The 72,089-nt window shown below is 33.3% G+C and overlaps 1 protein-coding gene, 1 long non-coding RNA gene and 2 other non-coding genes across 4 annotated transcripts; 2 read left to right on the top strand and 2 right to left on the bottom strand.

Moving 5' to 3' along the window:
• Position 1: 1 nt before the first annotated feature.
• On the top strand, positions 2–2,103 carry LOC125072346. The gene is made up of 3 exons (XR_007119954.1): positions 2–210; positions 312–474; positions 731–2,103. It is a non-coding gene; the product is annotated as an uncharacterized LOC125072346 (long non-coding RNA).
• A 22,244-nt stretch (positions 2,104–24,347) lies between these two features.
• On the top strand, positions 24,348–24,419 carry Trnae-uuc. Its single transcript has one exon. It is a non-coding gene; the product is annotated as a tRNA-Glu (tRNA).
• A 30,942-nt stretch (positions 24,420–55,361) lies between these two features.
• On the bottom strand, positions 55,362–56,965 carry LOC125072293. The gene is made up of 2 exons (XM_047682866.1): positions 56,363–56,965; positions 55,362–55,391 (listed from the first exon to the last, which is right to left on the bottom strand). The coding sequence occupies exon 1, from the start codon at positions 56,815–56,817 to the stop codon at positions 56,458–56,460; it is 360 nt and encodes a 119-aa protein (XP_047538822.1). The 5' UTR covers positions 56,818–56,965; the 3' UTR covers positions 55,362–55,391; positions 56,363–56,457.
• A 5,191-nt stretch (positions 56,966–62,156) lies between these two features.
• Trnae-uuc lies at positions 62,157–62,228 on the bottom strand. Its single transcript has one exon. It is a non-coding gene; the product is annotated as a tRNA-Glu (tRNA).
• Positions 62,229–72,089: the final 9,861 nt, after the last annotated feature.

Raw genomic sequence — 72,089 nt, 5'->3', positions numbered from 1 at the left:
CGCTCAGCGGCGCGGGGCGTATCGGGGCGCGCGGGAGGACGGCATAAGCGATATTGGGTTTTATTAAGTATGAATGCAGCGTCTGACAGCAAACACCGTATTTCCCGCGCGCCGCTCGCTTGTCCCACATTCACGAACATTACAACAAATGCAAATAGTGACACAATTAACATATTGATTCAAGGTTAAAATTGGACAGAACAATATCAGGTAAGTAATTGTATATATAGTATTCATTGTTGTGTTTACACACATATTGACTTGGCCAATGATTAATATTCTAGACATTTATCTTGCCTTCTTTTTTTTAGGTTAGGGATTTAAAAGTTACATACAAGCAAAGGAGGATAGACGGTTACAGTAAAAAACGGGCGGTTAAAACAGTGGAAGTGTACGAGGAAGCCAAGGTCAAGGGATGAGTTCCCCAAGCGCTGACCAGACCTAGCCTATTGCTTTCGTGCCGCAAACAGACAGGTTCGCGTAATTAGATCTTTAAAAATATTTAATAATTATATATGTATATATACATACACACATATATAGATACAAATACATACGTTATTGTTACACATACTCATTGTTAGAGAACCAAATTAAATAAATTAACAAATACATATATGAATTATATAACATTTTGATTAATAATAATAGGCAATAATTAACTACAATCTTTTTGTTTTTCTAATAAAAATAATTTATATTTATGTCTGAAATTTGTTATTGTTTTCAGGTTACGAAGAGGAGGAGGCAGGTCATTCCAGCACCTAGTGGCGCAGAACCTAAAGCTTCCTCGGAAACTCACCGTTCTATGTATTGGCATTCTAAGTTTTATCAATGACGCTCTAGTGACATGCTCACTATCATTATTTCCTAACCACTGTAATTTATGATAGAGGTAAGGTGGAACCTGGTATTTTATAGTGCCAAAAAGTAACGTAGCGAAATGTAATTGCATACGATAATTCATTTTTAAGATGTTAGCATTATTTAAATATGGTGTGATATGTGTACGTGGCGGTATTTTAAAGCAGTAGCGAGCGCAGGCGTTCTGGACTCGTTGGATGATTTTTTTTGTACGTTCAAGTAAACGGGGCCCTATAACTACATCTGCATAATTAAATTTAGAAAGAACTAACGCCTCACAAAGTCTAATGCGTACTTTGGTAGAAATGGAGTCTCTAATATTATAAAGAATTTTTAACCTATAAAAACAGTTTTTGGCAATATTATTTACATGCTTTTCAAAACGAAGTTCCTCGTCAAATAGAACACCTAGGTTGCGCGCTTCAGTCACCCTTTGTATACGTACACCTTTTATATCAATATTTGGATCACAATTACTAATAATTTGAATTTGCCGCTCTGTACCAAGTATCATGTATTTAGTTTTGTTAGGGTTCATTTCTAGCGTGTTTGAAATTGACCAACGGGCTATACGATCCAAATCTTGGTTGAGTTGTTGCAAAGCTGCTTGTACCTTACATGGCTTAAAAGAAATATACAACTGCAGATCATCAGCATACAAGTGATAGTTGCAGTGATTAATTTGTTTTACAATATCAGTTGTATAAATCGTAAATAAAATTGGTCCTAAAATAGAGCCTTGTGGTACTCCTCTAGTTACATGCCTTATGTCAGATTTAGCAACACTCCCATCTTCTGACTTAATCTCTACGTATTGGCTGCGGCAACTCATATAACTCGCAAACCATTGTACAGTTTTGTCGTCGAACCCATAATATGACAGCTTTGATATCAACAATGGAATGTTTATGGTGTCAAACGCACGAGAGTAGTCTAGGAGTACTAGTATAGTACCCTCGCCCCTGTCTCGAGCAGATAGGATATCATCGACAACGTCTGCTAAAGCAGTCGTAGTCCCTCGATTTTTCCTAAATCCTGATTGTTTATCTGGCAAAATTTTATTTAACTCCAAAAAGTCTCTTAGTTGATTGCATACAACTTTTTCAAGAATCTTGGACAAACATGGTAGAATGCTTATTGGACGTAAATCTTTAAATTCTAAGGGCGTGTCGATCTTAGGTATAGGTCTTACAATAGCTTTGCACCAAAGATCTGGGAATTTGGATGTTAATATGGAGGAGTTGAATGTATAATATAATATAATATTTTTTTTTATAAATTTTTGAATGTTATGGAAAAAAATAGAAAGTTTCGAGTGGTATCCTTCTTTAGAGTTTTAATTTATATATTTAGCTCTTTGACACGTTACTAACATTTAATCGTATGCTATAAATTACTCACTCACACACAAATAGGCTAGAATAGAAAGGGCTTATCCTCATTAGCATGATGGGAAACAAATTTTAGATACATAAATAAAAAGTTATAAGATACTTTTTACTTTTATTAATATTTTTTACAGCATCAATTTCAACAGCCCATTTGTCTGCCCTCTTACATATATAAAAAAAAAGTTGTATAAAAAAGTATTTCTTGATTTAACCTTAACAGCTAGCCATTAGACCATGTAATCAGTCTATGTAAATATTACTAATACATAGATTAGTCAGATACTGAGGCAGCCTTCCCCTATACGAAGTCCATCGACAGATACTTAATAGACGCCTGTTATTTATCACACCGCTTGTCTTGTCTAAGACAGACACTGGTTCGTTACAATCGTACCAGAATTTCAATTTAACTTAGCCTCGTAAGAATATTTTCTTTTATAATACCATCATTAAGCTTGAGTTTATTTTGTTATTTTAATAGCAAATGGGAACGTTTATTTGATAGTACTACTCACACATAAATTACTAGCCGTGAGTGAGTCAGTCGAAAGTACTGGGGATTGAACATTAGTAGTAGTAGTTCCGATACTTGGTAATATATTGGCGTATTGAAAAATTATAATGTTTCTTACAGTGGAAATGTCTCTAGGTGATGGTGAAACACCTCCTCCTATATACAAAGGCACTTTAAATTCACATATTATAATGCCTATATAAGGCCTCGTACTTGGTGGACTTTGTACAGCCCGTCTGGGTAGGTATCACTCATTTATCAGATATTCTACCGGCAAACAGCAGTGCTCAGTATTAGTTTCGGTTTGAAGGGGGAGTTGCATCTTAGTAGATGTTAAATATTTTTAAATTGCTCAAAATAATATATCATGTATATTTATGGTAAAATTGTTTAACAAGTTATTTTTTGGATAAGTAAAAAGGTAAAGGGTACCTAAACCTGGTTAATTAACTCGTTTATGAATATTTGATGGTCTCTAATAAAATCACTAAGCGTAATTTAATAAACATCGGAGACATTTCATGTAGTAGTCAAATATCGAATTAAAGTTAAAGTCGAAAATGTTTGCATTATTTAGAGTAATCATGATTTAAATATAGAAAATAATAGTAAATCTCTTTATGTTAGAGTCAATCAATTTGCACTGCTATACAACCTTATTTATTTGAATGACAATAGCACACAAAGTGATTAACGTTTAGGTCATTTTTCAGATAACAATTTTAAAAAATATAAGACGGACACCTATATTGTTACACAGCCATCTGATGGAAATGAAGATATAATGGTATCTGTCAATGTATGTTCCTTTGTTGAGTGAGGCACTTGGTCTCTCGATCTTGGGACAACGGACAATGATCATCTGGATAGCTATTCATGTGAATCTGCGACATACATATATATATATATATTTATAAGAGTATTAAATATTTGGGGCTGTTTCTTAAATTCCCAGTAACAACCCGGGGTCTGAGAGCTAGAAGTGTACTCCCGTGTCTCAGTCAACACGTCAAGTGGTTCTTGCACCTGAACTCTTTCGATCGTATCGGATTTTTCGTCCCATCGGATTATGACAATTGGGAAAACAGAGTGCACTACAGTCCTTGTAGTGACTGATCTCCCCTTAGATTTCTCCACCTTGAACAAAATTGGTCATGACAACATCGTTTTAATAAGTTCGGAGAGGAAGTTGATACAAACTATCTGTTTTGTTGGACATATTTTTTTTTATTATTTTACGTTGAATAATTACAAGACTGAAAAATAAAAAAATGCAAAAGAGATGAACCTGTTACTTATATTTTTTTATGAGTAATTCGTATAAAACTTCTTGTTTAATCTATTTTTCTTTAAATGCAAACAAGATAACTTCACTTAATAAAGTTATATCTGTAATTTTGCTTATTGACTACACAAATAAATGGTCAATATTTACATAGACGTTCACATTTTTTTCCAAAGATATGTTATTCGTGCCTTCGGTGTATCTGTACATAAGTTTGTCTGATATTAGTAGCACCAAAGTCTTAATATCTACGCCATAAATTATTACTCTTATTTCATTTAAATATTGATTTAAAAAAAAGACAGGTTGTTGAATATGTACTTTTTACGTTTATTACCTTAGAACTTCATCATCATACTAAACTATTTGGAAAAAAATATATATTGCTCGTAAATTTAACGCCATATATTGTTGCTAATATTTTCTATTATGAAAATTTTAATGTCTTTTAGCATATTTAATTGTATGATCCAATTAATGTGGTTATACAGTATGATTTCACACGTCTAATTATTTGCTCGTATCTTCTATACGAGCTCAGTAAATTGAATACCTAATCCATGAATTGTAATGTGATCTGATGACATTATTATTAGATGATTACGGAATTATAATTGTCCGATAATTAATTGTTACATTTTGAGCTTAATATAAATTATATTAATTATAATAATTTATCACTTAGTATTAAAATCAATTAATTACAAATTTAAGATGACATTCAGCCAGTTTTTGGATTGTGTAAGATAATTTTATAATAATATACAATCATTGGAATCTAAATTATAAATCATGCATTATTTTTTTTTGTAGACAGTTTTATTGGATTAGTTTTTAGCGGCTGCAATGAAATCGCTCGCGTTTGAAAAACAGTATGTAAAATATATGTGGAGAATATTTTTTATAAATTTACAAAAATATTACGGTGGACATAGCGAAGTGACGGCATAATGTGTGGATACCGGATCAAACTAGTTTCTCCAAATATTAACAGCCCGTACTAACTGTATCAATCTGCTGTAGAAAATCTAAATCAAAATAGACTTTCAAGTAGGCTTTAACAAGAACTTTTGAATCGTCATGATATAGTATTGAAGTAAATGTCAAACAAGGACAGTTTCTTTTATTATTTTATTTTAAACCTGCAATGAAATGCAACGTATGGCATTCTATTTCGAATTCATACTGAGTTATTATAGAGAAATAAATTAAGAATTAAAGAAAAAGTATTTTCTGTCAATTTTAAGGCACAGCATATTTCTGTAAGGCTCGGGGCCTTTCAAGGAATGCCAAAACGTTTTGCTTTTCATGTAACGCGATATTGAACGAGGCAATTATTCAATTAACCTAGACAGCCAATTTTAAAGCATCTGCTGTGGAGATATATTTCGTTGGAAATTAAAATACAAGAAAATGGAATTATAAGGCAAGGTGTTACTTTGAATTATATAGATTTTCGTTAAGATTTTCGTTAAGACGTTCGTTAGATTTCAGTGGTTAGAACGCGTGCATCTTAACCGATGATTTCGGGTTCAAACCCAGGCAGGCACCACTGAATTTTCATGTGCTTAATTTGTGTTTATAATTCATCTCGTGCTCGGCGGTGAAGGAAAACATCGTGAGGAAACCTGCATGTGTCTAATTTCAACGAAATTCTGCCACATGTGTATTCCGCCAACCCGCATTGGAGCAGCGTGGTGGAATATGCTCCAAACCTTCTCCTCAAAGGGAGAGGAGGCCTTTATCCCAGCAGTGGGACATTTACGGGCTGCTAATGTTAAAAAAAAAATAGGTCGAAGTAATATTTATTATTAAGAAGTGGTCACGCAAGTCGAAGAACTGATGGTCGGTGGGGCAGATAAGTCCTAAAGTAGAGCCCGCAGTTCTGCAAACATAGCGTAGGATATCCTGGAGTCAGGTGCACCGATGAAGAAGGTGGCGAAACCAACTGGATACGGAAGGAAAAGAACTGGATGCTTTAGCACCCCTTGTGAAAGACCTTTGTCTAGTATATTACGATTAGTTTACGACGAAAAATGTAATATTTTCTAAGGTACAGTTTAGTCTTTATTTCATAGAAATTGGTTTCGTCTTTCCAAAATGTATACCAACTTACCCCCCTCATATATATTTTTTATTTTTTTTTATTTTTAATATACAACATCCACGGGCTTACAGTTGCCCGTGCCTTTTTTTACATTTTATTTTTATAAATTGTGGCGTTATTTTATATTTTTACTAAACATCAGCAGATCTTCGCCGTACTTCGCGAGCTTGTCGTCTTCTTGGAAGACGTGGCCCACACTGACATTTTTTTTTTCAGTTTAAAATAATATATAAATAATATATGGTAATATATATTATATAAAAATACTGTATATAGTAGTTTTTTTTTTATCCGAATTCCCCCTCATATATAAACTTTGTTTAGGAGGTGATTAGTTAAACAATTTTACCTCGCTAGTCATTGGACATAAGGTCACAGATCCGAAGGTTATCCGAAGGTTATTCGAAGGTTAACCCTTATATCGATAAAAACTCGTCTGAACTCTTTTCGATCATGTCAAATTTCCTACCAGATCATGACAGTGAGAGAATAAATATTGCATCTATGTTTGAGCACACACTTTTGCACTATAATATGTCTTGGATGGTTAGCTCGTCTACTTGGAGTATGGTCGCCGTGAATGAAATAGATCAGGATGACATCAACATCATCGTCAGTTGAACAAAACTGTATCTCTTTCCTTCGAACAGATAAAATAAGTGATAATATTGCATGAACACGAGAAGTTAGTTAGAAGCTTATAACGCCAAGTTTCCGAATCCACAAAGTCCATAAATCCTGTTTGGAGCAAGGTATTCGTTTCTTTAGGAAAGTTCCGCATATATTTTTGTTTATATACACAACCTACGTAATATACCCTAAAAGGTGCAGCACGTTTCGGATATATTATACAATTGTGTAAGTCAGCTACTTCCTTCGCTTCACAGTTTAAAGCAGGTGATTTAAATTTAGCCTTCTAATTGGTGAATTTCATATTATTGTAGCCATATATCACCCTCCACCACTCTCCAGCTGTCTGCTTGTCTTTTTGCATAGATGTGGTTTCAGATACGTTGAAAAAAAAACATTTCTTGAAAACACCTTAATTTGAATTTTTTCTCTACCCACTCGGACTTCTATCTTTACCGTCCTCTGCCATTTGTAACTAGTAATCTACTTTAGTTTACCCCCCATGTAACTCGTTCACTCACAAAGACGTTCCGTTCTCAATATACGGTTCTCACCAATATACGGATTATGATGCAAGTTGTATATTTCATTAAAAGTACACGTAAATTGACTGCAATATAACGATGAATATGGAAGTTGTCGTCAGAAATAAGTCCAACCTAATGGAAGCTTTACTGACATGCGACGCGGAAACCAATAGAATTATAAATGCATGTAACACCCATATTATTTCACGTGCAAAGCCGAGAAGTGAAGCTAATTATAAAACAAAGTCTACAAACTGAATTTAATAAAAGTTTGGTTATATGATTTCAAAGTCATATTAACGAAAGATTCAAGGGGAGAAACCAATATCTCAATATTTTAAGGTAAGTTGTTCGAAAAGTTTGTATTAAGTAGTAAAAAAATTTCATCCGCTCGAATCATGGGAGGGATGAGAAATGTCCAATTATTGAGTCGGTCGTTTTAATACCTTTTTTTTTTTCAATTACTTTCGGCCTTACGAAAGTTGGACGGTAAATTTCTTTTTGTGAGAAAAATTATTTGTCTATTTTCGGTTGAGACAAATTAAGTCGTTACATGAAAGTACGTTGCAAATTTGTTGTTACATAAAACATTGGTATTATATCAATTGGGCGATTTATAATATTTAAGCCGGAATTATATGCATAAACACTTATCGGTAGGGCAAGCCGTCTGGGTTCAAGTAATAATATTTTTCAGAGTTACTTTCGCGTTAATAATATCAGTAAAGATGCTGCAAATATAATGTACGGAAGAGGAAATTGTAAATTAAAATATCATCACCCTAAACGTCTTATAATATAACACGAATAAAATATTACATTACATTAATATCACGTAAGGTTTTGATAGTTGCAGGTATTCGTTAAAATGCCATGTTTCGATTAATAGATGTTAATTTGACTAAAGATGCGATAACCAATCAGATGCGTTGGCCAATCACAGCGATTGCTCCGTCATAGTTGAGCCAGGATGGATAACAGCAGGCATTCTGCCTTGAGCATTCAACGAGGACACAACTGTATAGTGTAACAATATATTATTATTAACTATGATCCTTGTATATGCACTTAATAGTCTATAATATAGAATAATTACAGTAGTCAACGTAATATTAAAACTAATGTTGAGATTAATGTCAGGATATAATGAATGCTCAAGCTATAAGTTATAACCTATTATACAAGGGTATATTAGTAGGTATAACGACATATATTCCGTCATCCAGTCAAGGCGTCTTGATCCTTTGATATAAACAAAGTCTTATTTGCATATAACTTTATATCTCCGAGACAAATCCTTTTCATGTATTTTATTACTCGTTTATTGATAAAAATGTTTTTTTCTTATTTCCTTCGTGAATTACAATCGTTCTTATTTACAAATATTTATATAATTGACATTGTCATATGTATATTGGGTCGTTGAATGCTTGATATCAGAGATAGAAAAAATGCTTTTGATAGCTCAAAGGGGATATTTGTAAAAAAAATGGAATATACTTTATTCAAGTAGACTTTTAGGTACTACGGTAGATTGAGCTAAAGAGCCAGCGAGTGAGGAGCTACTCATGACCCTAAATACTGTGCCCAGTTAGGGAAATTGCATGTCCCTTCAGATATGTTTCCCAATTTGTGATTGAAGAAGTCTCCACCACAAATCACGTGGGAGAGATGAAGTTTTCTTTTTTTCGTTTGATTAAGGGTCAGAATAACCACGCCGCTATGCGCAACGTCCTGAAATACCTGGGCAGAGTTGAGGGCTGTTTGACGACAGTTTTTGCAGTAGACAGAGAGCAATCAGATATTTTTCCGCGAAATATTAATAAAAGAAAGGTGAATGAGCTAGTGTAACTCCAGGTACATAACGATACTGTAATACCCCCGAAGAGACGCAGCGGGTCCCTCTAATGAGCCTTCATTTGATGAGTCCTCCCCTTTTGACGAGAAGGACTATTTTTGGAGCTTATCATCAGCTGATGTTTTTGCTTGAAATAGTCTTTACAACTTTTCAGTCTAGAATGATCAAGAAGCTAAGCGATACGGAACTTATAACTAAATACTTTATTTATGTAATGAAAATAAACTAGTGTCAAACTTCTCTTATCGTAAGATTACTGGGCCACGCAACGTTCATAGCAAAATTAATATTTATAATTCCTATTTAGTATCAAGAGGGTATTGTTTAAACTCTGCGAGCTGTTTAAAGCCCAAGATAAGCTTTATGAGGACCGAGGTTAAATGCTATAAAACATTGTACAGACTATGATGAATATGATAAAAAGGGTAACGACATCATGTAAAAGTGTGTTGTGTTTTTTGTGGCTTTGCAAGTGTGTATTAACACTGAATCCTACACCATTTAAGGCAAAAGATAGCAATACAACCATCATCTATTTGATGGTAGAATAATTGATGAGAGTTAACCACCTAGATGGACAAAAGCCTACCGTCATAGATTAAGTTGCGCTTTTCAGTCACTTTAGTGTGTACAATCACAAGTTACAATTTTAAACTAAGAACAGGAAATACATTGTAGAATAGGTATGGAGATTATAATCCGACATATTTTAGAAGTACTTACGTTCCTTTTGCAATAATGTACGTTTATAGGTAAAGTTAACTTTAAGATGACTTTTGTCAGTTTATATCATCATCATATCATCTTGCCAGAAATAGGTGGTGAGATCCTACTAGATGCTTTGGCGCACCTTGCGAAACCCCAATGAGCATTTGGCTGCTTTTTTTTTATGGTATTGGTTGGCGGACGAGCATATGGGCATATGATGATAGAAGATGTCTGCCAACGTTTAGTACATCACTTTGCAGTATATTGTAATGTATACAACTGAAATTACATACAATAAAATACCGTAACTTCATTTGGATGACATTTACTCAAGTTATAATAAAAATTTATTTTATATAAAAATATTATATTATGTAATTATTTAATACTGGATTTAATAAAGTTTGCAGTCGGAAAACAGAAAATCTTAACTGTCACTGCTACAAACTTAGAATTTATTATGAAGACCACTTAATTCACTCAGGTATCACGAGGAATGTTTTAAGAATTCAACACCAGATTATTAGTCAATTCTTTGCGTCATAATTATATTAAGCCACAAATATAATTACATATATTTTCATTAGTTCAAAATCAAAATAAAAATATACTTTATTCAAGTAGGCAATCACATACGATTGAAAAAACAGTTATAGGTCCAGTGGCTTTTCAAGGCACAGGAGCATAAAAATTGCCAAAGTCTTCAAGTTGAGAAAAAAGAACACGGAAATAAAATTTTATCGACCGGGGCTTTGAACACAGAACTCTAAATCTTATTTTAGTCACTAAAACAGTGAAAGAATCAATATATTTACATTAATGTAAATTTCTTAGCTTCCTATCGTTCCTATCTTTAAGACTTGGAGTTTATTCCACTGTGCTATTCTACAATGGGTTGGTTGATATATTGGTGACAAAACTTTGAAACATCCCGAAGAGAGTCTCTAGCTCCAAGATTATAAATAGACCGGACTACTCACTTTTGTAAAATAAAAACAGATTCAATCTATTAAAATATATATTCATATCACTTTTGTAATTTATTTGGTGTTAACTAGGGATGCATCGATACGCCTTTTTGCCGATACGATACCCATACTCTTAGAAAAATATCGGCGATACCGATACCGATACACTTATCGAATTTAAATAAACGTAAAATAAATGTAAGTGGACATGTAGATTGATTATTTTTATTTAAAAAAAAAACAGACTTGGAATGTGAATTTTGGTAATTAAGCTCAGTAATTAAGGTTCATTAATAAGAGTTAGTAACTTAAATATATAAATCAAATTCTATTAATTAATTGTTTAAGAAATAAAGTATTATCTCAAAATAATACAACAAAACAAAAGGCGCGTTTTCATTACTTTTTTAAAACATGTAATTTGAACAGTATCGTTGTATCGGCCAGAAAAATATTGCCGATACCGATATATCGGAAAACCTGCTGTATCGCAAAATAATAATACATACGTGCCTATTCCATAAATATTTAGTCTAAGGTCAAGAAAATGTAGTTCAGTGATTCATAATATTTTAGTATTCATCTCCGTAAATGGGCTTGAATGGGGTTTATTTACTTTGGTAACGAGAATTACTGTCATTACTGGTAACAACTTATCTTACCTTTTAAGTGTTGCAGGAGTAATATTGAGTTTGTACGTCATTTTCAGTTATAATTTATTTTTTGTTAGTTTTGGTATTTAATGACAATTGCAAAAAATTTACATAGATCCTGGCATTTTAAGCCTTTTAAGCTTTGTAAGATTCCTTTTTTGCACAGACCTACTGTTCTAATTATCTCCTGCACAGATCAAGTCATATAGAAGATTGGCTTATTATAAATTAATCATATTTGGTCATAGCGTTTTGTGCAAGCCCGTCTCGGTAGGTACTTAACTTAACTTAAATTCTACCGCCAAAAAGCAATGCTTAGTATTTTAGAGTTTCGTTCGCAGTTTCTTCTATCTATCAGAATATCTAAACAGCCTAAGTCAAAACTAAACATTTAATTTAACATTGTTAACAATACGCTTTAAATTGATAATGTGTTTATGTTTTGTAATTTGATTATATAATCATAACATCGATGCTTCATTATAACACGAGATTTACATAAGCTTGATTATTATTGTTATGTAAATGGTTATATAAGTATTATATAAGCGAAGCGGACGGGTATCAGACAGGGACAACCGTACTAATAATAAATTTATTAATCTTTAATTATATAATTGTATCTTAATCAAAGAATATGCAGCATTTTAGTATAAATTAGTTAAATAATACTACTTTTGAAGCCTACTTGCCCCGTCTTAAGCCTTGTAGTCCTTATGATGTTGTCTTGCCGTCTTGGGTTGGGTCTTCCTTTGTATCGTTTACCTTTTGGATGGTTGTACACACTTCCAGTTTCCACACCACCGCGTTTTGATTTTTATCGGCCTGGATTTGAAGCAAGGACTTTGGAACCGGGCCTTACATCTAGGTTTCGAAGTGTACACCATCTGTATCTGCAAGTAACTGGCAGTCCATCCAATTAATATAACGCTCATATCCGAGTCAGGGCTCTTCAAAAACTTGCTCAAATTTTATAGCAACTGAAACTGACACGCTAATGATTGTAGTGTAATTAATTACGTGTGAAGAGCCATAATGTCGGCCGTTGCAATGTACATTAATCAAAAGACGGCTGCAACGGATGACTGTAACTGTGTCACAGTGTAATATAGAACAATGAGTATTTTTAGTACACTGGTGAGGACGAGAAGGTACGAATTTCGGAGTAGAGTTACGAGTGATGTATCGGGAGATGAATGTGAACGATCAGGTGATGAATAATAGAGAACAATGGAAGGACAAGATATGCTGTGCTGAGAAAGTATATCAGTGTATGTTCCTTTGTTGAGTGAGGCACTTTGTCTCTCGGTCTTGGGACAACGCTAGTGCCAGACGTGCGTACTAAGTGAATTAGTAACATCAACATGTTGGACGAAAATACCAATCATTTAGATAGCTATCGATTAGAATCCGTGGAAAGTATACGATCCAGTTATTAGAAAACTATTACTGAAAATGAATGTAGTGAATTTTTTTTATAATACCTCTCTGCGATGAAGGAAAACATCGTGACGAAACGTGTTTGTGTCTATATTGATAAAATTTTGCCACATTTGTAGCCACCAACCGGAAGCAGCTCCGAGGCTTCTCAAAGGGACAGAAAGCCTTAGCCCAATAGTGGGACATTTACAGGCTGATATTTGACTTAACTTTGTTTTTGTACATAGACCAAAATATTATCTGGAAGTGATCGTTAACATCGAGACAAAACTGTAATTAATTGTAAATAATTTACAGTAAATCTTAAATAGCGCTATGTTATTTTATATTGTAAAATTTATAAGTTTTTTTTAGTTTGTATATAGGGAGTAATCTTCAAAATTAATTTTCCAATTCTAAATATATTTTCACTGGTAGAAAATTACATTAGTGCAATATAATATAAATTATATTTAAAAAAAAACATCCGTACGAAGCCGAGGCGAATCTATAGTATTAAATATGGGCTGTTTTTTATTTGATAGATACTGACGAGTTTATTTAAAAAAGAAAAATGATTTCCACTACTAGACAAACATTATCTTTTGTTACTATTTGAAATCCTCTAATTCCTCCAATTGTAACACATTATAATACAATTACTGATTACTTTATTATTATTTATTACTTTACTTGATGGTAGGGCTTTGTGCAAGCCCGTCTGGGTAGGTACCACCCGCTCATCAGATATTCTACCACTATATATCAGATATAGTACACTGTATTGTTGTGTTACGGTTAGAAGGGCGAGTGAGCCAGTGTAATCACAGGCAGAAGGGATATAACATCTTAGTTCCCGAGGTTGGTGGTGCATAGGTGATGTAAGGAATGGTTAATATTTCTCACAGCGCCTTTGTCTATGGGCGGTGGTGACCACTTACCTTCAGGTGGCCCATATGCTGGTCCGCCAACCAATGACATAAAAAAAACTGTTTTAAAAGTTACTGCTACAAAGAGTAAATAAATTGACAAATCTGTCAAGAAAGAAAATTCTCCTCCAATCCTTTGAGGCCCCCGGGCCTCGAGACCTTTAATTCCGGTCCCAAATATACTACATATGCGTGCATCAAAGGCATAGTTGTGTAGGTAATGTTATTTTTGAATTTTTTCTGATGCATATTACATAATTAATTAACATTAGCTTCCTGCACTAACTCTAAGTGTAAACTTTATCTTTTGAACTTCATACTTCCTCGTCAAAGCTTTACGTAGTAATATATAAATGTACATGAATCTGATGTCTATCTTGGTATAGGATCAATTAAATATATTTAAGTAAAATGATGTTCGCTTTTCCTATTATACAAAAATATCTCTATCCTAATGAGCGTTCTTCCTTAGAAGACTATATATTTTTGACATTATACAAATAATTTGTTTATACAATAAAAAATCATCATCACCCTCCTGCCCTTATCCCAATTTTACTTGGAGTCGACACAGCATATCTTCTTCTTCCATACTTCTCTGTCGGACGTCACCTCGCAAGTAACACTCTTTCTAACCATATCGTCTTTCACACAATCCATCCATCGTTTCTTTGGTCGTACTACAATAAAAAATATAATTAATAATAATATTTCATCTGTTAGCTCATTACTCTGTGGATGCGGCTACTCGTCTAATACCGTTAATTTATATTAATCTGTAAATATGACACACTCAGTAGATTATATTTACACTACGATTAGCCATATTATATAGGACTTGCTTAACTATTATTAATTATGTACTAGACTTGTAGTGTATTTGGTGTACCAAGTATATGTGAGAGAACGGTAGACAAAATAAATAGTAAAACCAATTTATAAGTAAACAATGTATATTTAAAACGATAACAATAAATTATACATATTCTTAAACACTAATTACAATGAATTCGATATAATATATAGAATAATTGAGTTTAATTACAGAATAAGTACAAAGATACGCTCACCTGGTTCAATCACAAAAAAACCGTTCAGAGCACCGATTGTGCCGTGTTCAACACTGAACCACTTCTGATCTGTTGACATCTGTCGAGCCTTTTTATAGCAACTTGTATTTTTGAGTCAATAACACAACCGTATTATAAGATCGGAACTTGATTAAAAATTATTATCTTCCACATATACAATAAGTACCCTCACCACCACCCCACATATACAATATTTGAAATATCGTATGTTATATTCGATGAGGGTAATATGACAATACTAATATTTATTTCTAGGTTCACTAATATTTTCCTACTTAACTCCGCGTAATTAACCTGGCCTATTAAAAAGGCTCGATCCAAAAAACATTGATAAAAAATGCACATTACTAAAGACAAGTTTATATTAAAGATAAAAGATTCGTACAGAATATTTATAAATACAATTTATATTTCCCTACAAAACTCTGCGATTAAAATTATGGAAAAGAGCAACTACAAATCTTGCTGCCGGTTCTTCTCGGTAGACTCTACTTTCCGAACACGTGGTAGCTTTAAATTCAACACTGTAACTTGTATATTCGATACTTATACACATAGTTTAATATTATGTCCATGTGCCTGTAGTCTCTCACCGGAGATTACCTTTAACCTGAACACAACAATACTAAGTGTTGCTCTTTAGTATTAGAATATTTGGTAAGTCTGTGTTGATGAAGTCATTCTGACGAATTTCGGCCACGGCAAAGAATCTCAAGGGAGACCAGTTAGCATGCAGAGCATATCATAGCGCACAGGTAAGGGTGCAAACACAGATATATTCTCTATTCCCGCACTCTCACGACATGACTGGAAAGAGTTCCGATAGTGGACCAACAACTTTATGGGCATTCCAAGGCACGGGAGTGCACACACTTCCAACCTCAGGGCTGTTACTGAGAATTTTGCGATAGAAAAACCCAATAACTTTTGTATACCCGACCTGAATTAAGTTAATGCCCACACCAAAACAGCGTATCTGCTTAGATATCTGCTAGATCAACCAGTTGCTTTCCCTTTACATTTGATAAAGATATTGTTTAAAAACTGCTTAAATTTTAAATGTTATTTACAAAAATGTTTAGAAAAAGATGTTGAATATTGCATTTTATTCAACAAAGCCTTGAATAGAAGAAGGCTGTGTCTGACGGAAGCGTCTTAAAGATCTAGCACACTAAAGTAGTACAAAAATAAATAATTAATTTATAAGTCAAATTTGACTTCATATCTATACTAATGTATACTAATATGTCAAACTGAATAGTGCGTTTGTTTGTACGCTAATCTGCGGATCTACCAGCCATTATTGAAAAAGGAAGCTTTTTCGTTAAATAGTACATTTAAATAAGCTGATACATTTAGTTTCATTAGTCGTAACGTACGTACGACTAATGAATGAAACGGAGAAGAATGTTTATCATAGGCTCAACCACCCGAAGCAGTAAGTTATTTAATATAATTAATTTGTAAAAAATATACATATACATACAATTATTGTTAGTTATTTTTTTATTTTTTGTAAAAAATATTTTTGAGTCATATTTCGAAAACCATTGTACCGATGTATATTTTTAAAATAAACTCGTATTTTTTAACATTAATCTTATTTTAGTGGAAATGAAATATCAATTAAAGAATAACAATAAATATTTTAGTAATAATTTTACAATTAAACACATAATTGCGAATTCAAACAAAATCCATTTTGATACGAAATGAACAATTAACTAATCATGAGATTAAAATCATTAGAGATCCCATCGATATAATTCTTCTATAATTGCTGTTTAAAATAACCACATTCACAATAATATTAGTAACTAGCTGGTGCCTGCGACACCGTTCGCGTGATTTTAAGCCTCAAAAGAAGGGAGTATTACATGGTTGACATATCTGTGTATCATTGAGTCTGTCGTGGCATTGTAGTTCCCAATAAGTATTTGTCTAACTGCATAATGTATATTATACGATATTACATAGATTTTTTGCAGTTGCGAACACTCGACAGAGCCACGACTCCTTGGCGTGCTCAAAGGAACCCTCGATGGGAATAGTGAACCTCCATTTTCCCAAAAGCAGGTGAAACAGTATACCTGGCAGTAATATGGAGTTTGCTACTATACCGTAAGTCTTCCAATCACTGGCTCTTAGACTATAGATAAAAATATTTTTTTTAATCATTAAACCTAACTTAACCTAAACCCTAAATCTAAAAGACTATTATTTTAATGAATAATAACATTCATTGATTAATTTTGTCTTAATATTTTTATTAATTTTGTACACTTTACTGTGTTACATACCTTATGAACCACTTAAGAGATTAAAATAGAATGTTTATTTACAATGTTAAATGTTCCCTTTTAATGCGTTAACCGGAACATTTTAATGAACGTGGCGATTTTTATAAAAGTATCTTTAGTGGTATTTTTCATAAACGTTGCCGAGTCAGCTCTTGGTATAAAAATAACAAGCTGCGTAGAGCATCTTACACTATTAAATGTATAAGTACTGCTTTGGTAACCTTCGCTATCTATTTTAAATATATTTGTGCTAATTATTTATTTATATTAGGTTTCTTAAAACTTTCGACGCCCACTAAGTAACGCTTTTTGTTTAAACTTCCGGTCAAGAGCGGTATTTTGAATGACTCTATCATGTATTCGTTATTTAATTAAACAAATAATTATTAATTATATTAAGAACACTTACATACTTTCGAATATAACACTAACTCGCCTTATATAATACAAAATGAGACTAATTTTAATGAACCATGTTGGTTATATCTTCTCTGAAGGAGAGAAATCCTTAGCCCAGCTGTAAGCCATTTACAGGCTATGAATATACTAAGTTATTAAATAGAAATAAGATCTTATTATAGCTGGTTTCTGTTAACCCTGAGCTACTTATATATAAATTATAATTATAAATATGATTTCTTATATAGAAATAAGCTGAATTTACTTTGAATTTTCACATTTCATCCCATCCAAGAGACGATCTATCACTTTGAGGATTTTTATTAAAATCCGTCTAGCTATTTCTCGTTTCGCTTTGACGGGCGAATTTTCATAATCTGTTCTCCGAGATTAATCTGCATATATATTTCGTTAAAACGCATAACATTTATGCAATTTTTAATGTATACATAGACAATGTAAATGATTGCAACACGTGACAGTATCCGAACGTTACGTATAGAAACGTTGGCATTATATTCGACCTTAAAGTTGATTTTCACGCGTGATTTTCACCAGTTATAGTGAAAATAAACTTCAAGGCCAAATATAAGGTTACTACTATGTTTATATGAACTTAGTAGTAACTAATCCAGGAAAAGAACTACGTAGCTTTCATGTACATTATGTATGTTCTTAGTCCTTCTCGTACTTCTTACTGAAAGATCGTGAGAAAACCTGTATACTTTTATGTATACATTTACACCAACTCAAAATACAAGCATACTTTAATTATATATGCTTATACAGAGGCCTTTGAATAATTACGGTTTTGGAATTTAGATTAAACCAAGAAAACTCGGAATAATCTCAATATTTAGTCAGAGAAGCGATACAAGAAAGCCTAAAACACCTTAAGAGACGAGGCGCTTCAGCATCTGTTAAGTATTTATTAGTATTTTACTAAAAAAATATTTGGCAGATACTAGTTACCAAGTATTAAGGAACAATTTATCTAAATCGCGTTCAGAACTACACGCAATATTTCATCTAAAGTTGATTTACGACATTGAACTGATAACGCTAGTTTAAGTTAGCTTATGCGTCCCCTTCCCTCGTAATCTTTATCTTTGAATCTGTGTTTTGGTTATAGGAGTTGCTCATTTAGTAATGAGTTAGACAGTTATAGTTGAATTTCGATTATTTACTTGATTGGAGTTCTAGATTGCGAAACAAATAATAGCAGCTTGTAGACTTTTTTATGTTTTAGGTTGTAGGACGAGAAAATGGGCCACCTGTTGGTAAATAGTCACCACCGCCCATAGACAACAACAATTTGAGAAATATTAACCATTCCTTACATCGCCAATGTGCCACCAACCTTGGGAACTAAGATGTTATGTCCCTTGTGCCTGTAGTTACACTGGGTACTGCTGTTTGGCGGTAGAGTATCTTATGAGCGGGTTGTTCCTATACCACTATGTATATAAAACAAAAGTCGATTATGTAACTGATTTGGAATATTAACAGTAAATATTGATAAGTAAAATGGTGATGGTTATCTTATTTTTAGTTCAGTTACTTCGTTCATTGTCAAAAGATATTATGTATGTTCCACAAGGATCAATTTTAGGGCCTTTTTTATTTCTAGTATATGTAAATGATCTTCATTCTATGTTTAAGCTATTTTTGATACAGTGTTGTTTGTTAACGTTTCTTCACAGATTTTTATGGTTGACAGGAAAAAAACTAATTATGGCGGTATTACCTCGGTAGAGCCGAGATGGCCCAGTGGTTAGAATGCGTGTATCGTAGCCGATACTTTCTGGTTCAAACCCAGGCAGGCAAAACTAAATTTTCATGTGCTTAATTTGTGTTTATAAGGCTCGTGATGGAAAACATCGTGAGAAAACATGCATGTGTCTAATTTCAACGATTTTCTGCCACATGTGTAATCCACCAACCCGCATTGGGGCAGCGTGGTGAAATATGCTCCAAACCTTCTCCTCAAAGGGAGAGGAGGCAGTGGGAAATTTACAGGCTGCTAATGTATGTGTGTATGTATGTATGTATGTATGTATGTATGACGGTATTAACAGTGCATTATCACGATTGTTTCACAACAAAAAAAAATGTTTTGAACAATAAAAAAAAGCAAAATGTGTAGTTTTATCTAATGTTAATCTAATGGAAGCAGAAATACAATATATCATTAAACTATAACTTTCTTGATGTAAGCGATTTGATTTTTAGTTGCTTTAAGAATAACATTAGATTCTAAACTTTAGTGAAATTCTCATTTATCATCACTAACAGGAAGACTAAGCTCCGCATCATGAATTAATGTCGACAGATCGAGCACAAGTTAACACAGTTGTCATTGTCAGCAGTCTAACTTGTGATCACATTACAATCCACTTGATCCATTCACTGAACTATTTCAGATTAAACAGAATTATATTAATAATAATTGTAATATGACTATAAAAGGTATGTTTCTTTTTGTTTTATTATATTGATAAATATGATTAATATATACAAATAAAATGTACTCGTTTTGTATTACGGATCTATTGTGCCAATACGGGACTAGTAAATTTATCATAAATAACTTTATCAATGACGTGATCAGAATTCCGATCTGTTTGCCAATTTCAAGCTTTGCGATCCCTCCTTGCAACAAAGACGTTGATCTCACTTCAATTAACATGCTTAATTTACTACTATAAATATGGCAAGCTTATAAATATCTTGTCTTTATTAATTTAAAAGCTTTTAAATTGCTTTTGATAGTCAAATTTCTACCACCAAATTAAAAATAAGAAGGAAACTACAAAAAAATTCAGAGAGATTTATTTGTAGGGTTAATAAAATGAAATATATTTTTATTCGAAACGACCAGAATACAATTGTTTTATTCCCAAGGTCAATTTAAAGAGTAATTGGTTTAGTAAATTCTTTTAACGAACAAACCTTCCCTAATGATTCTTTTAAATTTTACAATTGAATATTTTTAACAATTTTCTGGGTTTCTTTTGCAGGAGCGTATACATTGTTTCACAAGAGATACTAGCCATGTGTGATCGTAACATAGAAGAGGTTTCAAAAATTATAATATAATTATGAGAGTACAGATATAAATGGATTCTATTGAATATGAAATATTGGTAACACAACATTTAGAGCAACGCCGTAGCTTATAATAAAAAGTTAACCCAAACTTTAAATAATAATACTCGCCAACGTTCAATTGGTAGTTTTATAATTAGAGTAAATGTAGCTCATTTGAATAAGAAGTTATAGAAAACTATGTTAGCAGTGAAAGCGCAGACTCAAAAGGTACAAAGATATACGAAAAAAACTAAAAAAAAAACGAATGTTCCAGAGCCAATCGAATTTAAAACACGTTTCTGACTAATGCCTCGTTTACATCCTTACGGTATGAAGGAATGTTTTATTGGTCAAGTGCTTAGCTTCTTAGACTGTCTCTTGTGATCCTTTGCTTGACATCAGGCCTATATAAAAAAAGTATTAGGTTTTTCTTTCAGAAAGCAGTAACAGTCCGGAGTTTGAAATTTAGCAGCCTTCATTATCGTTCCTTGGAAAAGAAGGAAAACATCATGAAAGAACTTGGGTACAACGCCGCTTTATAGGAGACTATTGGAATGAGCCATAACATAAGTATTTGGGCTCATTCCATTATTCCTTTCTTAAAAGGAGGCCATGTGGCATTTACGAGATGCTATTTTATTTCTAGACTAGACAGCTTTGAACTAACCAAATAATTTGATTTGTATTATTGGTTTTTGAAAAAAATCTTAAATGTGAATTTATCAAACTACCAGTAGTTTGATAATTTCATACTATTATTGACCTCTGGTGTGGTTCTTACCACATCTAAATCTCAACCGCAGATTGTGAATTAAATACTGTATTATAATATTCCTCATTTTTGGTCATAATTAAACTCGGTTTTTTGGTGGTGAATGAAAATATCCCAAGATAACCTGCACGTCGCATCTAAATATACCTCATGTGTATCTATCAATCCGTATTGAAGCAGCGTGGTGGTCAGCTCCCTAACCTTATCCTCAAACCGATAATTTTAGGTAGATTTATTTATAATACAATATTGATTAATTAATTATTATTATTATTGTTGAGTTTCAATAAACATTGTGTAGTGAGTATCAGATTATAAAAAGCTAAGACTGACAGTTCATTAAAAAAGCCAAACACGACACTAATAACGCCAACTCATAATTCGAATGGCGTATAAATACACATACAAATGTTCAGTTAAAATACGGACAAGACATGTTCTTTTTTATGATATAGGTTGGCGGACGAGCTAGTGGTCCACCTGATGGTAAGTGGTCATTCCTATTATCGCAAATGCGCCACCTTGGGGCTTGTACGAGCTGTTATTATAACTTTTACTGTTGAATTCTCAATCCTCCGTTCAGTTAAAATGTAAACGATACACAAATTTATTTGGCTCGACGTCAAGTAAGTTGGCGTATCTTTTAAAAGCTCTGATAAATATTCCGGATTCCTCTCGTCCAATCGTTTGCCCAACCAATTTAGTAATTGCTTTTATGCCTTTGAAAGAACGGTTTATGTAAAGTATTTAAAAGATTTCGTACCTTTGCTGAAAATTTCCTTAAAAATCAAGGACCTTGAATTGAAAGTTTATTTGATTGTAGCCAGTCGCGAGTAAGTATAAATACTCTAATACATAAATTCCAAAAGCGTGTTTCCTATGTACAATTTTCTCTGTATAAAGGAATGTAGTTATGTTTCAATTAAGAATATCGCTGTGAGTAGATAGATGGTAGGGCTTTGTTGGACGCCAACAATAGTTTCTATATACTCTTTCGGTTTCAGTTTGAATGGTAAGTGAGCCAGTGTAAATTCAAGCTTGAGGTACAAAACATCTTTATTTTTAATGGCATAGTTTTGCAGATGAGAAAATGGGGGGATGGGGAAATTTGCCTTATAGCAGGAAATCATCACTGGCCAAGACATTGGCCCGTAAAAAATCCTTACATTGCCAATGCACCACCAACCTTGGAACTGAGATGTTTTGTACCTCGAACTTCGAACATAACAATACGAAATATTGCTGCTTGGCGGTAGAATATAGTGTAGTACCTGGTCAAACGGAATTGCCCAAAGCCCTACCTCCGGATACATTTTGTAACTGGATTAAATCTAATTTGAAGTTACTATAGGTTAAGTATGTTTTTTTTATTTCATTTCCTAATTTAAATCCATAATCATCTGTATAATAAAATTTATATATTCGTAATGAAAATTGACGAACATGAATTATTTTTATCATGAATTTATTATTTTATTGTTTAATAATCCTTATCTACTAATATTGTTTTATAAGTGTTTTTATTTAAAAAACAACAAAGTTAAAATATCTGCAGAATCTTATCGTAAAAGCTATAAATGTTCTTCAACACGTGAAACAATAATTATAAGATTTAGATTTGTGTAATATCGATTAAACGCATGTGAACGAGTACGACGAATAAAATAAAAAAAAAATGAATTAAAGGTGTGTACCCACTTTGATTAGCATTAGCATTAACAGCCTGTAAATTTTCCCACTGCTGGGCTAAAGGCCTCCTCTCCCTTTGAGAAGAAGGTTTGGAGCATATTCCACCACGCTGCTCCAATGCGGGTTGGCGGAATACACATGTGGCAGAATTTCGTTGAAATTAGACACATGCAGATTTCCTCACGATGTTTTCCTTCACCACCGAGCACGAGACGAATTATAAACACAAATTAAGCACATCAAAATTCAGTGGTGCCTGCTTGGGTTTGAACCCGAAATCATCGGTTAAGCTGCACGCGTTCTAACCACTGGGCCATCTCGGCTCTACCCACTATGATATCTCGTACTATTAGTATTATTATATACGTTTTTTTCTTGTTGGTAGACCCTACATTCCGAACCGGTGGTAGCTTTACTTTAAATGGTTTGTAATGACGATTCAAAAGTGCTTGTAAAAGCCGACTCGAATAAAGTATATTTTGATTTTGATTTATGATCGTACTATGAACGTATCAGGTACGGAAACATGCATGTCACTATAGCACACACGAATCTACGATGCATCACGGTATTAGTGATCGTAGAAGCCACTTCTGTCAGTTATAAAACGATGCCCAATAGACTACATTTGGAGGGTGACTTGTTAAATAATGCTATCTTCTTCTTACAGGTCAAATCATTTAAGACTGAAAGAGAAAGTCTGTGTTTTCTCGACCAAATCAATTAAAAAAAAATAAGTTTATATTATTGATTTATTTAATTCACGAGTCTCCGACGAAAGATAAATACACTAAATAAATATTCTTAAAATTAAACCATATAAGGGTTACAAGTTGTGTGCTCCTTAAATTATAGGAGAGACAGCATGCACTAAGCTTAAGCAAAAAAACAGTTTAAATACAATATAATAACACAAACAATATATAAATATACTAAATAATATAATATAAATATATATTTTATGTAAGTACCTATATTAGGTTTAGTAATTGTTCAATTTGGTAGTAGTATTATAATAATAAAGTCTCTACGTATGTTTTTAAAGGATTATAAGGTTACGGATTCATAATATATATGTATACGATCACAAAACATTATATCATAACATTTTACATTATTTGAATGGTACAAATATTTTGGACAAACTTTCATATCCCGTATGGTCTAGTGGCTAGGATACCTGGCTTTCACCCAGGAGGCTCGGGTTCGATTCCCGGTACGGGAAACCAATTTTTAAATATTTTTACAAAAATATATAAATTTTAGTTTTAAAATCATTCATACATTTCAGCAAAATAGCAAGGCAATACTTATTCGTAAATATTTTAATTAAAAGAAAAAAAAAACAAGTTTTAAATATATAGAGATAGACTTCAAATGTTAGAAAAAAAAGTTTAAAAAGAGAAATATAGAGCAAATTATTTTACTTCGAAATATATTTTAATTATTATATACATATATATAAATCCACCATTTTTTTGTGTTTGTTGCGTTCGGACAGACACACAGACGCAGTAACGGGACTTCGTTTTATAATATGTAGTGGTATTTAAATAATTACTTTACATTGTCATGAAGTATTTATTTTAATTATTATGATTATACATAGTAACGAAGTTTCTACGCGTCACGGTGTGTCAGGGGGTAGAGAGCGGGGGCGGGGAGTGAATATGACGGCATGAGAGAGCGTTATGACATTCGCCGTCACGGCACACGCGTCGATACCATCAAGGCAATATGATGGAAAATAAATATTTTTAATGTAAATAAATTACCCATATTTATATATATTTTTAAAGAATAGTAGCGATTCCTCAATTTAATTAATTAATTACTAATATCATTATTTACCCCTCCTTTTAAGTTTATCTCTTGTGTTAGAAGTGGTGACGACCATAGCCCAAGGGGTCAGGATTGATCCTGCGACTTTTACAACCATTGCGCTATTGACGCTTAAATTACATATACATATATACATATAAGTAAAATGTTATATCAAACATACTGCTTGATAACTTTCCACATACACCGTTTTGAATCTTGCTCGGAAAATACAAACTAATATTACCTAACCAGGAGTTAGGCTTTATAATTAGAAACTCTACCATGAGTCTGAACGATGGAAATTCGCAAGCGAACAGAGCAACTACTGGTTATTAAAAGATATAACACATAAACAAATGCATGTGTTTGTTTTATTCACACGTGTTTAAAATTCGAATTGCGTATTTGAACAGCTTTGTAGCGTTTAGTGATTAGTCTAAGTCAACATTTATTCAATATAGAAACATTAAACTTGGCTATTAATTGTCAAAAGTCGACCAACGATTCGGCGATAATCACGTCAAATTTGAGTAAAATCCGTGGAATATGTCTTTCATTCCCAAGGTGTGCAATTGTATAAAGTGTAAAGGTTATGTTGGGTAAATCAAACTATCTATGTTTTATTAGCTTTAAAATTGATATGTAGATAGTATAAAAATACTTCGACACATTTTGATCTATCAAGAAACAAAGCCTAAAATATTACTTAGCCTAAACTTATAGAGCATTTCTCGATATATTACGAAAATTAAATCAAAGCATTAAATATTCATTACTTACTATCGAATGTGTGTCGAATTTCAATAGTAATATCTTGAATGATTTTTAAAAGTATAAGACTCGTCGTTTTGTGTGGAAATTGGATTACAATGTCGGCAACAACACCTCAAACAATTAAGAAATCCAAGAAAATGACAAAAAGATCGCTTCATTGGTAGTTATTTAACTATACGTGTATCGATATTGGCAGTGTGAAAGAAAACTATGATTCTTTAATTTTATTTTATAATAGTTGTCGCCCGCAATGTGCATTTTAGTTGTTGGTCGGTAGGTATTGAGCAAAAAAGCCTTCCATCTCAAATATCATCAAATTCGGCTTAGTATTTTGGCCGTAAAAGACCAAAAGACAGATAGAATTAATAATAATAATAATTTATTTATTCACACACCCAAGAAAACCAATGTACATATTTTTATGCTTATTATTTTAACTAACTAAGGCGAGAAGCTATGTGGATGGATATAAGCCGGCTATCATGGTATGCGGAGGAATAAGGACCATGTTGTGAGGAAGGTCTTGAGCATGAACATGGATGGATAAAGAGGAAGGATACGACCAAAGAAACGATGGATGGATTGCGAGAAAAAGATATGGCTGAAAAAAGTTTTACTTATGAGATGACGTCCGACAGAGAAGTATAAAAGAAGACACATGCTGTGCCGACCCCAAATAAAATTGGAATAAGGGCAGGAAGATGAGGATGATGATAAACTACTTCTCCATATAAACTTTACCATCTCAAATCTCACATCTATTACGCATATATATTTAAAAAACGGATACAAAGCTTTTTCGGTTATTGATACAAATATAATAACAAACGTAACTTTACAAGAGAGGCTCGTGGTAGAGGCAAAGGCTTTAGTTGTATACTGTAACGAAACAGTTATGAGTTCTACAAGTTACGTAACAGAGCGAGGATTGAATTAATTGAATTGTATGTGATACTATTGTTAAGTTTATGTATGGAGACATTATATAAGTACATAGTTTAGAGTAAATATAATCCATGGGAATCGAAAACAATCGTATTATTAACGAAATAGTTCAACAAAAGTAATTTGATACAAATAATAGTTTTAGTTTTTAATGTATTACGAACTAAAAAGAATCAATGATGTTTATAAGGAAGCAACATTTGCAAGCAGGGCGATCGTGATATTAAATAAATAATTTAATGGAATCATACTTATGATTCCTCGTCGTGTTTTGTTTTCGTTTTATTTTTTCGAATCGAATTTCGTATAAATTAGAACTTATTCTACCAAGCTGCTCCAGCATATATGGTTTGATGGATCACGTGTGACATATAATATATAAACACAAATAACGTAAGTAAAAAATCAGTAGTGATTGGGCTTGAACCCGCTATTATCGGTTAAGATGCACGCGTTCTAACTACTTAGCTGTCGCGGTTCCTAATAAGACTAACTCGATATTATAAACTGTCTCAAAGCGGTCAGTCATATTCGTAATTATTCTGAATTAATGTATAATATTTTTTAATTGTAAAGCCTGACTTCCTGGTTGGTCTTATGGTACAAGTCAACGAGTCAGGTGAATTAAAATATGTTCGGTTTTTCGATTAAATAATCAAATCGAATGTGGGAATAGAGAGTTTGCATACTCCGTGACCTAAATTGGTCTGAAGGTCCAATCCCATAAAGACAGACGTTCGCTTTTTAACCGGTGATAGGTCACAAGAAAATTAATAGTTACCTTGGTGAAAACATCGGTGATATATATCATTATCATCAGCCTGCTGCTGTCCACTGCTGGACACTGACCTTGAAAACACAGATGTCATGTCCCCAGTGCCTGTAAATACACTGACTAACTAACCCTTCAAACGGGACAACAATTCTAAGTATTACTGTTTGGCGGTAGAATATCTAATGTTGAGTATACACTAAGACAGGCTTGCACAAAAGTCCTGCCAACAATAATAAATGTTCGATTAATAAACAATTCACACGTGCTGTCGAAAGCAATAATTATTTATTGGCATCTTTTATTGTTACAGAAGAATATGAAGACAATATTGTACTAGAATTTAATGTTGTTATTAACGACTACGTCGTAGATTCTACTGTAATTAATATCATCAATAATCAAGCTAAATAATCATAAAACTTAGTCTTGATTTAATATCTATAGTAACGTAACTGATGTGCTAAACCAATATATATATATATAACTTATACCAGAAGATGCAAAGTGGTTCGGAGAAGGCTTTAGTATATCTACTTAATATTAAAATGACTCACTGACATACAACGCACAGCCGGCAGGTCTAGCAGGACGAAACTTTCCACAGGAATTCCTTATACATAGGCAACCACAAAAAAAATTATTTCCAAAATTCAACACCTGAGAGAGTGGAATTTATGATGCAAATTTGTATTTGTTCGTCATTTTTGAGTTTGTAACCATCTGGTTACGGGTGAAATATAGTTGATGAAGTGATTTTTAAAATGAATCATATGAGAGGGTGAAATCGGGGATGAAAGTTCATGTAGAAGTTCTTCAATTTTTAATTGAAAAATATGGAAATCAATATTTAGACATCTGTTCATGGTACAGTATCATTACAGCAGTTTTAAATATCCATCCCATTAAAGGGTTAAGGAGAGATTTAAGCTTTACAGAGGTAAAAAAAAATAAGTTTGGACTATTGTCGAGACGTGAATTTGGTACTTTTGTGTTAATTAATTTATTTAATTTCAAACGAGATTCTACCAATGATATTTAGACTGTCCAATATCATAGCTTAAACCCGAAATTTTGCCTGCCTGCAGCCTTACAAACTGGTAAATAATAAGCCAGTCAATATTACATAAAATATATATATGATACAAGATATGTATCGAGAAAATACAGCTAAATCATTTTCCATTTTAAATTCTATACCATGAAATATTTCGTAAAATATCTTAATCAAAAGATCTCGCAAATGACATCAACATTTCAAGTCACTATAGAAAAGACAGTTCGAAATGTCGAAGCTAACATATAACTTATCGAAGTCTTATGTTGGTGGGATAAGACTCAAAATCGCTAAAAATATTCATGCTTGCCTCGTACGATATTTTGGTGTGCGGTATTAGCTTAAGCGATTGAAACTTATAATGTCATATCAATTTTAAATTACAACAGCCTTACACTTACAGTAGCTCTTAATAAGCGAGAATTTTTTTGTTGTCATAATGCCTCATGTATATATGTGCAAATAAGTGTGCATCTTATATCTTCCTTATTCGCGTGAGCTAATAAGACGGTAAATTCACACCAAAGTTAATTTCATTTCATTCCGTTTCATTTCGTTTCATTTCGTTTCATTTCGTTTCATTTCGTTTCATTTCGTTTCATTTCGTTTCATTTCGTTTCATTTCGTTTCATTTCGTTTCATTTCGTTTCATTTCGTTTCATTTCGTTTCATTTCGTTTCATTTTGTTTCATTTCGTTTCATTTCATTTAGCTTCTTTGAAGCTCCAGGGTAGTTCAACTAAGAAATCCTTACCAGAAAATAATTTGAGTACTAGAGGGCCAAGTGGAACACGTAACACTTTTAGTATAGCGTGGATAAGTAAGCTCGCTAGGTACAACTGATCTATCAGTTTTATTATATGTACTCATCGCTACTCTAAATTCCTGTGTCTATGGATGGAGCTGAACATGATCACTTCGTCAATTATTTTTAAATAAAATGAAATAATTTAGTCATCTAAAATATCTTCAATAGGAATGCAAGAAATTCGCTTCTATCCAACATGCGTAATGTTTTTTTAAACAATTCAAGTGCTATCTATGTAGCTCTATACTGCTACTCGAGCATTATGAAAAAATATTAGAGTGAATTTGTATGATATAGGCGATTAAGGTGCTCGCTAAACTGTCAATTGACTGTCAACTCGAACTAGACAACTTCACGCCTTATCGTATTTAATAATGCTTATTTTATTATTATCTTTCTTGGTAGTAGAGCTTCGTGCAAGCCCGTCTGGGTCGTTACCACTCACTCATCAGATATTACCACCAAACAGCAGCAGGCACAAGGGACATAACATAGTTCCCAAGCTTGGTGGCGCATCAGCGATGAAAGGAATGGTTACAATTTCTGTACCATTGTCTATCGACGATGGTGACCAATCATCAGGTGGTCATTACCTCGTCCAACAACCAATATCATAAAAAAATATATATAAAAAATTTAAAACTGTGCTTGTTTTAATTTGTGACTATTATTAAATATATAAATTATGTTTACCATAATTTTATTGTAATTATTTATTTAACTAATATATACATATATTAGTAATATAAATAATAATATAATAAATAATAATAATACAACCCGCTCTCACTGTAGACGAACCAAGCGTAAATGACACCATCTTGCAACGGAAATTATCAGCTATACGGTAAATGGTTTAGATACGCTTATCTGTGTGCCGCAAACTACCTCGACTTCATTTCTTGATTTCAGATAGTCCATAGTCATTACTGTTATGATCTTGAGCGGGTTAGTTCGATATCGGTTTAAGTTTAGGTCTCGAGTAGACTCAACTTAATAGAAATCCATTTGACATATACGTAGCCTATGCAAATAGCGAAGTGTTGTCGACTCTTCTAGAATCGTTTTATTCATAGCGAACTGAGTAATGGGTTTAATAGAAAGGTTTTTTCAAGCTGATGTTTGCTCCAGCGAGAGTGTAAACACTTTTTGACAAATTGACTACAGAAAAGTATATCAATCGATCTTTATATTGTAGAATTTATAAGATAGCACCAGTGCCTAAATATTATGAAATATTCGTTAGTAAGTTTCTCCAAAAATTTTAATATTTATACTAATAACACCAAGGTCTAAGATGTAGAGTATACATTTTTTAAGAACGCTTAAAAAATGTTATATTTAAAAAAAAACTCGTTAATTACCAGATTTGTTTGATATAGGATATTACTAGTAGACTTTAAGATGAATACATTTTGGGAATGAAACGATGCCCTCCGGGCGTGCTGGTTCAATTAAAATGGAATAAAAAATTATCTTAGTAATTTCATACAAAACCAATTATTTCTTTGAAATAAATCTATATTATCTCTCTGAATTCCTGTTACCGCATTTCTGCGGTAGTTCTTTCAGAATATGTAATAATAAATATAGATTAAATATATATGTATTTTTATGTTATAGTGGGCTAACGAGCAGGAGGATCACCTGATGGAAAGTGACTACCAACTCCCATGGACATCCGCAACACAGGGAAGCTTGCAGATACGTTGCCGGCCTTTAAGAAATTAGTACGCTCTTTTCTTGAAGGTACCCAAGTCGTATCAGTTCGGAAAAACCGCCTCAGTGCGTAAGCTGGTTCCACAGAGTAAAACTAACTTACTAACTAACTAACTTATGTACTTGAATATACAAGTGTAGCTTCAAATTTGACTTTACTATATTATGATATATAGCCGAAATGGCCTAGAGATTGTGGGTTCAATCCCAGACAAGCATTATTGAGTTTTGAAGTTTTCCAATGAAGCTTATAATTTAGTTTATAATTCATCTCGTGCAGGCTGTTAATGTATGTAATGTATTGCTTTTTTTTCTTAAAAAGTTAAGGATATAAAATGGTGTTATACCTAAGAGATAGAAATATATCATCGCGGGCTTTTTTGAAGACCTTTTTAAGATGTACATTATTTTGATCTATCTCGTAGGGTTCAGCCAGCGTTTGCAATGTAAGCGCAAAAACATTGTTTATTTACGACATAATTTTAGAAAATTCTAAAATTATCAGTGTTTCTCTACTACATTGTGCATTTATTATACATATAAACCTTCCGCTTGAATCGCTCTATCTATTGAGAAAAACCGCATCAAAATCCGTTGTGTAATTTTAAAGATCTAAGCATACACAGGGACAGACAGCGATAAGCGACTTTGTTTTATACTATGTAATGATAATAATTTGTGCTCGGCTGAACAGTAAACATCATGAGAAAACCTGCGTATGTGGGATGATCCCCCAACCAATGAAATAAGGTTCAAGCCTCCACCTCTAAAAGGAAAAGAGGTTCAAGTCCTGCAGTAGGACATTTTCCTGATACTTGAACTTGTATACACCTTAATCTGTTTCGTATCTATAGAAACAGTGTATTCAAAACGTATATCTTCACATTTCCTTCCTTATTCTTTGGGTGACTTTTTGTTTAAAAAAGATTAATTAATATTTAAATATGATAAACATTGTATTATCACTGAATAACAATAGAGTGTAATAAATCCAATCAAACCCAATTTGGAAGATGACTTAACATTTCCATGAACGCGTTTTTAATTTCTCTTTTGTGTTCAGCTAATTTTTCTCTATCTGCTTCGTTACATTCACGAAATAAATGTCCGAACGGACAGGTTTCCTATGGTATACATTAGCATTACATTAGCAGCCCGTAAATGTTCCACTGCTTGGATAAAGGCCTCTTCTCCCTTTGAGGAGAAGGTTTGGAGCATATTCCACCACGCTGCTCCAATGCGGGTTGGCGGAATACACATGTGGCTGAATTTCGTTGAAATTAGACACATGCAGGTTTCCTCACGATGTTTTCCTTCACCGCCGAGCACGAGATGAATTATAAATACAAATTAAGCACATGAAATTTCAGTGGTGCCTGCCTGGCTTTGAACCCGAAATCATCGGTTAAGATGCACGTGTTCTAGCCACTGGGCCATCTCGGCTCATCCTATGGTATAACAACGATTTAATTCTTATACATTAAAACTGAATGTACAATTTTAATTAAATTTTCTCCAATTATATTTTACACTTGATTTATATTACAAAATATCATCAGAAGCAAGCTTTACGTTGTGTAAGCAAATTCAATAGATCAGATAATTGAAGGTTTTTTCTACCGTGGAAATGAACAATAGCTCCAATTGTCAAGAAATGCCGTTATCAAGATAGATATATTATATATACACTAGCTGTGCCCGCGACTTTGTGCGCGTTGTTTGAATTTAAGTTATTTGGATATTGTAGCGTGATTTTATTTTGATTCTATATATAATTCTAAAATAAAAGTAGCCTAAGTTACTCCTTATTACACCCGCTATCTGCCAGTGAAAGTCCCGTCGAAGTCGGTTCAGCCGTTCCAGAGATTAGCTAGAAGAAACAGCCAGACAGACAGACAGACAGACAAAAATTAAAAAATATATATATTTTGGTTTATGTACCGTGTATACATACCTATGCATTTAGTAAAAATGGGTTATTTTAATATTACAAACAGACACTCCAATTTTATTATATGTATAGATTTGTGTACATAAATATATTTAAATGGTTCATCCGGTTTGTGAAGGTCAGCTGGTAAATTGTTGAACATAATTACAAAAGTACAGTAAAAGTTGAACAATTGAAGTACAGTACCATTGTCTTGGTCACGCTAGCGGAATATCTATTTGAAAGAGATTGTGATTGCTCTCACTGTGTGACCAATAGCTGATCAGCTTAAGCAAATAAAGTCTTTGATTGGGTATAATTACGGCTGACTGCCTCGTTAGTCTAGTGGCTTGATATAAATCCACAAATCCCGAATTCCTGGGTCTAAACCTCATGTTGGGCCGATAAAAATGTATTGGGTTTTCCTATTTTAGGTTATATTGGGTTTATCTATACCAATATTATAAATGCTAAAGAAAATCTGACTATTACCTTTTCACGCTTAAGCCACTGTACCGGCTTGGATAAAATTTGATGTGAAGATAGTTTGAGTCCTGGAAAAGCACATTTATGTAATTCAACTCTCGAGGGGATGAAATGTGTTGTGACGGTATGTGTTTTGTAGGTAAAGTTTAAAAAAAAATCTTAGCCGCAGGTTCCGTTAGTTCTATCTATATATAGATCCGCAAACTTTTACTGTAGCTCGTTAATCATATTTTCTCAATGATTAAACACAAAAAACTGATCATAATACTTAGAGAAGAGCCACGATAGCCCAGAATCTGAATCACAGGTTCAATTTCGGGCAAGCGTGCAAGAACGATCTACAGACAAATTTGCCCAGAAGTGGATCAATTAAATACTTCGTATAGTTAACCACTTAACGCTAAGGAAACTTTATTATAAATTTTATTGTTTCTCTTAATAGATTCACTTTATATCCAAATCACGTTTCTTCTGTTATTTTAGGTTCCTTAAGGGCCTTGTAACATTAAAGGGAGTTTATTTAGGATGCGAATTTATTACTAGCGCGGATTTTATGAAGATTGTACGCTTTGTAAGTGGAATTCCTAACGAGCGTACGTTACTTAGTGTTATCGACCTCGATTATTTTGATAAATAATTTAAATTATTTACTAGAATTAATTAAAATGATTAGGAAGTATAGTTTAAAAAACATAAGCCGAGATGGCCCAGTGGTTCGAACGCGTGCATCTTAACCGATGATTTCGGGTTCAAACCCAGGCAGGCACCACTGAAATTTCATGTGCTTAATTTGTGTTTATAATTCATCTCGTGCTCGGCGGTGAAGGAAAACATCGTGAGGAAACCTGCATATGTCTAATTTCAACGAAATTCTGCCACATGTGTATTCCGCCAACCCGCATTGGAGCAGCGTGGTGGAATATGCTCCAAACTTTCCCCTCAAAGGGAGAGGAGGCCTTTATCCCAGCAGTGGGACATTTACGGGCTGCTAATGCTAAAAAAAAAATAGTTTAAAAAATGAAGCTTTTATGTAAAAAAATATGTATGAATACGTTGTTGTGTGTGTTGGGTGATTCTAATTCAATTTTTTTTTAAATATTCTATTATTATTGCTCTACAAACAAACTATCCGTGCTGTCGCTGTGTCTCATTATTTACAAGTGTTATGTTGTTTTAATGTGCCTGCATTTTATTGCCAGATATATTTACGAGTAGACAGGCAGGATACGTTATAAGCAACGTGACATTTGACAACATTAAATGTATGCTTAAAATACCTCTTAAGCACCAAGGTTATAAAAAACCTGATTAATTATTAAAGCCCTTTCAAAAACTTTGTTCACTTTTTTAAAAAATAAATAATTTAATTACCTGCCAATTACATTTTAAATAGACGTACCCAACACAAATTTATTTTATGTATTATATATGTATAAATACTTAGAAATCCTTTAGCGGTGATAGCGTCAATTAATATAGTTTGTTGAATGACGATTCAAAAGTGCCTGTAAAAGACTTCTTGAATAAATTATATTTTTTTTTAAATATTTTAAAGGCAATGAAACAATGAATGCTGAGTTTTTTTTTCAGACATTGTGATTTGTGATTTTATTTTTAGATTAATATAGAAACACAAGTTTCCTGACGGCTTCGAATGCATTATGTAGGTATCTTCTTAAGCCAGTCAATCACTCGCGTGACACGTTCTTGAGTTTCAATGCACATTACATTAACGTTCGACTTAATCGAATACATATTAAAAATCAATATTCAACATTAATGTAGACTGTTTCACTGATTCGCTGGTGTAGGGGCTTATAACGTACGCCTTAATACATAGGGCGTGACCTTGGGGCAGCGGACGCGTAAGGCCTCGCGTATTCTGTTTCAAATGATCCTGAGGAAAACGGTAGCAGTGATGGCCTCGAGTTGCCGTACGCACTTTTCATCACCAGGGGCTCCATTAAAATGGTTAATGTTTTTAACTCTACAGATCGCACGGTTTAAAGGTTAAGTTAGCCAATGTAACTACAGACTTTCCTTTATGGGCCCGGGCTCCATTAAAATGGTTAATGTTTTTAACTCTACAGATCGCACGGTTTAAAGGTTAAGTTAGCCAGTGTAACTAAAGACTTTCCTTTATTTTTACAATTATTAAAAAAAGCTTAATCTGTTTAAACAATTTAAGCAAAATTGATAAACATACATCCGAACATATAATGTCCTCTCTGCTTAATAATATGAGTAAGATTCGCTTTGCAAAATTATTGTACACTGTATGTTAGATTTACTTCACATCTTAGACATTCTCAGCGAATACGAACTTGATAATTTAATTAATTAACGGTAATAAATTAAATCTGAGCGACAGAACATCTGCACGTTGGGCTGCGATGTACTGAAAATACAAACACAGAACATTGATTCGATTAGAAGTGGCTAGACTAGACTAGACTAGACTAGACTAGACCCTATTAAACGTAATATAGTCAAAATTAGTCAATAAATAAAATAAGAAGATCAAATATCGATAACCGTAGAGCCTTTATGGAATAAAGTATTAAATACTCATTGTAGAATAAGATCGTGAAAAACGCGGCTCAAAATAGTGTATCGCTGTATGTTGGCATTTGTAATTTCATAAGTGAGATCCAATATGAGTTTTAATTGAATAGCCCTAATGTTGAATAGAATATTCTCCTGATCGGTTAAGGTTAGTAAGTGTCATTATCGCTCATAGACATTGGCATCTGAAAGCGCCATGCGTCACCAAATTTTATGTCCCTCGTGCCTATAGTTACATTGGCTCACCCTTCTAACTAGAACCTAATAATAATAACCATTACTGTTTGGCTTTAGACTAAGTGATAAGTCGAACCTACTCATATGGACTCAATATATATTCTGTAATGTTATGTATGTACGGAAAAATGTTATCGATTTTATGAGAAAATGTGATTCTCATAGCATTGTTACTCCTGTTACTCGACTGCATAGAGTCAGTGACTCTTTTGTGCGACAATGTATATACATTGTCCCACAAAGGTTCTATAACAGGATCTCAGAATGCGTTCAAAATACCTCTATAACCAAATTTTAAAAAATTGTGAAGGTACGGTTGTGTGCGAAAGATTGTTATACAGCTAGTAGGTTTATGATTGATAGCACACCTTGGAAATGAAACGATCGCCTCCTGGCTATTTCTATTCATATTATGTAAATAATAAAATTGACAAAAAGAAGACCCTTCTTTCGACGATTCTTCGCAGGTCAGGGTAATTTCTTTTCCGAACCGGTCGTAGTGTTTACTTTGACTATCAATAAGTAAGTGTAATGCTTCTATATTGAATAAAGGAATTTAAATTAGAGTCTGGACTTGTACATAACAATCGTACATCGTTACCATTTTTATGAATTTGCTGTTCTTAGGACTCAACATCGGGTTACTTTGTGCAATAATTAAAAGTTACGTCTAACAGAGTCTGCTTATTTACTATACAAGGCATCTCAACTTATGATAGTTTTACAACATTATTTATGTTCTTAGAACAACATCAAAAATAAAAAAAATACAGGAAATGCAATACATAGTAAAAAATAAGTTTAATATATAATACAGTACTTATAAATTTTAACTTTATTATTAAAAAAATATCGTAAAATTTCCTAATTTAAAATATACTAAATTTTTTATTTTTTATTTTATTAATAATATACATAAATAGACCGAATACTAAATTATAAAACTATCAATAAAATAATATATACTTGCAAATTTAAAAATCAATACGTCGTTTCGTTTATAAGTAGCTTAACATAGACTTCTAGATTTGTTGACATAATAACTCTGTCACTCATACATGTGAAGCAAAAGCATAAAAGCCTTGACAATTATAAACCGCGCCATGTTTTTTTAGTCTTCTGTATTTTCTTTCATCAAGTAAAGTGCTTAATCAAGCTAATTTTTAAAGCAACTTAAGTAATTACAGCGTTGCCTTGCTTATTTCTACTATGAAATACAACCAAAATGCTCGGATCGGAACTCAATCAGGATAAGCTATTTGTATATTCTTTTCTTAGAAAATACAATAACACAATATAAAAATTATGAGGAACAAAGGCGATTCGTCCCACAATAATATTGGACAACATCGCATACATTAATCTGATCCCAATGTAAGTAGTTAAAGCACTTGTGTTATGGAAAATCAGAAGTAACGACGGTACCACAGACACCCAGACCCAAGACAACATAGAAATCTAATGAACTTTTTCTACATCGACTCGGAGTGGCGTACCCATGAAAGCCGGTGTACACATTACTCGACCACGGAGGTCGTCAAATATTAGACAATACGACGCTTCACCAGACCTCCCTAGGTCTTCCTGTTCGGCTTAAGGCCGAACTGGGTACGGGCCTCGAGGAATCCCTCCTTACCCGGGCAGCTCCTCCCCGGTAGCCTTAGCTACCGTGTCATTTTGTTTTGACCCAGTGGGTCAGGGTCCTATGGACCCAGTGGTTTGTCTAATCATATTATTAAGTGGTTGTCTCGATCGGGTGGTTGTCTCCAGACCGACCAGCTGTCAAATCTTATTTACTCGTAATATAAAAGATGGCGCCAGCGATGCGCTGTGACATATTATAAATATACCTCGGAGCGCGACAAACTGAAAATAAAACAAACGGTATTGAATTTTTCACCAATGGACAAAGTATTTCATAGGGAAAGTTTAAGTGAATTTATTAAAAGTTTTGTGTGAATTGACTGAAATATTTCGATGATTTCTTTTCATGTAATAGGTAGGCGGACGGGAAAATGTTGTCGGTAAGTATTTACCACCGCCCATAGATAAGAGCTAAGATGTCATGTTATGTTATGTTCCCAAGATTGGTGGCGCGTTGGTAATACTGGTAAAGATTAATATTTCTTACATAGCAAATGTATAAGGACGTTAATAACACATGATGGAAAGTGACTACTGCCGCCTATAGGCATCTGCAGCACCTTGCAAATGGACTTGGAAACGAAAACTTCACAAACACACATGCAAAACCATATCTATCAGCATTACTTATATAAAGCATTATGATTTTTATTTAAAGTAGAATGGTAATTGCTTTTTTAATTTACATGACAACAACCTGATTTCATTTTGAATAAATCGTTTTAATTGTCAGCCAGTTTATACACGAATATTTATTTTAAGTGCATATTAAATCTGTTTTCGTTTGAGCAATTTTCCGTATTTACAGTGAAACCACAAAAAATATGAATCAATAAAAAAAACGAGAGGTCTCGTGGGACAAACGGTTGGAATGAATTTGCTTTCGTTATATATTATGTTTTAAATAATAGACAACCATGAAATAAATTAAAAAACCTTAGAGAATAATTAAACGACAATAAAGTACGAGATAGCCCAGCGTTTAGAACGGGTACATCATTACCGATGATTGCGGGTCCAAACCCAGGCAAGCACATGCTTGGAAAACCTACATGTGTCGAATTTCAACGAAATTCTCCCATTGTGATTTCACCGACCCGCACTAGAGCAGCGTGGTGAAATATGCTCCTAATCTTCTCCACAAAAGAAAGAGAAGACCTTAGCCCAGCAGAGGGTAATTTACAGGCTGTACGTGTTATAAAAAAAATCCATTTTATTTAAAACAGTGCCAAAAAATTAAATTATATATTATAACACTGTATATAATAGAGACACAGAGAGAAGGAGAATGAGAAGGGAAGGTCGCTTGGAGGGGTATAATGCTTGTTCCTCACATGTAGATTCACGAAGTCCACTCTTCTGTAAGCCGTTGCAAAAATAAGTTTCCCAAATATATTTTAATACAAATATTTAAAGAAATAGTTATTTTACAAGATTAAAAATAAAACTACCTACGGTTCAGAAAGTTGATTCTACAGAGAACAAGAAACTCTTTTCCACAAATAAACTTATATAAGTAAGAAATCTGATTGGTGCGAAGTGAGTGCCGGCGTTCCTCAAAGTGGCATATTATCTCCTCTGTTATTTTCTGTTTTTATAAACGCCATCACTAAAATTTTAACTTCGCACTACCATCTGTATGCCGATGACTTGCAGCTCTACGAACACTCTACTGTCAATGATCTTGCCACGGCTATTAACTCCCTAAATGGTAATCTCCACCGCATTTCTCTTTGGTCCGCTAAATATGGTATCACTGTCAATCCATCCAAGTGTCAAGCCATCATTATAGGCAGCAGGAGACAGTTAGCTAAGTTAGATGTTCTCACTCTGCCCAGCCTACGATATAATAATATACCAATAGAGTTCAGCAGTAGTGTTAAAGACCTCGGCATTATCATTGACAGTAAACTCAGTTGGGGGGAACATATTAAAGAAGTTTCTCGTAGGTTTTACGCCACTATGCATTCCATAATGCGTTTAAAAATTTTTTGCCTATGGAAACTAAAATCCAGCTTGTTACTACCCTCTTGGTTCCAATTCTTGATTACGGTGACTCCTGTTATCTAGATCTGTCGGAAGAACACCTGAATAAACTTAATCGTCTCCTTAACACTGGCATTCGCTTTATCTTTAGCTTACGTAAATTCGACCACGTTTCTCGTTTTATGAAACAGTTACACTGGCTTCCTATACGGGAACGTAGATATACTCGGCTTCTATGTCTTCTCTACTCTATTCTTACCGACCCTAATGCTCCCACTTACTTATCCTCTAAATTTTCTCTTCTTTCCTCTACTCAAAATAAGCCCCTACGATCCTCTCATTCCCTTACCCTTTTCAACCTTCCCATAAATCTGGCTTTGTTTCCAACTCTTTCTCTCTAGTTGCAGCCCGGCTTTGGAACACTTTGCCTGATTCTATTCGTAGAGCTCCATCGCGCGACTCTTTCAAGCGCCAAGTAAAAGAATTTTATTTGTCGTCTGTCAACACTATGTGATGTCTTCTCATAAATACTATTATCATAATTGGATTCATATATATATATATTTTTTTATGTATATATGTTAAATATTTATGTACTTATATATGTATATGTTTGTGCATATTTATGTATATTATGTATATGTATATTTATGTATTATATATTATGTATAATATCGAAATGTACTGTATTATTATTATATATATTTATAGGCATGTATTGCTATGTATATATTTTTTTTAAATTATTCTTTAACTTCTGTGCACACCCTACTGACTACTCTCCTACACTATTCTGGGTTGGCTGGCAGAAAATGCTGTTATAGCGTTAAACCCGCCCTCTGTATATGTTTTATTTGTACATTAAAGAATAATAAAAAAAAAAAAAAAAATTGGTATGTTAGTAAAATAAAAAAAATTCAACCAATAAGGCGCGCCCGTCCTTTTAAAATTATTACTAACGGCGTTGATTTATATATGAATGACGCTCTGCTTACGAAATATTTTAGTGTGTGTGAGACCACTAAGACAATAAATATATATGTATGTATTGGTTTGACTAAGTAACGTCAAGATAAACGGACAAATCAAATTATTGCGTATATTTTTTACAGTTGTCTTAGCTACTTTCCATCAACACAAAGCAACGAAGATTATATTATTCAGGACACACACAAAAACGTAGAGAGTACAGCTGAATATGACGTCAACTATCTACCGTCACAGCATACGAAACGGTCCCATAAGGCCACCGATAGATGTTTAACATGGAAATCATCAAATTAATTTTGTACGCAATAAATAGCAATAGTATCTGCGATAATAAGTTACACAATTTGCTGCCAGTTAGCTGATTTTGTTTTGTACTTTCAATAAAAACAGCTCGATCATTCATTTACAACGCTTGTGAAAATATAATCTCTTATTTTATAGCACTCTTTATACGATCGTAATCTCTCATTATTTTCCAAAGCGTCAGCTTAGGGACGATTTTATTATATTTATCGCCATAAACAAAACATTAAGTGGCACGGGGCCACACTTTTAAAAGTATCAGCCCGTAAATCTCTGCTTGAGGTTATATATAAAAATACTCTTTAGATAGTATCCATTGAAACAGAAAATATTTTTAGTAAGTATTTTGTAATCTATATATGTATATAAAAACGAAATACCGCTCAGTGATTAATCACGAAATCTCTGAAACTATAACACCTATTAGAGAGGCCTATGCCCAGCAGTGGACGAGTATGGGCTGCTAATGATAACACCTACAAATTTGAAATTCGCAGGTAGCTTATAGGTCCTTATACGATATAGACATCCACTAAGAACGGATTCAAAGAAACTCCATCCCTAAGGGGGTAAAACGGGGATTGGAATTTACCAATTATTTAAGCAAATTCATTTAATTGGTAATATTTATATTAATATTACCAATTAAATGAATTATTTAATTTAATGAAAATTGAATTCAATTTAATGAACAATTACCAAGATTTGACTTTGAAAATGAATTCGGCATTTTTTTTATTCGCGATTATTATATTCATCCTAAGCGAGTGCAAACACATGAGCATATAAAATTTCAAGTAAAAAAACTTGGATGGGCTTTTCAGAACAACACCAATTTAAGTTGCTAAGTGTTAACGTAATCATCGCTTGTAAAGGAACACATCGTGAGGAAAATTGCATGAGAAGGTTGAAAATTTACCAAAGAAAAATTCAACAAAAGACTATAAAGAAGGCGGATGAACACACACTTATTCTTATCAGATGACAAAGAAGGTCACTGTTTTTTATTGATTTATAAGGGAATCGTGATCCTTAATCAGCAATACACTGTCGACGATGTGTTGAATTAATTAAAGATATTCGGAGCCATTGAGACCGAATAAACTCTACTATCAGCGCTGACAATAGAATCTAGACAATGCTTCTAAATGGCATTATTTCCGTCCACTTCAACTCAAGGCGTTTAATTGTTTTCAAATTAATACTTATAAAAGTTATTGAATGATATAATCCTTACTGATTTTGGTCACGGCATCTAAATGGACCTCAGTTAACTACACGTACTATTAAAAAAAAACACAGGTGAGTTATCTATTGCCTCATAATCCAAAGGGACGGCAAATCAGACACAATAGGAAAAACCTCAGACTTAGGACCAACGGCTTTAATATTTCCGACAGGAGAGAACACCCTTTAATCTTCTAGACTTTGGACTGTTACTGAGAATTTCACCAGATAATCTCAATCAAATCTTCTGTCCTATATATAACTAGACCAACGAAGCAGTAAATCTTATTCTATATTTAGAATGCATAATGGCTAACAATCAACATATTGATTTAAAGCCTTAAAGTAAAAAACTAAACAATGAACTTTGATTCTTATGAATATTGGCTTTAATTTGTAATTATTTTTATAATATTAAAGGAATACAAGATTCAACTGATATCGAAATACAGTAAAGATTATTTTAATTAACAACGTATAATCTGAAAGATTTTAATCCCAGCACCGTTTCAGAAATCACAATATGAAATCAACCTCATCGTTTTTTTTCTCGAAACGATTGTTGACGAAAATAACGAAGTTTTCGTTATTTTTAATTATTGCCAAATTCCAATTGTCACCGATTTATGATAATTATGAAGAAAAGAAATTGTTACTAAATAACGTAATTTTTCAATTACAAGACACATCTATAAAAAGTAATTACAAATAAAACATTACAAAATAAATAATTTAAATATGAATTCGTATAAGTAAATGAAACAAATGCTAGCGTCATTACCACAAATCGAATCTTCGAGATCGTTCGAGAGAAGCCGTCAATTATCCCGAATAAACTCGAAAGTCGTCGCAAAGTTCCTCCTCATTTTGGAGGATAAACGATCCGATGAGGAAATGAGGAGCGATCGAGCGGACGATCAGGCATAAAATAAGTGTTTGCGGTTCAGAAGCGGGTTGCAGAGATTTTCTTAAAGATATTCGGCTATTGGGACTTTGTTCGGATAGACTCCGCAATCAGTGACGACAAAGGAATCGAGACAATGCTCCTTAATGGCAATCTTTTCGTCTTTTTGCTATCCGTCTGAGTTTAAGAGGTCATACATTTTTTAATTAATACTTATTGACTTTTTAATGTTTTAATAACGGATTGAATTATTGATATTACTCTACAAATTAATAGATTATACTTTAATAACTGTTGTATATTTTATTTTCAAGTCAATATAATTGTACTAGCACTACTTTTGACTTCGCTCGCAAATTTAATAAAATTTTAATTGTTTATAAGACAAGCCAGTTGGCTTTTGCCGTAGATATCAATATTTTCCTGGCGATGCTGGACAAAATAATAACATAAAATTGACAGGATACTATTATTATTGTATTACGAGTATTATCGGACATTAGTACGTGTACCAATTTTCAAGTGCATCAGACTGAAAGATGCAGACAATTATGGTCCAGCTATTAAAGCGCAGAAAAAGAGTTTTCAATACGATACGAGCATTTCTGAATACTAAAACGTAAAAATATATAATCTTATATGGTTTGGTATACAAAGGATAATGACAATGGGGAAGGTTCGATAGGATAAATCCGAAGATTGAAGAACCCCCTTTGGAGGATCGAGGAGTTGTTGCCCCTTCTTTTAGCAATTTTGCAAAATCCTTCTCTTAGAGCTCCTCTAGTAAAATCAATTGCCTCGAAATCTTTTCCTATTACAATTTTGTATATTTTAAGTACTATAGAATTTAATTCATAAGGTCATAAGATATTCCGTTAAATATTTAAATTAATAATATTATTTAATATAATGTTTTTAATTTGAGGATTGATATACAATAATGTCGCTTACTATTTTTAATTGGTGTTAATTTTAAGTATAAGCTAAGTACTCGTAGCATTAACTTATGTTTTAACTATTAATAGTTTGTATATTGATCAAGTCCAGACTGACCAAGATGGGCGTTACTAAGCATTGCAAGTCTCGGGGTTCTTTTAAACTTTTCTAACTTCCTACGATATATGTTTTCTACTGTTATATTATAAAGGTGCCGAGATGGCCCAGTGGTTAGAACGCGTGCATCTTAACCGATGATTTCGGGTTCAAACCCAGGCAGGCACCACTGAATTTTCATGTGCTTAATTTGTGTTTATAATTCATCTCGTGCTCGGCGGTGAAGGAATACATCGTAAGGAAATCTACATGTGTCTAATTTCAATGAAATTCTACAACATGTGTATTTCACCAACCCGCATTGGAGCAGCGTGGTGGAATATGCTCCAAACCTTCTCCTCAAAGAGAGAAGAGGCCTAAGCCCAGCAGTGGGAAGTTTACTGGCTGTTAATGCAATATTATAAAGGTATGACATTACTCTATTCAAAACGGCAGATGTTATTTAAAAAATTGTTAATTGATATCGGCCTAGAGTGCCTAATGAATCATCCGGCCCTGTTAGACTATTCTGTAACTCGAAACTCACCCTAGAACACAAGTTTGAAAAGTTGGAATGTGATATACGGCATTGACTATAATAATTATAAAATTTATGGGATACGTCTCAAAATGGCGTATCAGTGTGAGTCGGTTGTCATTATTTCACGAGTGAGATACGAAGTGATTTCTTACAGAATCTCACTGCTGATCATAGTGGAACTATATGCGTTACTGTAACGTTCAGTTTATGTAAATATATATTATGTATAAAACATATGGTGTATAACAATTAATATTTATCACTGATACTATTAATTTCGCGTCGCCCGTCTCGTCACGCCAAATGCAGCCGTTGCATCGCGATCGTTACGGACAGATCACTCTTGATACATGGTTTAAACGTACAATTTAGTAGATGATTTCATTTTATTAACTTTTATTATTATTAAAAATATCTACATTTATGAGAACATAAAAAATAATCCTAAAATAAATTCAGGCTTGGCTTAAATGGATCTCTATCCAGTCATTATAATTACTTCGTTTTTTTATAAGATAAAAAATAAATATTATCATAAAAAAGTAACAGCCTCTCTACCCTGAAAGATGCGGGAAGAGTGCAATATTTCCTGAAAAGCCCTATTTTTTCTGTTTTTTTTTTCACGCAGGGGAAGCTTCTAGAAAGGTAACCGGTTCAAGCGCTCCTTGCTAGAGCGTATGCCAGCACGAGGTCATCCCGGCTGCCCTCCTCTCAAGCCATTTCAGGTCCCTCTTAAACAGGACACGCAAGGTCCTCACCTCACCCGTCCTCATCACCACGGTCAAGTCCTTTATTTTAAGACCCAGGCGTACAGGCTGTGGGAAGGCCGAGACGACGCATCCAGCGAGTCCTGCCGCGATACCATTGACCACAATCATTAATTACTGAAAATAAACAATGTAAGCTTTCTTAGTATTATCTTTCGATTTGACAATATTTATTTTAAACATAATTAAAACACCTTCATTCAAAACAACTAAATACTATAATTTTAAATTTAAACTCGTAGACATTGATGAAACCGCTTGCTGAAGCCGGGAGTAATAAAGCCAATAGAAGCTTCCATTGGCAGTCTTCTGTGTTTATATATACACAAATTATGAAGAGGTTAAATTCGCTAGTTTGTAACATAAACATAACATAAGCAGCCCGTAAATGTCCCACTGCCGGGATAAAGGCCTCCTCTCCCTTTGAGGAGAAGGTTTGGAGTATATTCCACCACGCTGCTCCAATGCGGGTTGGCGGAATACACATGTGGCTGAATTTCGTTGAAATTAGACACATGCAGGTTTCCTCACGATGTTTTCCTTCACCGCCGAGCACGAGATGAATTATAAACACAAATTAAGCACATGAAATTTCAGTGGTGCCTGCCTGGGTTTGAACCCGAAATCATCGGTTAAGATGCACGCGTTCTAACCACTGGGCCATCTCGGCTCTTAGTTTGTATGTAGGGGGTAATCGCCGGCATTAATGATCGAATCTAGACACGCGGTAGCGTGTCAGCCAAGTTCAAGTAACAGAACTGGCGAGCAGCACCGTGTGTAATATTACATTTTGAACATTTTTTTCATTGAAAGCTACATTATTTCTAAGTGCTATAGGGTATGAATTATTATATTTATATAATAATATTTTCATTATTAATAAATTGCACCCTTGCGCAACTGGAGCGTTTTCTAGGATCAAATTACTTTTGACAATTATCTAAAGTATCATACGATTTGATTCCGATGTTTATCGAAGCGATACATTTTATTTGATAGTTTAAAATCATTACGCTTCCTTCCTTTTTTTTTAAATAGTCGTGACCATATTAAAGGACATTAAGCAAAGGCACGAACACTTAGTCTGGGTAGAATCAATACAAAGATAAAGAAAAAAAATACTTCAGAGTGCGATTAAATACTTAAAAAGGCTGAAGCTGAGAATTGTTTTATAGGCTTTTTCGTTTTTGTAACGAAGGATCGAATAGATCTTCTATAATAATTTACTTTAATTATTAATTTTATATGTAAAGCAATGTTGTAATGTTACAATGAAATATATATTAATATGACTACAGTTTTGTTTCTTCCTTATATCATCAGTAGGCGGACGGGTAAATGGACCATCCCGTGGTAAGTGGTCATCACTGCCTATAGACCAAAGGCGCCGTATTTTTTTTTATCATATCTTACATATCCAATGCGCTACCAAACTCGGGAACTAGTGTTATGTCCCTTGTTAGTGTAGTTATTATGGAAATAGGTGTTATAATACTGGCTAACACACCTTTCGAACTGGAATACCAATACTAAATATTACTTCTTGGCCGTAGTATATATGATGTGTGGGCGGTACCTACCCAGACAGGCACAAAGTCCTACCATCAAAGATTATATAAAAAAAAAATCCTGAGCTACCCGGAAGTTCTTTTTAGTGGAATCTACATTCTGAACAGGTAGTATGATTGAATTTAAATCAATAATTTAAGATAATGATTTTGATTTTGGAAAACAGTAATAACTAAATAAATGCATTCAAAGCCTCAAGATTATTTATTTGACAATACAACCAGAGTATCGTGATACGCAATATCCCGTACTGTAATCGCTTCGTTCGCTCATGAAGGTATGATTTACGAGATCCGTGAATGCTTAGTGGAAGACAATTATAGATAACGCCTAAATCTAGTTTTTTTCTAAGGAGACTGGATTTTGAAACAATTTTTAATTTCGTCACCTATACCTTCATACACTTCATTATACTTCGCTATAGTAATGGCATTTTTTTGTTATTTCCATTAAATTAGAGTGAGATGATCCATGATAACTCAGGCCATGCTCCACAATGCCCAGAATACGAGAATCTTTACTAAAAAATATTGGTTCAAGCCATAGCATAGCATAGCGTCTGAAGTTTCATATACATCATTTTTATAAAAATCTTTTAAATAATATTTCACAATTCATTGTGCCCTGTGTGCAGTGTTGGCGATCTTTATAAAAAGTCTGATACAATTCAGCAAAATTTTTCTGAATGTATCCACTAACCCGCATTGAAGTGGTGGAAAAAGCTCTAAAAGATAGTCCTTACCCAACATTGAAAAATCTTACTTCTATTATTGTCACCATGATAAAAGATTAACACTACTGTTATATAAAAAATATTACATTTAAATAACGCAAAACGATTTACAAAAACCGAAAGATTACGCCAGTGACAAAATTATTTATAATGTAAGAACAGGTATTTATGGAGATAACAGCCTGGACGTGACTTGAACGAGGAATGGGAAGCAGTTAGTGTGATTGTCCTTAAAAACTTTTTAAGGCTTTTTATTTAAGCTACATTTTGTAGAAATAAGTGTGATTTTTATCTACCTGCTGTGATTCAAGAATATTCTTCCGTAGTTTTTTTTTGTTACTTTTTAATATTATGGTAATTGAAGTAAAGAAAAATATTCCAAAAATCTAACTCTATATTTTTAAAGTTGAGACCTATATATAGATTGTGGCGAACCAAACGTTAGCGCGATGTAGAAAATTGTTTTTGCATACAAAATTTTGGTACATATATTTTTTTAAGATTTTCCATAAATTGTAATGTAATTCTTAATTGCATGAACTTTTGATTTGAGATCAGCTTTGTAGTATATTTTTTATTTGTAAGTTACGATATTATGATATAAGTTTTCTGTTGAAAATGTTAAAGACTAATAAACATTCGATTGGTAAAAAAATATCGTAGTTAGTGTTTATCAGAACCTATCCAAAATAAATGCATCGAATTTTAGTTCGTATTTCATATGTTATAAGAGCTAATATAAAATGTAGGGCGATTATCTAAAATACCGGGCTTAACAGTTCGTTACTCTTACACCGTCGATAGATTTGAAGTGGTCTCTAAATTCGCCAACTAATCTGTATTCAATCGATATGTGTATACGGTGTGAGTGATGACATTTAGCAGATAGCATATAATTTTAAAATTCGAACACGTTCTTAAAATTAATTTAAAATTTTTGCAAAATGTTAAAAGAGATATTTACGTAATAGAGATTTTAAAATTAATATAATTATAATAAATATTGATTAGAAATCAATACAGTGCTATGTTCTGCTTAAGGTGATACGCTGATTTGATACGTATATCATGTAAATGTTATTATTATTAAGGTTAATGTCGCATATCACTTTACGATCTCGAAGATCGTGTTCTACGCTGGGGAAAATAAGTCTTATGATTGGTCAGATTTATATATAGAATACATATTCATCATTATCATCATTCATCATTTCAACTTAACATATCACTGGTCAATGATCACTTGAATTTAACTCCTATATATTATATTTTTAATATATTTAATAAAACGCTACATAAATGTACTTGTACCACACTGTGGTAAATTCACACCGAGTATTCAAATATAATCCGAAGGGAACGTTATTTACAGTGTTGTATCTATTGAGAAATGAGGGTATCATTTTAACCAAAATCATTCGCTTGCGTCAGGTATTCTAATCGGTGACTTTACTGAGCTGTATTTCCAAGACTACCCTTATAATTAGCAAATTCTTCTAAACATTCGTTCATAGTATTATTGCTTTTGATATGATATATTTTGTCAGTCAATTGTGTCAACATTCATTCATCCATTATGGAGAGCATATCTAATATTTGTAAATAATATAGATTGATAAAAAAATCCGTCGAGTTTCTTTTGCCGGTTCTTCCAAGGTTAGGGTATTTTCTTTTCCAATCCGGTGGTTGTGTTTAATTTGACAATCAATAGGTAGTTTAATGTTGAACTCCTCAGCGGTCAAAAACGTAGACACGAATTTTAGGATACATAGAGAAAAAAAACGTTCGTTTCCTTTATTATTTCTAGTTATAAACACTGTAGACCAGATAGCGTCAAACATGTATGAATGAAACACATAGCCGAAATCACTCGAGATGATGTGTTTTTAATAATACCATATAATTTAAATACTTTTGAATTGTGTTTATACGAATTACTACTTGAAATGTATTTTAGTTGCATAGTTTAAATAAAAAACATCACACTCTAGAAGGTATTATATTTTGGCATATCATTTAACGTTAAGACGGTTTATTGTATTGTAAGGATCAGAAGTGGTTAAAGATAAAAAAAAATAACAAATATGACAAACACTCTGTATTTCTATTTCTTACAATTTATTTAAGGAAACAAAATGTCAATCAACACTTTAACAAAAACACACAGCAATTCGATAATAGAAATAAACGTAAACAAAAGAGTAATTAAAGGGCTTACGTGACCAGCGATCCGACCTCTCGGACTGTCGACAACGAAATGTCCCTACGAACATCTGTTACCGCTCTTTTATACGATTCGGGTAGCAGCAAAAAAAAAATTGTTTGTCCGATTTTAAAGAAGCTTAGCTTATAGTATATATTGGCCAACGAACCACCTGATAATAAGTGATGACCACAACTCATAGACATTAGCGCTGTTATAAATATTAATACATCCATCCATTACATCGACAATGCATCACCAACCATGAGAACTACTCGTAAGATATTATGTCCCTTGTGCTTGTGGCTACAATGGCTCACTCACCCTTCAAATACAAACTCAACAATACAAAATATTGCTGTTTGGCGGTAGAATATATGATGGTATCCCGAACGGGCCTCTACCACCAAACAATCAATATCCATGATGAGTAATATTTAATTTACCTATTTTAATCAACTATTAATTGTTAGTAAATAAATAACACACACACACACGCTCGGACACAAACACACACGTAGATAGCAGCAAATGCAAATCTTGCGTAAATAGGACACCCATTACAATTTAGCTTTTTAGATTTCAGTCGAATGTGATAAATGTATGTGTATATATATATATACTAACTGTAATAATTTTATCATAAGTGTGTAGGTAAGCTTTCACACGATACACTTTATTATAATGTTGCATTAAATATTTGGAGCAATTATGCGGGACGGTTGTTTACTATTTATGTTAATCAACTCAGCCTTATGGGTGCTGCGTTGTATAAAATTGGACACACTGTCGCCAAGGATGTCAATCTTTAAACATCATATTCGCAAATTGTTAAATTGTCGCTTTAATTTGATGTGAAGTGCTCTATTAAAGCCTTGACCGAGTCGAATGTTACAATTGACTGTGACTTGGGGGTAGAACTTAAAAGAGGCTTTGTGCAATCCCGTCTGGGTAGGTTACACCCACTCTAATAAACAGCAATATTTATAGTTGTGTTCTGGTTTGAATGGTGAATGAGCCAGTGTGAAATGCACACCAGGGACATAACATCTTAGCTATCAAGGTTCGGAATGGTTAATATTTCTTTCAGCGCCAATGTCTATGAACGGTAGTGACCACTTACCATCTGGTGCCAAATTCACCGTGCGGCTATCTATTAAAAAGACGCTATCTTATGCCGTCATGCTCTCTCTTCCGCTCTCTACTTGCTAATGTGTGCGTATTGCATCTACTATAGTTCGTTGCTTCTCCGTGTGAGTGTGTTTGACACGCAACAACAATATAAATAAATATTGGACAACATCACATATATTACTCTGATCCCAATGTAAGTGGCTAAAGGACTTGTGTTATGGAAAATCAGAAGTAACGACTAATGAACTTTTTCTACATCGACTCGGCCGGGAATCGAGCCCGAGACCTCGGAGTGGCGTACCCATGAAAACCGGTGTACACACTAGTCGACCACGGAGGTCGTCTTTTACTTATAAAACTAAGTTTAAAACATGCTCACGGTAACACCATCTGGTATTATTGAATACAATAATACTTCTATTTTTTATGTATTATCACAAACCAGTACGTTTAATAACACAAGCGTCATAATATCCTGGATATCATTCAATATGGTATCGTGTTAAAAATTGACTGAACATACTTCATGGTAATCTTTTAAAACTAAACGAACAAACAAACAAAAACTAGAGTGATTTGAAATTGGAGACAACGTACATTTAATTAATGTTTTGATAGAGGTTACAAGTATTAAATAGCTTTTTCATCTGCTCAACATCATGTCACAAAATAAATAAAAAAAATTACAAGCGACCACATGTTCATCAAACTTCTTTGGAGCGGGGCGGGATAAGCACCAATCCTTTTAGTAAAGCAGAGCCCAGGCCCAGACATGTATCAGCCTGTCACGATGTCAAATTTGACATCGTGACAGGCTGATACTTTTGACATATATTGTACGACAGATTAAGGATCAGTATGTCCCTCCACATATCCTGTTTACACGAGTTATCTGTTACGAACACGCAGAGTTACGATGAGAACCGTTTATCCTAATGAATATAAAAGTGTTATGTGTTTGACGCTATCGTATACAATGTTTATAACTAGAAATATAAATAAATTTATAAAAATATTTTTGAATGAGCTTTTTTCTATGTATCCTAAAATTCGTTGCTTCTCCGTGTGAGTGTGTTTGACACACAACAACAATATAAATAAATACAGGGTCATTGGTAATTCGACGTATTCCCGTTAGGAGGTAATAGGGGTGTCTATTTGCGATAATTTTAACCCCCATATGCATAATGCAAAAGTTAACCATTTTTGAGTTATCACGTTTTTTAGTTTTTTTTCAAAATTAGTCAAAAATGCAATTTCAAAAATTTGTTTAAAAAAAAGTATAAATTAAAATCTATTTTTTTCTTCTGATTTATAAAAACGATTAAACACCGGTTATTTGTCAATATTAAAATAGTAATTATCCGTATCACCTACAATATTTATAGCAGTTCTACAACACATTATGAAAGACCTGGACTGGAAACAAAAAGGTATTAACATCAATGGGGAATACCTTAATAACCTTAGATTTGCTGATGATATAATTCTCTTCTCAAAACCAGCTAAGCAATTAGAAGAAATGATAACAGATCTATGTGAAATAAGTAACAGTATAGGATTACAATTAAACACATCCAAAACTAAAGTAATGACCAACTCAATCCAAACACCTATATTAGCCAATATTTCACAGAGTCTAGAATATGTAAACAGCTATATATATTTGGGGAAAAACATTTCACTCAGTAATTCCAGACACAAGGACGAAATTGATAGAAGAATAAACAAGACATGGACTAAGTTCTGGAGTTTAAAAGAAATAATGAAATCAAAACTACCCTTGAAACTGAAAAAGAAAATTATGGATGGCTGTCTGCTTCCCTGCATGACCTACGGATCACAAACTTGGATATACAATAACTATGCAAGGGAGCGAATACAGAAGACCCAGCGTGCGATGGAAAGGAGTATTCTAAATGTAAGATTGAAGGATAAACAGAAATCAGAAGAGATACGCAAAAAAAACGAAAGTGATAGATGCTCTCCAGCATATGAAACGACTAAAATGGAAATGGGCTGGTCACCTAGCAAGATCGACTGACGGAAGGTGGACAAAATTGGTCACAAGCTGGTCCGGTCCTAGTGGCATGAGAGCCAGAGGGCGCCCTAAAGAAAGATGGGTAGATGAAATTAAAAAAATTGCTGGAATAGACTGGATGAAGAAAGCACAGGCAAGGAAAACCTGGAAACTGTTGGAGGAGGCCTATACCCGCTAGGGGCCTTAACAGAAGTAATGTTATGTATATTTTCTTATGTATTTTTCTTACTTTTCTATGTATGTTAAGGAATAAAAAGGGCTTTATTATTATTATTATTATTATTAATTATCCGTTCAAATTTAAAAATGCCTTAAAAACTAAAAATATCTTTATAAAACTTATCCTGCAGATTATTTTAAAAACATAATCGTTTTATTAGCTTTCCAAAAATGTATAACAACTAGGAACTGATTTTAAAGCAATCGAAATAAAATGACCGCAAAGGACGCTGGTGGAAGTTCGTATTCGTACATGAACGGATTCGGAATCAGAAGTAACGACGGTACCACAAACACCCAGACCCAAGACAATAAAGAAAACTAATGAACTTTTTCTACATCGACTCGGCCGGGAATCGAACCCGAGACCTCGGTGTGGCGTACCCATGAAAACCGGTGTGAAGGAGATCCCAGGCCCAGACATGGGAAATTTGACATCGTGACGGGCTGATACTTTTGAGATATATTGTACGACAGTATAAGGCGCAGTATGTCCCTCCACATATCCTGTTTACACGAGTTATCTGTTACGAACACGCAGAGTTACGATGAGAACCGTTTATCCTAATGAATATAAAAGTGTTATGTGTTTGACGCTATCGTCTACAATGTTTATAACTAGAAATATAAATAAATTTATAAAAATATTTTTTAAATGAACTTTTTTCTATGCATCCTAAAATTCGTGTCTATGTTTTTGACCGTTGAGGATTTCCTTCGTCTGGAGCCAATCAAGCCAAGGTTATCATTAAGATGTATTTTCGTTAGAACTCCACCAACATTTAAAATATATGCTCATTAGGATGAGAAGAACTCTAATACAGGTTTTGATTAAGAAGGTAGATTAGGTTAGTACTAGTATTGGCTTGAATTCGAAGATAGCGGCGAGTGAAATCATGTTATCTCTTTCTGACGTACTGAAACAGCTGCGTTCACGATTATCCAGCGTTCGTGTTTCCCAGGCCTTCCCCTATACTTTTTGTCAATTCAATTCGAAAAGTTTGAAGTTGGTTATTTTTTTTGTTATAAATCAATGTTGATGATGTCGTCCTGATCGATATCGGTCAAGGCAACTTCGCAAGAAATGTTGTTGTGCATAGTTTATTATTCGATAAGAAGGCATGAACGGCACGATCGAATGTTGAAAGTTAACGCGCTCTCTGAGGCTCGGGAATGTACACTGAACACACTCCCAACGTCCAGACTTTAATAATTAATGTGACAGTATTTATAGCGGCAATATCAATGAATTCGAAATTTAAATTACTTGTTTAAAATATCAAGGTCAATTTAAATAAAAAATACAATTATTACTTATAAACTTATTTTATATTCTGTGATTAAACATTATAATAAACGTATTATTTTAAAAATATTGCATCCGCTGTCTGTTGTCTCCACATTTAATATATCGTCCTAAAATACATTCTTCTAGAACTTCCTTAAATCCTCTGTTTCCATATTTTATGAGGGTGTTTATTCTAGAACTTAAATATAATAAAACAATAAATTTAGATACATTTAAAAAAAGAAAACTAATTTTAAATTATGATTAACTTTTTTTATAAGTTTTATATAAATTAAATTGAAAAAAAAAAATAGTTTAAAAATAAAAATTACATGTTAACGCTTACCTAATCAATACAAACATAGTAATATTTTAAATATATTTGATAGAAAATCAATATTATAAATGCCATTGGTTTCGTTTGATCCATTTTCAAATAGCCATGGAATAATTGATCGATGTGATTTTCGATATCCGGAATATGTTCTAATTTTGTTAATCTGAAATAAAATTAAAAAAAAAACTTGAGAATAATATTCGTATCCGCAGTCTGTGTATGTATAAAAAAAAAATAATTATGTAGTTAGTATTTATATGTTAATTAGAAGCATAATATAAAGTATTAATTGGATTTTCTAGTCGTTTCTAAGAAGCCGTATCGCGAACCGGTATAGCAACGAATTTGGTTGGATAGTTATTTATATTCTAGGCTAAAACTGGTTGGATAGTTATTTATATTCTGTGCTAAAACATCCACATTGAATAAAGCAAGGTTAACTTACTGTAATGACTTTTCCAATTCATAAATTCAAATCGATTATTAAATAAACATTACTATGTTATGTTTATGTATGTAAAGTATATAAACTTGTTGACTTTCAAACTGGATATGTTACTATGTAAATTTAATTGTATTTGCTTGTTTTTTGTTTTTAAAAAGGAATCTCTAAGTTATTTGCCGGTTCTTCTCGGTAGAATCTACATATGTCTGATAAAAAATAAATAAGATGTTATATAAACAAGTCATAGTAACAAAAGTTAAAATATATGTAGTCTAAAAGGTCGTATGTGACATAGTTTATTTCAATGCGAAACGCCCCGGCTTCGCACGAGTGCAATGCTGATATTAAATATTCTACAGAATGTATTTATATACAACGTTTACAGCTTTTTTTTATCATAATACAACCCGCTATGTCTCTAGATTTTAAATCTGTAAAATCTTTCGAATTAGCTCTCTTTCGAAAGCTAGAAGCTAGGGAAGCTGAATGTAATGCGTAGTCAATTATTCCGATGCCAATTACGCACAACTTGAATTTACGTTACTACGTTTTGCACTTATCACAAACATTATCAACAATTCATAAACAATGTTATCGAACAATCAATAAAATGCTACATAGATATTGTGTGCATATATAATATATTAGATAAGAGACAATATACATACATATGTATATGTCACACTTACAGATTTATATCGTTCCTCTTAAACTGAATTTGGTCTTCGTCCCCTCTCTATCACAATTCCACGAACTAAGACAGTCTCTTCGCCAGTATTTTGGTTCATATTTCTTCGGTTGCAACCGTGCCCTCTGCGCTCTTCTGGACCACGACCAAACTTGCCTCTGCAAGATCTTTTAGGTTCTTCTCCGCGACAACCAGGTCTCTCATGTCCAAATCTTCCCCATGGTCCCCAAAAATGGTGTCCGAAGAAACCAAACTCTTTATGGCCATGATGTCCATGGTGTCCATGGTGTCCATGATGCCCATGATGCCCGCGATGTCCATGATGTCCATGGTGGTGTGGACCATGATGATGAGGACCATGCCAATGTGGGCCATGTCCAAACGGACCAATTCTTTGATGTCCGAAACCGTGCGGACCGCAATGCTGATCGGACGGAGTTGGACCTCGTGGACCATGTCCAAATGAGCCGAAATTATGGCATGGTAAATCACGCGTTTCCATAAACCTTCCGCAACCAAAGTGTTCCCTCATTTTGCACTTTATTTTTATTCTTTAATACAATACAACGCGCCTCGACAAAAGTTGTCTAGCAAGTGTGGTAGTGCTGGCTTGTCGTAGTATTTATATGGCGCCGATTTCACAACAATTTAATACGGTTTCCACAAATCCCATTATAGTCCAGGCAATGTTCGTGAAAAATATCATAATATTTCATAAGAATTTTTAGATCAATGAAATCATCTTTTTGCAAAATATTTTGAATTAATAATTATTATGACACAATTCACAACAAAATTAGACTGGTTTTGGGATCATTTTTTATCTATAATAAACTTTATTTAGATAAGTAACAATCTTTTAATGTCCCAAAAACTGCTCTACGGTCTCCTCGCCCTTTTGTAGAGAAATTTTGGAGCTTATGCCACCAATTCTCCAAGCGGATTGGTGGTTACGATTTTTTTACCATTAATTTATAAAAATAGATTTTCTAACAAATAGGATTGACATGTTGAATATATCTGACATATTTTATTTAATAATTTGTTTTACTGTAATTTACTGAAACTCTTTATACCGAATATGAATTTCATTTTAGAATAAGCTTTACGACGACACGTTCAATATTACTAGGTCAGTGACCTTATACTTTCGATAACATATTTAATGTTACTATATACTTCCGAACAGAAATTATATTAAAAAAATCGGTGAGCAAGTAAGACTTTCCAGCACGATTGGATTAGTGGGTTATATGTGGCCGAATTCTATGCTGAATTTTACATTTTTTCTTTGAAAACAGGATTATTTATAAACATAAGAACTGTGTGACGATATACCGGATTTGAAAGCAAATCTCCGGTCGACAAGGTATCTGTTCTATCCACGAGCATCCTCGGTTTTATAATATATTTAATATACGTACATGCTGAATTATATAAAAGAAATTGGAATATATTAACAAGGATTCTACATAATTTGACATTATCCATTTATTTTTGTATAAGCGGTAATTACGTATACATAATTGAGACATTCAAAACAAAATACTTATTCATGGATAGCCGGAGGAGTGAAAAAGAGGTTGTACTGGAAGAAAATGAACGTTTTTTTTTTTAAATAAAGTAACTATTGGAATGAAAATGTCAGGCAGTCACTTCATACTGATATTATAATGAGGTAAAATTTGTTTGTTTGTATGTAAATTAACTAGGTGTCTAATGATACGATTCACTACGAGTCGAATAGTTTTTACTGGTAGAAAGCTACTTCATGAGTGTTATAGGGTAAAAATTATAACAGTACAGATCATAAATTTTTTTTTATCAATAAATTGCACCCATGCGAAGCCGGGGTGGGTTGCTAGTGTTACATAAAGAGCGAGATCTTTATTGACAGATTACACAGATTTACTTTTATGGCACAGCCTTAACTATACTAAAAACAATGATATAACCAGAAAGATCTAGTTTTTGCAAATAATGTTAGATAATAAATATTTACAGATCATCACAGAAATTGAAGACCGTTTTTTCTTACTTCTTTCTCTAATTTTGACATTTATTTTCATTTTTAATAAAAAAATACAACATAGGCTCATTTCTATGCAATGTGACCACATCCTAAAATACAAGAAGGCAGCCATGTAATGTCGTTTTTAGACACAGCCTACTGTATAAAATTGGACATAACTAGAATACTATTAGTGTCACTGCATTTGTGACTGTGACCTTATGATTTAATGTTTTTTGTTATATACAAACGAGCAAATGGCGGTCCAGATACAAGTGATCAGAACCATACAAGATATATTGATAATGCCTTATATCGCCAATCTTGGGACCTACGGCGTTGCCCCTTGTGCCTGTAAACTGTCGCACTTAACCTTCAAACCATAATACAACAATACTAAGTAAGGCCAAAGTACAAAGACCACCAAGTATGACAAAAGCCCAACAAACATCGTATAAATTGAACACAGAACATCGACAATTTTAACCAATGAGCACACACGATCGTAAAAGGCATAATATATCCGACTAAAGTTGGATTCCTGGTAACCCTATAGACAACCAATACAACGCATCGATTCTAAATTATGCGTGTTTCTTTTTTCCAACACAACATTTAAATGTCAAAACAAAGTTGATTGTATGCGGAACAGTTAGAATCCATCACACAAAGTGATTCATTAACGAATCATTAATTCATTCATTCAGAGCAGTCATGTGTTTTGAAAGACTATACTTTAAACTAGTTATCTCACGTGGGGTTGCTCGCATTTTAGGGGTCGGTCTTAAGGTGTATGGCATAAAAGAGTAGCCTTTGTCCTTAGACTTTAAGCTTGCTTTATACCAAATTTATCAAATTCGGTTCAGTAGTTCAGTCTCGTGTAAACAATAGACAGACAGACAGAGTTACATTCGTATTTATAATATTAGTTTGGATATTTCTTTAATCTATTTCACCCTTAAAGGCAATAAAAAAATTTCATCACATTTTGTAAATATTTAAATTCAATTTCGTAATGTTGTGCAATAAAGTTATGACTCATCGTGGATTTCACAATGTGTCGCAATCATTATAGATACAACAATAAAACTAAGTTTATAGAAACGATTCATTTTCAATACGAGTAAAATACTTTACACGCTACAAATGTAAACGTACTTTTAATTTCCAGTAAAAATACACACAGACACAAAAATTCGTACTGTTATCTACATTACGGACTGGCGCGGAAGGTAACTTTTAATTTATTTCGATGTTGTTAAATGATTCCAAAGTGATGGTAAGAGCCTTTTTTATAATGTTGGTAAGACGGACTGGCAATCGGGTTGACTAATGGTAAGTGGTCATCACCGAAAAATATCAACCATTTCTTACGACGCCAATGCGTCACCCAGTCGGACTTGCACAAAAAGCCTCACACTAAGTAAATGCTATTCGAAAAAAAAACTTTTTTTTTTACTTTATAACTTTATTTATACGTAAACTAGTGACCCGCACCGGCTTCGTACGGGTGCTAAGAGATAGACATATACCATCGCGGACTTTTTTGAAGAACCATTTAAGGTCCTATCTCGTAGAGTTTGCAATGTAAGGTCAAAAAAAAAGTATATTTACGACATCATTTCAGAAAATTCTAAAATTAACATTGTTTCTCTACTACATTGAGCATGTATTATACATATAAACGTTTCTATTCAATCAATCTATCTATTAAATAAGACCGCATCAAAATCCGTTGTGTAATTTTAAAGATCTAATCATACATAGAGACAGACAGCGGTAAGCGACTTTGTTTTATACTATGTACTGATGAATGTATTACACGCCTCCTTTTTTCTTTTACATCGTATGTTCGTTCTCTATGCGTTCCTAAAACATTCGTTCAATTCTTTTGAAACTCTGATGGGTTGTTCTGTGTACGGTCCCAAAAGACCCTAGCTCCAAAATAGAAGAGATTTTTGACCAGCGTTCACAGGGTGCCATGAAAACTAGCCGATGAAGTTGCTCGCTAAGCCGCCAATTAAATCGTCGCTCTAAATAGACAACGTCAATTCAAAAATCAAATCAAAACGTCAATCAAATCAAATCACAGTCACAACTTATCTTATTTTACGATGTTTATTTTATTACTAATTTAAATTTTAAATGTTTAGTAGTTGCGAAAAATGTAATTATATGTAACTCAAATATTTTATATTATGTACGACACAATTATATTTAATTAAAGATTTGTATTAATTTGTATAATGTACTAAAAAAAAAAAATTAATAATAAAATTGTATTATATTCAAAAAAATAAGTATAGGAATTTGTGTTAATGGATAATTCAATAAATATTCGTTGCTTATATGTTTGCATAACTCAAATTCAAACTCCTTTATTCAATATCGACTTATTACTTATTTTTTATTTAACAATAACACCATTTCGGAAATGAAAATACCTTGACCTGAGAAGAACCTAAGAAACACATTCAGACAGACCAACATATTAATAAGTAGATTATTACTTTATCGTAATTAATTACATTTACATGCAATTCAAGAAGTAGAATTTCTCACGCGCGTAAATAAGTATACGGAACTTATTTTTTCTTTGTATTCTTGTCGTTTTGATTATTGTATCATGTAGCCCGTTACTCTATAGATATAAGTATTTTATTTCAATTAAATACTTTAATTACTCAAATATACATTTATTCAGTACAGATAATAATAAACACGGTATTGAACAAAACAAAAAAGGAAATGTTAGTAAACAAAACGTTTCAATCCCGGAGCGCAGGAGTGGAGGGAACAAACAAACGTTGACCCTTCCCGCCACGCACTTATTTGTTTTTTTTTAAAGTTAGAAGGGCGAATCGCACTGGACGAATTCGTTGGGGCCTTAAGGGTGGCAGGCTAGACACGTAATTTGCTATTAGTATACAATGAATTTTCTTCCTAGATATGATACTGACGCACCAATCACGTAAAGGCTATTAATTTTTTTAGTTTGTTTCCGTTGAGCTAGTACTTAAATTTTGCTAAAGATTTTGCTTTTTTATGGCACAGGTTGGTAGACGAGCATATATATCACCTGATGGTTAGTGGTCACCATTGCCCATAAACGATGGCGCTGTTAGAATTATTAACCATTCCTTACATCGCCAATGCGCCACCAACCTTAGGAACTAAGATGTTATGTCCCTTATGCCTGTAGTTACACTGGCTCACTCACCCTTCACACCGAAACACAACATTACCTGAGCACAGTTGCTTAGCGGTAGAATATCTGATGAGTGGATGTTACCTACCCAGACGGGCTTGCACAAAGCCCTACCACCAAGTAAAAGTTAAAATAAGTTAATAGAAGCAATAAGATTATTTAAAGCATTTGAATACTTATTAAAATATAGTATTTTAATTTCTAGCTGATATTATAAATGGCTAAATGGATTTTTATATTTATTATCATCATCTTAAATAAAGGTATAACAACACAAACATTGTCAACTATTTATAAGGTCAGTTCAGACCGCGTGGGATGCGACGTATTTCAGATTTGTGTTTTGCGTGAACCGAACCGGCTGGCAACCTCGAAATACCGAACAAATAATTTAATATTAAATAATATGTTGAAATTATTTAAATTTTTGAAATCAATAATAACTAAAAAAACAAATGTTATATAGTTCTGATGGTATATTTTTTCGATATGTTAAGAAAAAAATATTAAATTAAATTTTAAATTACACATTAAAAATAAAAATGACGAATAAAAAACATTTTTAAAAAAGTGGTCTTCCCGTACCGGGAATCGAACCCGAGCCTCCTGGGTGAAAGCCAGGTATCCTAGCCACTAGACCATACGGGATATGAAGAGCTTGTCGAAATAGTTATTCCATATATAAGCTAAAATTTTATTCACTAAGTAAAAATGAATAATAAAATAAATCAATTCGTATCTTAAATTAGTGCCTCAAATAGAAACTAGATTATTTGATACGCGGTTGAAGATTATAAAGGTCACACAAACGTATATTTATGGATGACATTCTACGCGCTAAAGTTTGAAATTATTAGAAACGTTGTAGAACTTAAAAATATCTTAGAATTATAAGCAACATTTAATAAAATTAAATGTTCTCGAAAATTTAGCTTGCATGTATTCATAGAAAAACGAGGTCAATTGTAAAATTCTCTACAACAATTTCCTCAAATTTCAAACATGGTCCTGCTATGATATTAGTACTATAAGTAATAGATATTTCAGGGCTACGCGGTTATAATTCCACAATCTGTCAGTAGTCAGAATCGGCTTACGAGATTATTCTTGAAGTACTGATCGTACGACTGTACATAGTGTGTCATTTTTAATCGAGATTTAATTAATGATTTCGTGATTTAATAACAATTAATAAATAATTACTGATTAGGAAATTCTAACCCCTTTATTTTTTGTGTAATATTATAATTTTTTAGGGTTCCGTACTCAAGGGGTAAAACGGACCCTATATCTAATACTCTTATGAAATTTTCACAGACAATGTATATATGTTGCTGCTATAATAACAAATACATAAAAAAAAAGATTTGAAAAGGCTCTCATACAATTGGCATACTTAACTTTTTTACCATTTTTATAGATAGTACGGAACCCTTCGTGCGCGGTTCTTTTTACTAAGCAAGTGCAAGCAGACATTGGCATCGTAAGAAATATTATAATATTACGTGTTTTGTCAATAAATATTTAAAATAACAGTATAAAAGTTAAGTTTATCTTTAAGTGAACAATGTTTATTTTTTTTTGTTTGAGAATTAATGTAAATTATTGTCATTTTATATTATATAATTTTTAATAAAAGTGAATTATAGAGATTGACCGTATATTATCTTTGATGTTTACGTAGCCGTCACAATTTTTGGAGCAAGCCGTTATTGCCTATAATTGAAAGCGCAATTAGCATATAAGTTGCTTTTGTCGGCAATTTTCATATAATAATAATAAAAAATTAAAGTATATTTAAATCGAATTGCGTGCACTATAATTTAGCGAACGTGTGTTAAACCAGTGAGCGGGTGTGGTTTTCACTGGTAATACGATACCGAATTATTTTGGGAAATGTGTGAATGCGATGATTTAAATTATTTTTGATTAAAAAAAAAACATCTCTATCTATCTTTACTGCATTACATCACTTGGAAGATAATTTAAGTTAAGTTTGTTCCGTGTATGTATTAACTACTTACCACTTCCATGAACGTTATAAATGATTGTATTCGAAAACAAAAGAAAAATAACTAAAGTAACTCTTTACATTACATTACATTAACAGCCTGTAAATTTACTGCTGGGCTAAGGCCTCCTCTCTTTTTTTGAGAAGATTTGGAGCATATTCCACCACGCTGCTCCAATGCATGTTGGTGGATTCACATGTGGCAGAATTTCATTGAAATTAGACACATGCTTTCCAGGTTTCCTCACGATGTTTTCCTTCACCGAATAAGATGCACGCGTTCTAACCACTGGGCCATCTCGGCTCTAACTATTTACCGGTGTGTTTATGTGTGTATATTTTTGTTTAAAAAACAAATATCATGGTCAATATTAGAAAATAATTATTGTATATCTTTATGATATAGTTAGGTGGACGTGCAAATGGGCCACCTGCTTGTAAGTGGTCACTACCACCCATAGACAATGGCGCTGTATGAAATATTAATCATTCCTTACATGTGTGCAACTAAGATATTAAGTCCCTTGTGCCTGTAGCTACACTGGCTCACTCATTCAAACCGGAACACAACAATACTACCTACTGCTGTTTGGCGGTAGAATATCTACCTAAACAGACTTGCACAAAGCTCTAAAACCACGCAAAATGAAGTATTCATAAACACATCGAGGACGTAATTATAGCCGTATACGTTTTTCACTTTTCGTGCAACAGATAGCATAACAAGAGTCCATAATTAAAGTCTTATATTTTTTAGAATAATTATTAGATATTAATAATTCATTTAAATAACTTGCGTATACTATACTGCGTGGGTAGACGGTTGTAGCAAATAGGTAAAATTTTTAATTATAATTTAGATTTTAATGAAACTTTTTACAATTAAATATAATTTAAATAATATATCTTCATGTACTAATTAAAGTACTATATACTTAATAATAATTATAATCTTTATTATACATCACAAATATATTTTTGACATTATAAATAACAAGGAAATATTTCCGAGGAATAATAAGGTGTTTTTATAACTAAGTATATAGCGATGTCTTCCAGACACCAGAACCTTAAGGGCATGAAACAAAGTCAATAGAGTGGTACAGATTCAGGGTGGGGCTTCCGGGTCTACTGCCCGGGGCCTTCACAATACAAGTTTCTAAAACATCCCAATTTCGGCGAACAAACATATTTAATACTAGCTGTTCCCGCGACTTCGTGCTCGTTTGAATTAAACAAAACAGCTACTGTTGTTGATTAAGTTAATATCTTACTACTAACTAGATTAATTTGTTCAATTCATTTGGAAAATAATTAGTAGCCCTTTGAAGCTCCCGGGGCCGGACTAATACGGGGCCTCACCCGGGGCCCTCAAACCGTAATATACAAATAAAATCTAAACTAAAATATTCTTTACTAAAGTCGAATCGTCATGTAACAGTGTTGAATTATATCTATATCTAACACTGGCTCGGAAAGTAAATTATTGCACGAAAAACCGGCAATAAACTCAATAATTACTCTTTTGCACCATTTTAATCACTGACTACGTCAGTAAAGTGCAGTAATATTCTTATATACACTGCCTAGATATAAATGAATACTAAATCCAAGCGTCTTATCTTTATTCTTTATTATTAATATTATTATATAGTTATTTATGATTTTTATTTCTCGTTTACATTTCATCTTTGTAATACAGCTGTGCACAGATTATAGAATAAAAGGCAGACGGAGCACAAGGATTTATAAAGTTAAATTTTCCGGTATTGTAAAAGGTCCCGTATTTTTGTTAATATGTCAAAAGCGTCGTCACTTAAATTTTTAATGATTACTACACACTACTGAGAAATAATATTCGCCTTCGATTTTATTCCTTTTATCCCAATTATCTCTTTATTTATTTATTAATTAGAATAATTGCGTCTATTTTGTTAAGTCGATGTGTTAAAGTACGGTATATACATTTTAAGGTGTACAATACTGTAGTATATTATTTTGATCTATCTCGTAGGGTTCAGCCAGTGCAAAAAAAATTATTTATTTACGACATCACTTTAGAAACCTCTAAAATTATCAGTGTTTCTCTAATATATTGTGCATGTATTATACATATAAACCTTGTTCTTAAATCACTCTATCTATTAAAAAAAACCGCATCACAAAAGTTTTTGAAGATGTAAGCATACACACGAACAGAAAGCAGTAAGCGACTTTATTTAATATCGTATTTAATGATTGTTCATAATTAGAACATTGTTTAAAAATGTAACTTCAAAGCTATTAATGATCCAAATTAAAAAAAACAAAAAACTTTTTAATTCTTTCAAATGTGTACAGTGTGCACGTCAATTTGTCACGGCAGTAGGTTACATTAAGAACAAAATAAAAAGGTACTGAATTAACTTACTTTGATCAGATTAAGATAATGGACTCGACTTCCTTAAGCACCGAATTCCAGATATGGCGATCCATTGGGAGAGCCAAAGTTATCGATACACATTAACATACATTAACAGCCTGTAAATTTCCCACTGCTGGGCTAAGGCCCATTCTCCCTTTTTTTATTTATTTATTCATAGGTACACAAACAGAATACAATCAGAACATACATTAAAATTATGGAATTACACAATTATGAGCTAGATTACATTCCTAAGCATGTGTACACGGCATGCTCGTATCAATTATATATCAATGCAGTCTGGTACTATTTTATGTAATAATCAAAAATTAATAAATTACATCCTTTGAGGAGAAGGTTTGGAGCATATTCCACCAGGCTGCTCCAATGCGGTTTGGTGGAATACACATGTGGCAGAATTTCGTTGAAATTAGACACATGCAGGTTTCCTCACGATGTTTTCCTTCACCGCCAAGCACGAGATGAATTATAAATACAAATTAAGCACATGAAAATTAAGTGGTGCCTGCCTGGATTTGAACCCGAAATCATCGGTTAAGATGCACGCGTTCTAGCCACTGGGCTATCTCAGCTCATATAGCCCATAGGATTTGTAAGCTGAAGTGGCAGTGAGCTGAACAGATGTAGCAGATCCTACAATTATTGGAGCAGACGTATTCTGAAATGGATACCACGTCTTGACATGCATAGGATACTTTAAAGCTTATAGTGGCTGACTGAAATTGAGAACTGAAGATCGAGCTCATTGCGGTGCCATCGGAGAAGCCTATGTCTGTCTAGCAGTGGTCAATAGTTGACTAGCTGTTCCTCGTCCGCTTCATTGGGCAATAAATGATAAAACGAGAAAGGTTAAAGACAAATACCCTAAAACCATCTACGGACTACTATTCATGCGATTATCAATAATTATAAAATGTATTTATTATTTGAATATATAATTAATCATCTATATTATTTACATTACATCCATTTAACGATAAACATAACATGTAAGTTTTGTGAAAATATTTACGCAGTAATAAATTGTCGCTTTACAAATGCTATTATTATCAAACGTATCGAAAAATGTTACGGAGATGTATACTGTAACGCATCTGATTTAAAGAATACATTCCCTTGAGATAAAAAACGGAAGGTTGTCAAGCACATCATGTCACGTAGTTACTTCAGAACTCGGGAAGTCACCGGAGACGAGATGGGGTGACCATCAATAACGAAAAGACAAAATTGTTATATGTCGTATGAAAAAAACATCTCATAATTACATCCTTTGTTTGGTGATGAAGAAAACTTGCATATTAAGCCGTCAAATAAGGAAATGATGTGTGTACAATTCAGGTTATAGAACTTTTTACTCATAAAGAACCTTACAGTTCACTTTACAATGAGCAATACATATAACTTATATACTAATTTGGTTTCAATGGTCGAATCTGTGGCAGTACATGGCCACACTGACCCAAAAAAGATAAATAAAAAAAAAAAAAAAAACAAAAGAATGTATAAATCTAAATTTTAACATAATTAAATTTGAGTTTTAAATATAGAATTTAACGACATTATCAAAAACTTAATTAAAAAAATACATGGCTGTGCAAATTTTCACAGTGACCGATCGATGTATATTAATCTGAAACAGATCCATAATATATAAGTTTAAATAAAAAAAAACAATATCCTTCAACAGTAGTTTGCTATGGTTACCCTACATCGTTCGTATTTACACTCGACGGCGTTTTGTAGTGTTGATTCCGTAACGACTTGAAAATTTCTTCTATGTTTGTTAAGTAGATTATTATACAAGACATTGTCCCTGACTTTGTTCATCTTTTTAAAATTGCTTTGTTAATAGTAACTTATTGGAGTTTTTAGCCGATATAGCCAATTATGTTACTGGAAGTCTATAGTCCATTACAATGGAAAAAGGTATACAGATAAACTAATCTTATGTTTACGTATGCCACGCCATTGCCACATGCCATCTTTTTGACAGACGGGCTAGTGATGGGAAACAGAAAATGCCTAAGTCCAAAAAATAACGTTTTAAAGTACTTGTAATTGCAATTCTACATTACACTAGAAATATAAAACATTGGGTGGATAAGCGACGGTGGGTCCATATTCATAATAAGTACCTATTTAATATGACAGGGTCATATTAGGACGCCCCGCTCTAAAAGATCAAGCTAACTTGCTTACTTATGTGCACTTTAATTTAACTTCCAAAGATCCATCGTTTCGTCGACATCAAAGCGCCATTTTTTAGCAAATCCATACTAAATATCGAAGATTATCCAAAACCTCATTCCAAAGAGTCGAGATGGCCCAGTGGCTAGAACGCGTGCATCTTAACCGATGATTTCGGGTTCAAACCCAGGCAGGCACCACTTAATTTTCATGTGCTTAATTTGTGTTTATAATTTATCTCGTGCTCGGCGGTGAAGGAAAATATCGTGAGGAAACCTGCATGTGTCTAATTATTAAATCCAAACTGCATTGGAGCAGGATGGTGGAATATGCTCCAAACCTTCTCCTCAAAGGGAGAGGCCTTAGCCCAGCAGTGGGAAATTTACAGGCTGCTACTAACCTCTACCAACGATATCGCGTATAATCGATGTCAAATTTTGTGTATTTGCCTTTTGTTCTCTTGTGGCTGGGGTACACTTCCAATTCTATGTTACGTTACGTTGACACGTTCCAATTTCAAAATTAGATTTGACATTACCTTGGAGGGCTCTATACAAGCCTGTCTGGTTAGATAGCTCCTAGTCATCATAAATTCTACCCTCAAGCAAGAATAATTAGTTTTTTTGCGCTTCGGTTTGAAACACAAGGGACAACAACCCAGTTCCCAAGTTTAGTAGTTTATTATATTCATTGGTTATGTAAGATATTGTTAAAATTTCATACGGTGATCATATCGACGTGCAGTGGTGATCAAGTAGCCCATTTACTCGTCCATGTAAAAATGCTTTTAAAAAAAAACCGTGGATTTCGGTCGAAGGACATAATCAGCCAGGTGAGCATTAATAATAACGTCAAGTCAAAATCAAAGTCAAAAATCTTTATTCAATATAGAAGTGTTTACACTTGCTTTTTGACTGTCAAAAATCTACCACCGGTTCGGAATTTAACACCTCGGACCTGAGAAGAACCGGCGAAAGAAACTCAGCGGGATATTTTTTCGTCGATATAAACATTACTTCTATCGTCATAAAGTCATAGAGAATAATCGGTTTTGTTTTTGTAGCAGCCGTAATTTGTGAGGCGAAAGACTAAAGGTCATTCCCGAAACCAAGAAAATATACCGTTTTAATATTTTTTTACATAAACGATCACGATGGAACGCCCCAGAGAAATAAACATTGCTGTCGTCATAAAACAATATTTGACAACGTCTCACAAACTGGTTATGTTATGATTGTGTGTGACAAATACGATTTTTATACACGGCGCCTCGTGTTTCGTAACAACAAGGGCGAAAATGTTACCCACGGGTTTGGTTCTCACTTGGGATATCTATTTGTATTCACAATTTGTGTATCGATGTAGGTCATGATTGCGGTTCAAACCCTGGTTTCACTTGTGTTAATAATACACGTGTCCGGCGTTGGAGAAATTCGTGTGATAACTGCATGTGTCGAACTAATGCTGTTCTATGTGGTACCAGTCGAATTGGAGCAGCACGGTGGGTATATATCCTAAAAACAATAATAAGAAAATAAATGCTCAATTCAAAAGCGTAAGTACGTTACTATAAAATTGTAAGTACCATTAGATTACAATCGATCTCGTGCGATTGTTAACTGTCAAAAGATCGTGAACATACTGCTTACAATTTAACGCATTATACTTCGGCAGATTATAGTATTCAGTATATTGAAGTGAATATCATTTTTTTTAATGGTGTCGGTAGGTGGACGAGCAAATGGGCCACCTGATGGTAAGTGGTCACCACCGCCCATAGCCAATGGCGCTGTAAGAAATATTAACCATTCCTTACATCACCAATGCGCCACCAACATGGTGAACTAAGATGTCCCTTGTGCCTGTAGTTAAATTATAAAAAAAACTCTTATCTAACCTAACGAAGAAATATTTATAGTGTATCGGATGTTAGAAATAATTCCTGATTCACAATCTCGCAACATAGATTATTATTTATTATCTAACGGTATTAACAATATCAAGGTTATGTATATATATTAAATATAGTTCGAATAATATATATATATATCATATGTCTGTCTAACAATTTTACTTAATTTCACGGTCGCTAATCTTTAAATAAAAGTTTCCGTAGTTCTGGAACGCGTAGATCGCGTGGCGACTTTATCGACCTTTGTCCCCGACCAACGTAAAGACAGATTGAGAAATGTATTGTATGAATCTATTGTATGTATAATAAAAAAATCGATCTTGTATAATATGCGTGCAATAAAATAGATCCGATGCAAGTTTAAGGAATGTACAGAGGAAAATGCGATCAAAATCAATATTGCTTTATTCAAGTAGGCACAGGCAATTTTGAATAGTCATTTTACAGAATTGTATTAAACGAGAGGCTACGTCCGGCGGAATGTTGATTCTACCGAGAAGGTTCGGCAAGGTTCTCCGTTGTTAGGATAGTTAGTAATAGGGCATCCACTTCAAGCCACCTCGGCACTTCTCTCCTCAATTTCCTCTAAGAATAGCTTGAAGCGACGACAACCATATATCAAATCTTATGTTCCACGCAATAGATTAATTAGTAAGAATTAGTTAAAAAAACTGTAAAAACTGTGTATGTAATTGTGCAAAAACCTTCATTAAAAGTATAATTCATTGAATTGTATTTATATATTAAATTAAATTTCCGCCGACAGACATATTACTATGAAATAGCCAAAATATACTAAATGAGTGGTTTCAATATCAGTTAATCGTCTAACTTTTCTTACCGCGTATAGGTACTGCGGAACTGAGTCGGATATTCAACATGAAAGTGAAGATATTCTTTATCGTCATTCTTTGGTGGCTATAGTAAATATTTTTATTATAAATATAATTGTTTAATTCGACTTATATAAAACCTACTTTGTGGTTAAAGTTTTATTAACTCGAGCAAATACATAGTGCTATTACCACAAGTAACTCAAAATTAGTTCTTAAAAACTCTTCAAAATGATATCTTTAAAAACCAAGGTATAAGCCAGTTTGCACCTGCTCAAACTGGTTTGAATCGGTTATATCCAATAAAGTCAGAATGCGGTTCGAGTGCTCTATATCGAAAACTCGTTCACACCCCTTAATTTCCGCCCGTATAGAAGATTGTCGCGATTGCCAATATTTTGGTAACTTAATCGTGTGGTTTCTAACGAAACATGTATTTAATGGAATATCGTTCTAATGATAATTTCAACGACTTACACATCTTCAATGAATCCATACTAATATTATAATTCGAATGTAATCCTGTCCGTCCGACTTTGATGAAATTTGCCACGGAGAAATCTTAACCCAAGAAAGAAGGCTAATTTTTATAATTTCGTCTCTCTAGGGAGTAAAATTGGAGAGGAAGGATTGTTTTCTTTTTTATATGATATATACAGGTAGATGGACAAGTAAATGGGCCACCTCATAAGTGGTCACCATCGCCAGTAGAAAATGGCGCTGTAGGAAATATTAACCATTCCTTACATCACTAATTGCGCCACCAACCTTGGTAACTAAGATGTTACGTCCGTTGTGCCTGTAGTTATATGCTCTCACTTGCCCTTATAATCAGAACTCAACAATACTGAGTATTTCTATGCGGCGGTAGAATATGTACCTACCCAGAGGAGCTTGCACAAAGTACTAAGCTACACAAATTCAATTCAATTGCATAAAATAATTTCAAAATGTATTATTCGATGTTATAATTCTAAATCCGAAAATTAATAATGCCGGTTCATCATTCTGTGAATGATTTCACGTTACATACCCATAAAGCCAGTAAATGCATGTGATCATATTAAATTGCGTGTCAAGTATGTTCACTTAATCCGACATTAGCCCGTTCAATTATACACCCTACGGCTAAGGCTTTAGA

The sequence above is a fragment of the Vanessa atalanta genome, chromosome 21, assembly GCF_905147765.1.
Source record: "Vanessa atalanta chromosome 21, ilVanAtal1.2, whole genome shotgun sequence".
Lineage (NCBI taxonomy): Eukaryota > Metazoa > Arthropoda > Insecta > Lepidoptera > Nymphalidae > Vanessa > Vanessa atalanta.
Note: the sequence above shows the minus strand (reverse complement) of the source record. Positions and strands in the feature narration are given on the sequence as shown.

What these genes read in the sequence shown, in the direction of transcription:
- LOC125072293 (XM_047682866.1), bottom strand. Translation starts at nt 56,817, where the DNA reads ATGGTCCACGAGGTCCAACTCCGTCCGATCAGCATTGCGGTCCGCACG.